The following is a 72,089-nucleotide window of genomic DNA, read 5'->3' as shown; positions in this document are numbered from 1 at the left end:
GGTCACATGTGACCTACCGGTGGCTCACGTGAGTCTATATAGTCACATGACACTGGGAGCCCAGTCCCGACAATCTTCTCGCGAGCACGCGGAGACCGAGGGACCGAGCACTCTGGCGGTCATCCAGGATTCATAGAACCGTAGTTACATACGTAACTTTCGTTCTATTTCATCCCTACTGACCGCCAGAGGTGGTGCTTCAAGCACTGGATGACGCATACCAACAGGGTCCCGAGGGATCTACGGAGGCCCCAAGGAACACAGCAACACCCCTAACCTCAGCGGGATGCAGAAGGCGGTTGCTGCAGGGGGATGCGGCGTGGCGACATTCACCCTGTAAAACCTGGCAAAGGTGCTTGGCGCCGTCCAGGAAGCAGCTTCACAAATGGCCTCCAGAGGCACCCCACGAGGTGGAGAGGCTCCTAGTGGAGTGACAGCGCACGCCGCTCAGCAGGGGCTGATCCTGCAAGGAGTAAGCCACAGAGATCATCTCCACAATCCAACGTGCCAACTGCTGTCTAGAAAGGGCCTGACCCTTCTGAGAGCCAGCATAACAAACGAAGAGACAGTCAGTCCGACGAATGGGTGCCGTGGAGCGGACATACGCCTCGGACAGGGCAAAGAGGCTCAGAGGGGGCACCAGGATTAAATCTGGAAAACCGGAGCGGCAGCACACTGCCAGCCACTGCAGGCACCTTTGGCACAAAGGAAGCATTAGTCCACAGTGCAACACCGGAGCCATCCGGGTTCCACCGACAACATGGTTTAGACACAGACAGAGCATGCAATTCCCCCACCCGTTTGGCAGAAGCAATGGCCAACAGGAAGGCAGTTTTCAGGGAGAGCCACTTGAGATCCGCCCCTGTAACGGGCTCAAAAGGGGGGGACTGAAGAGCCGCAAGCACTAGCGACAAATCCCACGTAGGGGCCACAGGGCGCCTGGGCGGACACAAGCGCCTGGCACCCTTCAGGAACAGCGCGATATCCCCATGCCGGCCAACAGAGCAACCACCAAACCCAACATGCCAACGGGAAATGGCTGCTACATACACCTTCAAGGTGGAAGGGGATCGCCCTAGATCCAGCAACTCCTGAAGGAAGGACAGCAAATGGGAAAGAGGAGAGCAAATAGGGTCCAGTCCCCTACCACGGCACCAGCCGGCAAAGACCGCCCATTTAGCACCATAGGAAGCCCGCGTGGATGGTGCCCATTAGAGGGTGACACGGGAGTGGATTTTCTCTCCTGTCCCATCCCGCTCCCACAGAAAAATGTCTTGTCCCATCCCAATCCCAGGCCAGCATAACGAAAAAAATTCTGTCCCGTCCCACTCCTGGTAAATTGACTCCCACTCCCGTCCCGCTCCCATTCAGAACGACTCCCACTCCTGTGCCACTCCCATTTTTGTTTTCTTCATTTAGTCTTTTGGCAATTTCTTTCTTTGAAGGACCAGTTAGGTCCTTGTTTTTAGCTGTAGTAAAGGCCAGTTAAAGTAAAAAGAATAATAATGAAGAAATAATAAAATATTAAACAAGGAAACAGACCATGCCTATCTTAGTTGAATAAACAAAATGTACATAGTTGTATTTTACTTATTTATTAAGTGACTGTTTCCTTTGAACAATGACATTACTTTTATGTTTCAAGTTGCTGAAACGAAAGAAAAATGCACCTAGTAAGAGAACTGTACTTGTTGAACAAAAGGCCAAAAAGGCATTACCTTCACAATTTAGAAACTGTACCTCAATGGTTCACAGCCCTGGTCCTCAGGGACCTCTTCCCTGCAAGTTTTAGATGTGTGTCTGCTCCAGAACACCTGATTTAAATTCTGACATGACCTCCTATACAGGCATCAAGAATGGAGGGTCTAACTGGACAAAATTAATACAATAAAATCATCATTAAATAAATAAATGTTGTGAATGTCCCATAAGTGAAGTAAATGTAACATGAAAGAAATGTAACATTAAATGTGCCATTAAATTAAAGGTACCATTTATTTATTTAATACATCATTAGAAACAATAAATGTACCATTATATCATGAAATGGACTATAATGCAATTAAATATGCCACTGAATAATTAAGTATAATTTTAAAGACATGACATAATTAGTGGTACACTTAATATTTAATGATAAAAGAGAAAAAATTCCCCATGTCCCATCGCGGACCTCGTAGAAAGGCTTCATCAAGGGAAGATATTAAATAAATATGTTGTGAAATAGAAAAAAAATTTATGTACCATTAAATGTACAATTTATTTAATACATTTCACAACATATTTATTTAATATCTTCCCTTGATGAAGCCTTTCTATGAGGTCCGCGATGGGACATGGGGAATTTTTTCTCTTTTGTGTCCCCACGCAATAGTCTTTGCGTTATTTCGCAATACTTTGTGGGATAGTTTCCAAACCAGATAACTGCAAAATTGAAACAAACACCACCCGTTTTGAGATTTATTGAGTTTTATTTTGAAATCAGCATTAAATCAAATTATCTTCAATCAGACTAAAAGACAGTTTTTATCCACAAGCTGTCAAACAAACTACTGAACTCTGGACCATAATACTGCACAAAACCACATCTGAGACACTTTGTTTGCTTATTACTGCTGCATGATGTGTACTTTTTTTTTGTACGTCATTAGTGTTTTTGTTTTTATCGTGATTTGAACGGTTCTTCTTATCCTAAGCATTTAATCGCATTGTTTACTGCGTGTTAACCTGCATATGACAAATAAACCATATCAATCACATATCAGTGTTTGTTTTATGAGCAGTTTGTCATCTGTGCTGTTGCTCCAAAATGCCGAACGCAAAAGTATTGCGTGGAGACGCAAAAGTAATAAATTTCCCCATGTCCCCTCACGGGCTTCCGTACCTTACCTCTTAAATCTTTAGAGCACATGCAGCAATTTTGTTGGTCAGATGAGACTTGACACATGTTGGTACTTTTGGTTTGATAAATGAAGAGATGCAGGACTGATTTAATCCAGAATCTGTTTTACAAGTGTCCCTTAATCACTGGTGAACTTGATTACAACTAAACACGTTTTACAAGCAGCAGACTGCGTGTTAAAACCGCAACATTCAACTCTCCTGAAGTTCGGTCATATTTGCGACTTTCCTGTCAGCTCTATGAGTTTAATAGATAAGTCCTTATTTCTGACTTTACGTTGCAAATCCAATTTTACCACGTCCAGTTCTCCACCTGCGTTTGCTCCCTCCATTCTGAACGCAGGTGGAAAACATCGATCAGAAGCACTGTTGGCTTGTCGTGTCGTGTCGTGTAGTTCGTTTGACTCACATTATAGTATAGGCTTCTTGGAAAAAAACTACACAATGGCGGCGTCGATCCAAGTTTTTTTTTCTTAAAGTTTATAACAAAGTCTCCGTTTACATTTCCAAGGACAATTGATCCTAGTTTATTGTTCCTCCTATTGGTTAGCTCCCGCTCCCGTCTGCTCCCGTTCATTTTTTATCCTGTACCGTCCCAATCACGGGATCTTTACTGATGCTGTCTCCCGTCCCGCGGGTTTCCCGTGGGAATCCCGTGACCCGTGGGACTCCCGAAAAAATGTCAGCCTCTAGTGCCCATGCACCAGTCATGGTCTGTCTAACCCTGCCTCCATTATGGGAGAAGGCAGAGCCTGCACTTGTAGAGGCCAAAGCCAGTGTTTCATGCAGCCCGGATCGGAGTGGTGAATCCGGCCCCCCATCTGGGAGAGGAGGTCGCTGGAGCAGAGCCTGCGCAGCAGAGGAAACCAGGTCCTCCCTGGCCAAAAGGGGGCTACCAGCAGAAGCTCGTGCCTGTCCTGAAGAACCCTCAGAAGCGTATGGGGGATCAGGGGAAACGGGGGAAAGGCGTAGAGAAGGGTCTGGGGCCACTCGTGCGCCAGTGCGTCGTAGCCCAGAGGACTGGCATTGTCCATCAGGGAAAACCAGAGGGGACAGTGAACTGCATCTCTGGAGGCAAACAGGTCTACTTCTGCCCTGCCGAAGGTGGCCCAAATGCGATCCACCACCTCCGGGTGAAGCCACCACTCCCCCGGAAGTGGCACCTGCCGAGACAGAAAGTCCGCTGAGACATTCTGTGGACCCGGAATATAGGCTGCCCTGAGGCTGGCAAGGCGTGGTGCCGCCCAGACCAGGAGCTGCCGGTGCCAGGGACAGAAGTCTCAGAGACCTGGACCCCCCTTGGTGATTTATATGGAAGACAACCGTGGTGTTGTCCAACCGGACCAAAACATGTCGTCCTAGCAGCCCTGGGAGGAAAGCACGGAGCGCCAGGAACACAGCCATCAGCTCCAGAACACTGATATGGACCCCGCACTGCCGCGGGGACCACACTCCCTGAGCCGCACGGTCTTGCCAGGTCGCTCCCCAACCCTTGGAGGAAGCATCCGTATGGACGACTTCCCTCCGACACGGAAGGGGGCCGAGCGGGACACCCGCCATGATGTAGGACCCGCTCTGCCACTGGGACAGAGACTGTAGGCACCGAGGAACAACCCGAAGTCGTCGGAGCCGGTGAGTACGCCGGGAGGGGTCCAGGCCGACCCCGTTCAGCCACATCTGCAGGGCCCACAATGAAAGACGCCCCAAAGGCACCACGCTGGATGCAGCAGTGAGCATGCCCAGAAGACGCAGCCACTCCACAAACCATGGAGCCCTGCCAAGACGGAAGCTCGGAAGCACGGCCAGGATATCGCCGACGCGCCGAGGAAAAGGACAGGCGGTCATGGAACCAGAATCTAAAACCATGCCTAAGAAAATAGTCACCTGGGAGGGGGTCACGCTGCTCTTCTCCAGGTTCACCCTCAAACCCAGCTGACGTATGTGGGCAAGCACCGTCCGGCTCTTGAACATCACCGGCGGGCCCCCTGGTCCCGGGAGGGCCTGGGGAAACGCCGACCGGGATGAGCGGACTGAACCGGGCGCAAACCTTGAGCCCCACCATGGTCCCCTTGGGCCCCAGTCGGTCTTGGTCTAGGAGCCGTGCTTGTGGACCCCAAGAAAGGGACCCGAACGTGGGTGCCTCGTGCATGGCAGCCAGGGCCCTGCCATCCGCTGTCGGGCAGGAAAAGGCCCTTGTGTCCGTCCAGCAAGCATGCAGCTCCTGGACGTATTCTGCTGAGGGAGGAACAACAAAGGCAGCCTCGGCATCACGGCGCCTAAAGAAGGTGCTAGATGGAGCAGGCTGGGCCAGGGGAACGTCCAGCTGCAAACGGCCCAGAGCTGTTTTAATAGCTGCGGACACCAGTTCCCCCGTACCTCCCAGGGAGGCACCGGAGCCCAAACCTGAGGTCCGGGAGCCCAATTCCGGAAAGGCCTCTCGAAAGAGGGTGCCCGAAGCCGCAACCGAAATAACATCTTCCTCGCAATGCGAGGACCCGGCCTGATCAGGAGGGGAAGACTCACTGCGGTCACCATCCCCCCGGAGAGACTGAAGGAGGGCCTTCATCTGGGCCAGCTCCGTAGAAAGTTGGCCCACTCTAGAGGACACTCCCGTGGGGCCTCGCCGCTTGGCTCTCCTCCCAGACACCAAGGGTACATCCTCAGCAGACCGTTTCGTGGAGGCCGCACCCTGTCCAAGCGGCAACGGATCCTGCTGGACAGAGACCGTCCAGTCAACAGGCTGCTCCACCGAGGACAGCTGGGCCAGCAGCAATGCTCGGGGCAGAACGCTGCATGATCTGAAAAGCGCCTCCCTGAGATGGTCAACACGAAGGCAGGGAGGGCACATGTCATGACCATCCTCCGGCTGTAGGGGAGCCGAACAGGATGCACAACAAAGATTGTCCATGAATAAACAAAAGCGAGCAGTAAACTACTGCCGAAACTAAACGGACTCAGCACGAGCAGAAAACGCCACTGGCGAGCCAAATCAAAGCGAGCAGCAATCACTGTAAATAGACTCAGCACGAGCAGAAAACGCTACTGGCGAGTCAGACAATCAGAAATAGCAACGTATAAATGTATGAACGGACTCAGCACGAGCAGAAAACGCTACCAGCGAGTTGAACAAACTTACCAGAAACCCTGGAAGAAAAGGCAGCTTGCGCATCCTCTGGAGGGCAGAATCATCCGCAGCTCCGACCGTAAATGATCACGAGGCTCCCAGCAGCAAGCAGCAAGAGGAACAAACAAACACAAGTCAACACCTGCATTCATCAACCTGCGTGCGAGAAGAAAGAAGGGACTGGGCTCCCGGTGTCATGTGACTATATAGACTCAAGTGAGCCACCGGTAGGTCACATGTGACCATGTTGTTATTCATTTCTCAACCTGCGCTTGCGCAAGAATGATCATTCAGTGCTTGAAGCACCGCCTCTGGCGGTCAGTAGGGATGAAATAGAACAATCAGATCTCTGATGTATGATGGAGGTAGATTATTTAGGGATTTATATGTGAGGAGGAGAATTTTAAATTTTGGATTTAACAGGGAGGCAGTGAAGGGAAGCTAAAATAGGAGAAATATGATCTCTCTTTTTAATTTTCATCAGGACTCTTGCTGCAGCATTTTGGATCAGCTGAAGGCTTTTAACTGCATTTTGTGGACATCCCGATAGTAAGGAATTACAATAGTCCAACCTTGAAGTAACAAATGCATGGACTAGTTTTTCAGCATCATTCCTAGGATATTTCTAATTTTGGCAATGTTCCGGAGGTGAAAGAAGGAAATCCCAGAAACCTGCTGAGTATCATCAGCATAACAGTGAAAATATATCCCATGCTGCCTGATAATTGTACCTACTGTAAGCATATTTATATAGTTAAAATAATTGGCTCAAGAACTGAACCCTGTGGTACTCCACAATTAACCCTGGAGTTTAAAGATGATTTATCATTTACGTGAACAAACTGGAATCTGTCAGACAAATAAGATTTAAACCAGCCTAGTGCTGTTTCCCTGATCCCTGCAGCCTTTCTAAGAGAATATTATGGTCGACTGTATCAAATACAAAGCTGAGATCTAACAGGACAAGTACAGACACAAGTCCATAATCAGAGGCTAGGAGAAAATCATTAGTGACTTTCAGCAGAGATGTTTCAGTGCTATGATGAGCTCTGAAACCTGATTGAAATTCTTCAAACAGATCGTACTTGTACTCGTACTCGTCATCTTCCGCTTAATCTGGAACCGGGTCGCGGGGGCAGCAGACTCAGCAGAGACACCCAGATGTCCCTCTCCCCAGACACCTCCTCCACCTCCTCCGGGGGGAGCCCAAGGCATTATCAGGCCAGCCACGAGACATAGTCCCTCCAGCATGTCCTGGCCCGTCCCCGGGTCCTCTTCCCGGTGGGACGTGCCTGGAACACCTCCCGAGGAAGGCGACCGGGAGGCATCTGGTATAGATGCCCAAGCCACCTCAACTGGCTCCTCTTAAGGTGGAGGAGCACCAGCTCTACTCCTAGCCCCTCCCGGAGGGCCGAGCTCCTCACCCTATCTCTAAAGGAGTATCCGGCCACCCTACAGAGGAAGCTCATTTCAGCTGCTTGCATCCGGGATCTCGTTCTTTTTCGGTCATGACCCAAAGTTCATGGCCATAGGTGAGGGTAGGAACGTAGACCGACCGGTAAATTGAGAGCTTCACGTTTCGGCTCAGCTCTCTCTTCACCACAACGGACCAGCGCCTCTATTACTGCGGCAGCTGCACTGATCCGTCTGTCGATCTCCCGCTCCATTCTTCCCTCACTCGTGAACAAGACCCCGATATACTTGAACTCCTCCACTTGAGGCAGGAACTCCCCTCCAACCTGAAGAGGACAAGCCATCCTTTTCCGGTCGAGAACCATGGCCTCGGACTTCGAGGAGCTGATCTTCATCCCAGCCACTTCACACTCGGCTGCGAACCGCCCCACTGCATGCTGTAGGTCTTGGCTAGAGGGGGCCAGCAGGACCACGTCATCTGCAAAAACAAGAGACGAAATACACTGGTCCCCAAACCAGACCCCCTCTGGCCCTTGGCTGCATCTTGAAATCCTGTCCATAAAAGTTATGAACAGGACCGGTGACAAAGGGCAGCCCTGCCAGAGTCCAACATGCACCAGTAACAGGTCCGACTTAGTGCCGGCAACGCGGATTGATACCCAATGGCACTTAATAAAGGGCCCCCAATTCCATTCTCCTGGAGCACCCCCACATGGCACCACGAGGGAGATTCAAACCCTACATTCTTTACACAGTAGAGTACCTCAAGTGAATAGATGTCTAAAACCCAATTTACATCCACTTGTGTGTTTGTAAAATGCATTTTAAACACCCTTCACGATTACGCTTTTCTGATGTAAACAAAACAAAGCTGAGGCCACAGTTTTAACTTGCTACTCACTTTTGTTTCCATCAGCGCTTAAAAAGTACTCCACGTTTTAAAAGTGAGCTGCAAGTGTGATGGCTTTTAAATAGAAAAGAAAGAAAAGGCGTCCAGGACAATGAAGAAACAGCAGTGGGGAGATGAGTGATAGAGCAGCTAATTGTGTCCTGGGAGATAAAGACGCCAGCTAAGGAGAGAAGTAGAAACTCCTTCTTGCTTATCAGCCTTCCTCTGAGATGGCTGGTTGGCAGTCTTCTCTTGGGAAAAAAGCTTGTTAAAAAGAAATATAAAAGGTGTGAGGAGGCACAAAAGACGCTTATCCACCTTTGAGTGAGCCAACAAAAGGAAAAAATTTCAGCTCTGGCTAATTACAGCCCAGCTGATGAAGGAGACAGAAGGAGAAAGTGAAGAAAGAAAATCCGTCACCTGAGAGAGGATGTAAAGAGAAACATTGTGCTGGTTGTCCTTGTTTCCCCACAGCTGAACTAAAACTAAAACTGTCGTGCAATCAAATTAAAGCAAAACTTTGTATTCAATTTTCGAACTCTACCTGCTGAGAAACTCACTCAAGAGCGATTTATCCTTGCGAGGATTTTAATTTCTTCATCCTGAATGAGATATTTGAGACAAATAAGGTGCATGATGGGGAGGTGGATGCAGGTAGGACCACAACCAGGGGGGCTTTTACTTTCTAAAACCACAGCCAATGGGATTCTGTCCAAGTATCTGATGTCTTCATGTCTTGGCATGATAGCTGTGCTCTGTGATTAATAGTTTAGCTTGTTTGTGTGTGTTCTTGGGTATTTTGCTGAGAGAGGACTTTTAGACGTTTTTAACCAACAAAGAGAGGTAATTTTTGGAAAATGAGGACATTTTCCTGGTCCTCACTTTTTTCATGCAGTATTTGGGTTAGGGGTTAGGTTTTAGACTAAGGTCTGAAGTGATTTTAGGTTTTGTTTAGGGTTAGGCTGATGAAAAGAATGGAAAATGAAAGGAAGTCAATGTAAAGTCCTTGTAAAGATAGAAATACAAGTGTGTGTGCATGTGTGTGTGTGGGTGTCTGTGTGTGTGAGTGTCCACAAGGTTCTCTTTTTCCTAATAGACTGGTGTCATATAATAAAATACATTTCAATACAGTCCATTGTAGTTCTAGTTCAATACACGTTTTTTTTATCTGTTAGTCTGAGCATTGTCACGGTGCCCATGTTCATGTTAATTTATTTTCTGTACTGATTGCTTTTAAGAGCTCTTCTATTTAAGGTTGCCAATGCATAAGTGTTACTGTTATTTTTTCTTGTAAAGGCATGATTTTTGGTTCACCTTTCCTCCAACAATGTTGATTAGGCCCATGAAAAATGTAATCAAAACATGCAGCTTGACAGAAGATGGTGCAAAATGACCTTGTATAGTGACGCATCCTTGTGTGTTTGCAAAATCTGCTAAAACAGTGAAACTTTATTAAAAAAAATAAATTCTTATTCGCTTTAATTGGATTTTGACAAACGTGACAAACTAACCCTCTTTGTGCTCCATTGTTCTGCTGTACGTTACAGCAGGAATGCTGATCAAAGTTTTAACAACTTAGAGAAAATTCACTTCATTTGTCTGAAATGGCCTTTTGATTACTTTTACAGTATTTACAAAGTCATAGTTTAAGTTTTAGCAGTTCTGTGAGATTTTACCAATAAATGTTCTGCTTAGACTGTGATGATGTGACAAGCTAGATTTTTAATTTTTGATTAACACTAATTTTATGCCCAAAAGTTAAATCCCCATCCAGCCATGGGGAGAACTTGCCAACTTAATGCAGAAAGACCCCATGCTGGGTATCGAACCCAGGACCGTCTTGTTGAAAGGCAACATTGCTACCATTTGTGGCACCGCACAGAACTTGCAGATTGATGTTAATGACCCACAGAGTGCACTGTGTGCACAACCAAACTTCAATTTACTACAATTATATCCCTATTCAATATTACAGTACAGGGGATACTTTAACCTGTAATAACTCCTACACAAAATGTGTAAACACACAAAAATGTACCTTTGTGGCAACTAGAAGGTTCTGCCACTCAGGCTGGTGAAGATGGTGGAGACGATGAAGGGAAAAAGATCATCCCAGCCCGATTTCTGGGATTATGAGACAGATTGATTTATATAGTTTTTATTCTTCCATTTTCTTTCCTTTCTTCCTATTTTCTTCTATTTAATTTCTTTCTGTTTTCTTTTCATTTTTTATTTCTTTTCCTGATTGGTTTCCTTTTCTCTTTTTTAAACATTTATAGTTTAGTGTGGCTTCATCATATTACAGTCAGATCAGTGATGACGGAGGTCATCAGGAAGCAAGGTTAAAGCGAGAGAAGATAATCTCCACAGTGGAAAGTCCTATCCGACCTGCAAGAAGGGAGAATGGATAAACTGAGAGCTGTGATTGTCCTCAGTAGTTCGTAGACAAACACTACCTGAATTACTGTAGAGAAAACATAAACTTTTAATGGCTTCTTGACAACTATTCCCCCAATTTAAGAGCTAATCCAGTTGAATTATACTGACACGTGTTGACTTTGTCAGAGCCTGCGCCTAAGATCAGGGGTTCTTCCATTACAACCTGTTGGTCAATCGCCTGCTGTTCATAGAGGCTTGTTTTTCTTCTTGTTGACAGAATGACAGCAGTTTTGCTCTGTTTATCCTCAGCTATGATTATTCGATTTTCAGCTGAATAAAGCATTAATTTCCGAGCACAATGAGCTCCAAAGTGTTCCTGTTTTGAAGTGCTTTTCATCTCTGTCTTTGATTAATAAGTTGCTTTTCATAACTTAGTTTTTTCTAAATTAATAATTCAAGCGCATGTTGTGACTCCCATGTTTGGTAATTCACTTAAGATATTAAACTTTTTAATAACTCCTACCTGAATCATAACGTAGGCTGTACTTTAACTTTGTGCCTTTTTAAAAATAATTTCAGTCCATCAGTTTTAGAAAACACAGAATAAAAACCTTAGATTTCTTTATATCCAAACTTTCACTACTCACTTTGGCAGTTCTGTACTCTTGACATTTTCTCAAGCAGCTTCTTGAGGTAATAACATGGAAAGCTTTTCTTGAAGAAGCTCACAGATTTTTCTTTTTTCCACACTTGTTAGCTGCTTTTCTGTCATGCAGTGAGCCAGCTCAACCCAAACCATCTGAAGTGCAAACAAGATGGGAGGTTGCTGCAGATTTGCTGTGATAGTCATGGATCAGACTGATGTTGAAATGTAGAAGGGTCAGTTCTCCTGAATGTTTGGAATTGTGTCATTTTTAGCTAAGACCCAAGCTGTCCAGTTGCTTGAAAAAAGATCTTCATGGTGGATGTATTTATTACTCGTGCTACAAGAAGAACTTCATTGGAGCACATCGCCTGGGAAGCTGGAATCCACCATTTCCCAGTTTTTGGGAGCACCACAGTTTTTCCTACAAATAATTTGCAGCACAGAACAACACATTTGCCTAACAGTGTGCTGACTCTCACAAACATTTCTTCTAAAACATCATTATCTCAAAGAATGTATGTATGGTGCTTATCTAGACCTCAGGCGAAGTAGTCATTCATCTTGTTCGTGGAATGGTGCTTGTAGGCATTTTCTTAAGAGCTCGAGGAAGGAGCAGGAAACAAGGATTCTATACAGAAAAAGTGACTCACTTTACTCTCAGCAATACTTAAAAGGGTATTCTGACAGAATTGTGATGACTCTTTTCAGACACACTGACTGTAATACAGCAAGTTATTTTCTGGTGTCGAGCTGAGGCTTGACCCAAGCTTATATGGATACGAATGAAGTCCTGCAGCACCCAGCTATTCTTGCACACCAGGAACCACTTCTGTAATCAAGCCGAGGGGAGGAGAAGCAGGAAGGCAATCTAGACAGTCTCAATGACAAAATCTGACTGATCTGCCTTGTGTTTGTAATGTCCCCCAGTCTCAGGAAAGGCACCATATAGGTATTACCTTTATTGTTGTACTGGGTTTAAATTTTTAAACCTTCTCATTTGTTTTTTAACTGTACTGTTCTGATGTGTTGCCTTTTGATATCTTTCAGCCAACTGAATGTCGTCAGAAAGGTTAGATTGAATGATTTGTTGATTATACAGGTCTGGTGGTAATCAGTCCTGAGTTTGTCTGAAAACTGGGTTAAACAGATAATTAATAATTTAACAAGGCAAACGTTTTGTTGTTTTCATACAACCAAGTTGAATTTGATATTTTTTTCTCCCAATAAATAAAATCATCAATGGAGATCAATTTGCATTCACTCAGGTTAACTTTGTCTATAATTAAATTTGATGATCTGACAAATTTAAGTAAAAACAAGAAAACTAATGAAAACAGATGCTTTAGCCATTTCTTTCCAGGGTCTCATCTCAAAGGGACATGCTCAGAAAACTTCCAAATCAAAGGGTCAATTTAAAATCTTAATAAGATGTCCAGCCCATCTCAGCTGGCTCCTTTCGATGTGGAGCAGGAGCAGCTCCACTCTGAGCTCCCCCATGATGCAAAGCACCTGTACCTTATCTGTAAGGCAGAGCCTAACAACGTTACATGCTAAGCTGTTCTCAGGTCCTTGTTTTCAAGATCTCTTTAGGTTTTGATCCACATCTCATTACTAGAGGTTAAAAGGTAGATGGACCCATAAACCAAGCTGTTATTCACTATATAATTTTATTTCGCTTTTCTGGTGAATATGTTGAACATAAGATTGTGTTCATTATTCATATTAAAAGATCAATACTCACACATCTTTGTGTTTTATATTTTTAGCACGACTAACAAGAGCATTTTTTTTTTTTTTGAACACCAGAACTCTGCGAAATTGGGCCATTTCCTGCTTTTAGGTTGTCACACTTCCTGGGTGGACCAACAAATGGACACACTGTCACTTTTTTCTGTGCAGCCGCGCTCCTACCAAGGCTAACATTTCTTTATGTACTCTGAGTGTCGCATCTCCTGCCAGGACACCTAAATTAAGCAGCACCACTAAACGCAGCCCTCCATCTCACTCTCCAGGCTGCAGCCACACATTCAAAGGTCAGGCTCAACAACATGCACTTAAATGCTCTTCTGAAGCTCACAGGATGTTTTCTTCTCTCTCGCTCTGTTCTGCTGTTGAAAGGAGCTGCTGTTGGTGATGTCACCTGACTTGGGAACAAAGTCTGCCAACACACACAATCACACACACCTACTGATGTTCCATTTTGTCACTTTCATTGATGTGCCAGATGAAGTGTGATGTCCGCAGAGAGTTTAATCCTGAGACAGCCAATCAGCGAGTCGGCTGCTAATTTAATTAATAACTCTTCAGTCTAATTAGCAGGCGACAGGCTGGGAGGGAAAACAGCTGCAGTCACCTGGGCCTCTACAAACCACTTCGATCCCAGCAAAGATGAAAACGACAGGATGAGTCTCCGGGGGTGACGGTGAGGGATGTGCCCCATAGAGCTTGTTGTGTATCTGTTCGGAGGATGTGGAGGTGCCGATCATCTGAAAATTCACGGGGTGGAACTTGTGTTTGCTAACAGCATGAAAGCCACTGCTGTATTATCGGCCAGCAGTTTAAAAAAAAGAGCGACTGGGATTACCGCTGGGATTTTATTGACAAGTTGCGGAGCAGCAGCGGTGATGACGGTGAGGCTTGTCGACGCTTGCCGTCTGCTTGTTCGAGTAATTAAAAGTGATTGAGTTGGCCCTCTCACTTCCAGAAGCGATAATGCACTCAGGGCGTGTTGATGCAAACACGAGCTTAGGAAGGAAAACTTTTCCACAGCTGGGTGCGGGGTCAAGAGATGGATTGACAGAAAAAAATCAGAAAAAAATCTTGCACATTAGTATTCCTGCAGATGTTTTTACCTCCTCAAAGGTTCTTATAGTTCTGACCTGTTGTTTTCTCAATGTAAATGAACTGCAAAACAGAGTAGAAAACAAAAGTTGTTACCAAGGAATGTAATTAAGAGAAAAATGTGGCATTAGAGCTGAAAATTATTTGTTCCTGGGATATTTTACTGATTGAAGCAGGTAAAAAAGCATCAGTCGAACTGTCAGTTGGCATCGTCTTCCAGTTATACTGGTAAACAGCAGAGACAAACAGGTTTCAGTTTTATTGTGTGTCATAACTTTGGCCTTTAATGAAGAAGTAACATACTGGACAAGAACATGTACAGGTCCTTCTCAAAAAATTAGCATATTGTGATAAAGTTCATTATTTTCTATAATGTAATGATGAAAATTTAATATTCATATATTTTAGATTCATTGCACACTAACTGAAATATTTCAGGTCCTTTATTGTCTTAATACGGATGATTTTGGCATACAGCTCATGAAAACCCAAAATTCCTATCTCACAAAATTAGCATATTTAATCCGACCAATAAAAGAAAAGTGTTTTTAATACAAAAAACGTCAACCTTCAAATAATCATGTACAGTTATGCACTCAATACTTGGTCGGGAATCCTTTTGCAGAAATGACTGCTTCAATGCGGCGTGGCATGGAGGCAATCAGCCTGTGGCACTGCTGAGGTCTTATGGAGGCCCAGGATGCTTCGATAGCGGCCTTTAGCTCATCCAGAGTGTTGGGTCTTGAGTCTCTCAACGTTCTCTTCACAATATCCCACAGATTCTCTATGGGGTTCAGGTCAGGAGAGTTGGCAGGCCAATTGAGCACAGTGATACCATGGTCAGTAAACCATTTACCAGTGGTTTTGGCACTGTGAGCAGGCGCCAGGTCGTGCTGAAAAATGAAATCTTCATCTCCATAAAGCTTTTCAGCAGATGGAAGCATGAAGTGCTCCAAAATCTCCTGATAGCTAGCTGCATTGACCCTGCCCTTGATAAAACACAGTGGACCAACACCAGCAGCTGACACGGCACCCCAGACCATCACTGACTGTGGGTACTTGACACTGGACTTCTGGCATTTTGGCATTTCCTTCTCCCCAGTCTTCCTCCAGACTCTGGCACCTTGATTTCTGAATGACATGCAGAATTTGCTTTCATCTGAAAAAAGTACTTTGGACCACTGAGCAACAGTCCAGTGCTGCTTCTCTGTAGCCCAGGTCTGGGGAATGCGGCACCTGTAGCCCATTTCCTGCACACGCCTGTGCACGGTGGCTCTGGATGTTTCTACTCCAGACTCAGTCCACTGCTTCCGCAGGTCCCCCAAGGTCTGGAATCGGCCCTTTTCCACAATCTTTCTCAGGGTCCGGTCACCTCTTCTTGTTGTGCAGCGTTTTCTGCCACACGTTTTCCTTCCCACAGACTTCCCACTGAGGTGCCTTGATACAGCACTCTGGGAACAGCCTATTCGTTCAGAAATGTCTTTCTGTGTCTTACCCTCTTGCTTGAGGGTGTCAATAGTGGCCTTCTGGACTGCAGTCAGGTCGGCAGTCTTACCCATGATCGGGGTTTTGAGTGATGAACCAGGCTGGGAGTTATAAAGGCCTCAGGAATCTTTTGCAGGTGTTTAGAGTTAACTCGTTGATTCAGATGATTAGGTTCATAGCTCGTTTAGAGACCCTTTTAATGATATGCTAATTTTGTGAGATAGGAATTTTGGGTTTTCATGAGCTGTATGCCAAAATCATCCGTATTAAGACAATAAAAGACCTGAAATATTTCAGTTAGTGTGCAATGAATCTAAAATATATGAATGTTAAATTTTCATCATGACATTATGGAAAATAATGAACTTTATCACAATATGCTAATTTTTTGAGAAGGACCTGTATCTGAAAATCCAACATAAAATCATTGCCCTGTTAGGAATTTAAAATAACTTCAAATATGTATTGATATAAGAAGGAAGAACCTGTTTAGTAAAATAAAAACCAGAGACTTGAAAAAATCAGATTATTATTAAGAATTGGGTGCAAAGGTTTGAAATTATTGCAGATTTTCTCTAATCCACACAGGATCAAAATTCTTCATGGAGGCTCATATAGTACATTAAAGTCCTTAAATGATTCATACCCCTGACAAGGTTTAGGATAATCTTACAATTGTATCAATATGTTTCTTCTGACTGGAAGTATTATTACATTGTGTAGTGTCCCAGCCTGAGTCCCAACTGAATCTGATTTAGTATATGGTTATATATGGATTAGGGAATTTGACCATCGTGTCTCCTTATGCATAATCTGATGCAATTGCATAATCCAAATGCCTGAATAGCATTCTTTTGCTCAGCAATTCTGTCTTTGACAACATGGCACCAACATGTGCGGCTCGCTGTCTGTCAGGTTTGTTTGTTGCCCTTTTACTGTTTGTAATTAGCTGACATGATGTTTCCAGTCTTCTAGTTTATAACTGCCAAGCCTCTTACATACTGGACATTACCATGAGTCAATTTTGAAATGGGCATCTAAGGACAAAGCCTCAAACTCATCACTGTTGCACACCCTCCAGCTGTCCATGAGGAAAGCATTCGTGGAGACAGGGAAAGCTAGGTGGTGTTTTGGTGAGGGTTGAGGCTTTCCTGAAGTCGTCTAAAGGGAACCTTTGATCTTGTAGTTCTTTTTCTTACTTGCTCTGGATCCAGTCTGTTTCTGGAGCAATGGTGGACCAGACTGACCTGTTTGTGGCAGCTCCACTTATCCATTGGTCTTTATTGCTCAAATGCAATGTGTGTCGGGCTTCATCTTCCATTGATGAGGTGATTGTACGCTCAGCTCTGGCCAATGCTAGATTTGTAGCGCACTTCACTGGCTGCCGGTTTCATTTAGAATTGTATTTAAAATATCACTCTTGGTTTTTAAATGTTTAAAGGATACATATAATGCTTTTAAATCCTTCCTTTTCCTATTTAAATCATTCAGATGTAGTCTGCATAAAGTGGAAATGCAATGCTTTGTTTCGAATTTGTCATTATTATACCTCCTCAGGCATTCATTTTACTAATTTTTTAAGCTTCCTTTTTGACCGTCTCGTTTTGCTGTGGTCTCCGTAAATGCAAATGAGGTACTTTACACCCCGCCCCCCTCCAGGCTGCGGAGCCATACAAGATGACATTACTTTACTTGCCCTCGATAAATATCAACAAATGTCTAAAAAACAAGTATATACAAAATCATTGCACCAACAATGTTCTACGTGTACTAATGCATGAGAACAACAGCATTAAACTAATATTTTAAGCTATCAAATCCAACAAGCAACAGCGATGGTTCATTAACAGGCTTTTGCTGAGCTGCAATCATCTAAATCAGGTGTGTTAAAGCAGGGCAACGTCTGGACCTTGCGAGGACTGACTATGAACACCCCTGCCCTAGTAGGCTACATGAAAAATGTAAATTCTTAAATAATAGTAGAGAAAAGTTGAGGAATTCACAGTAGCAACAAAAGATGTAATCCCATTACTAATGTTACTGACAATATTTTTACTCAAACTACATGTAAGATACCTTTTAAAATGTTAATGCTACCACAAATTGAAAGCACACAAATTTAAAAACATGACCCCAACATAGTTAAAGAGTTAGCTAACACTAGCATCACGAGCATCACTGAATGCATTTGGATCATTTGTTTTCCAAGGCAAAAAGGGCAACCACACAGATTACAAAACTGATGTGTTTAATATTGTTATTCAAAACATACAATAAGGTAAAGTCTTTAAGAGCTAAAAGCGAGCACACAGCCCTAACATTAGCAGGAGTCACGAAGCTATGCTATCAAAACAACAGCAGGTAAGTTATATCAACACCTCAACAATCAAGCTTGCGGTAATTTTACCGTTGTCTGCAGCTTACCTCTTTGCTCTGTCCATCGCTTCCATAGACAGAAGGAACTGACCCCTGAGACAGACGGAGTATTTCGGCTAATCCTCATTCACACTAGCCGAGGTTGCTGAAATACTCCTCCCTGAAGTGCTTCACACAAACGAAGAGGACATTCCCCACTGATGTCGGCACATTTCCATGAAAAATAAAATTTAACCAGGCATTCCGAAGAGGTTCTGATCCCGGGGGATGGTGTAATGACTGGTGTGGGTTAATACACCCGACAACAGAACATTTCGACTTTTCCGCTTGCTGCTTCGGCATCCTTCAACTCGAACTACAAGAATACTGCGAGAAAAAAAATGCCGGATTCGCTGGATTGGTTAGCAGGAAGTCCATGACCATCTTTAAAAGTTCCACAGAAAATACTGTGACTTAATAGAGAACGAAACGTAATAGAAAATGGAAAAATATTAAAAGGGCTCCAACATAGTTATCATCCTTGTAGAGCTCTGAGATCTGAAGATCAAATGCTTTTGGTTGTTCCTGGAACTGGACTTCTGACAAGGGGAGACAAAGCCTTTTCAGCTTCAGCTAAACTCTGGAACGTTCTCTTTCTTTCTGTGAAGTCTACCAGAACAAATTAATTTAAATCTCTTTTAAAAACTCGTCTTTTAACGCTGGCTTTTAATTTCAGAGAGCATGACAATGAGGCCAGTCCTTGCAATGTTTTTTGCATTTAATTGTTTATTTTATTGTTGTTTTTGTGTATGTGTTGTTATTATTACTGCTTTTATTGTTATGATTTTGTCTCATATTTTTATTCACCTGTTCAGCACTTCCATTGCCTTGGTATGTTAATGTGCTTTTTAAATAAAGTTTTGATTTTTGATTGATTCTTTTTAAATATAAAGCTACCAGACGTACGACTTATTTGGGGCCTACTTGTACGTACACTAATTATATGCAAGATGTCAATTAGCAAGTTGTAGGGAAAACATGAACTTTTTGTTACCGTCAAGAAGCTTCTGGCAGAATTCTAACTGGATGTCTTGCAGCTCTTGTTGGCAAATTTTGGTAGAATTCATTTAAAGTGGTATGTTTCTGGACACACACATTGCTTTTTAGCTTAGTCCAAAAAAAGTTAGGCAGGACTGAGGTCGGTATCTTTGGGAAGACCATTCCAGAAGGATAATGTTAGCCTCCTTTTTGGATATTTGTTTTGCACTGTACTGTTGCAACACCTAACTGTGTCTACGTTTCAACAATCTAGTTGCTGAGTTGAAGAATTTGAAAGTAGTTTTCCCTCTTTATTATTCACTCAACTTTGTTGATGCCCCTATAAGACTGGCAGTAAAACAGCCCCACAGGATGACACTCCCACCACCATGCATAACAGTTGCTACAGTGTTCTCTGGCTGTCAAATATATATTTTTCTCATTGTGATCAAATACTTACCACTTTGTCTTGTCTGACCCTAAATCTTATTCTTCAAACATTTGGCTTTTCCATGTGGGCATGCTGCAAGCTTCAGTTGAGCTTGAAGGTGTTGATTTTAGACCAGGGTCACGGCAGGCTTGAGCCTCAGGTCCTGGGTTGTTCCATAACAATGCAACCAATTTCCTTTCATCTGAAAGAGACTAGGATAGTTTTGTCTTCTTCCACACCTTGGCAAAGTGGTGTCACATCTATTAATTAATAGATTATTTAAAATTAATATGACATTCAAGCTCAAGATGAGTAAAGACAACTTTTTATTGTATTTTTAAATGCAGGGACCAAGAACTCTGATGTGACTTAACAGTTGAATTCTGAGAAATGAATCATTTGTTTTTCAAACAAAGTTTTTTATGAGAAAAACACAGGATATAGTGAGATTAACGAGGCACTTAAAGGAAAAAAGTTGTGGTTTCAAAGTAGTTTAAAAAAATCTGGTTTCCTGAAAAAACACCACAATAAAAAAGTATTTATTCCTGCAGGAACAGCTGTGTTTGCCTCTGTGTGAAAAAAAAAAAAAAAACACCACTGTGATTTATAACAGATTGTTGATAAATGCGAGAATGTGTAAATGTCTCCTAATGTGTAGTCAGCATAACTGGCTTTGAATTATTCTTTCTTTCATTTCACTAATCGCTCAGCAGAAGGCGGCAGGGTTGTTACAGGGACTGAAAGGGAGAAGAAATGATTATTTTCAGCCGGCTCTCGGATACAGGTGGGAAAAGGGCAAACTCTCAGCTGGTGACGTTCATCAGCGGCCGCTGGAAAGGTCACACCATGTCTCTTGACGTGCACCCACACCCGTAGGCGTGTTTAACCCAGCTGGATACTCTCCCCTCCCTTCCCCTCAACTTTTCCTGCACAACTAAACACCCCCCCACCACCACCACCATAGCTTTTATTAGCTCCCTTGGGAGAGGCGGCTGCATACCATGTACACACGCAGCACTCCTTTAATGTCCTCGTTCAGAGACTATTGGTGTCGAATCTGCACCGTTTCAGTTCGAATGGATGATTTTTTTTTATTCGGCTCATTCTTCTGTTCAAATTTTTTAAACCACTAAACTCTGGTTCTCTTTCTGCAGAGCTGAAAAAAATTTAAAGTCTGTGGATCACCATTAATGGATATCAGTCACAGTTGGTGTTTCTCTATGCTTTATTGTGGTTCATCCTGATCTGCCAGTTCAGCAGAAAGTTGGAGGAAAAAGAGATAAAAACAGAAGAGTACTTGAATTCCTCAAGTTTCCGCACACTTAAACTAATTTTAATGACGAACCATTTGACTGTGTTTCACCTTTGGTGTTCTTGAGAGCAAACCTGCTATCAATTATAGTAAATCTGATTCTCCTGTCATGGTAGGATTTTCTGATATTTTCTCATTTGCATCCTTGAGCAAAAGCCACATCTTGCAGAGAAATTGCAATGATATAAAAAGGAGTCACTAAGCGTGAAACCCAACTTTAAGGATATCAGTAAGGAGAAGACTAAATAAATAAATTCCCCAATATTATATTGATACCATGGAACACAGGACAGACAGACATCAATGCGGAACCAAAACGGTACAGCGCAAAATTACAAAAAATTGCTTCCTTCCTCCCTGACGACAGGAATCACAGTACCCCTCATAACTGCTACTGAGAGTATTTGCCACATTTCTTTGTTCACTGTCCACCACATGGCCAGACCGGGCCACCTCTGCCACATAGCTAACACCCTTTGGACCTCCTTCTTCAGAAAGGTTGTGATTTAAAGTAACAACAAACTATTAAAGGTTGTTTTTAAACACAGATCACCGCCAGTGCCAATGAGCACATTGATATGTATAATAATGGTATTTAAATGTATATGTTTGACTATAAAGAGGTGGTGAGCAACTTATTAGCTTTCCTTTGTTAGCTAAAACTGCTAACAGCTAATGCAAGTCCCATACAGGTCAAATGTTTACATTTGACTTATCGCCATCTTATGAGAGTCCATAGAAGTTCCTCTTCGCCATTTTAGAAGTCCATTATACCATGTGATAGCTAGTTAAATTCTTAAGATCAATTTTCCAAAAGATTATTGATTTCTGATCCAGCATATAATATTTCCCTGAATCTTATTTACGAAAATAATAGAGGCTAATTAAACAACATTAAGAACCAATGATCCAAAAAGATCGATTTGTAATTTATCAAATCATTCTTTAAAATATTGTTTTAATGGAAATTATGTTATACGGGTCCTTCTCAAAATATTAGCATATTGTGATAAAGTTAATTATTTTCCATAATGTCATGATGAAAATTTAACATTCATATATTTTAGATTCATTGCACACTAACTGAAATATTTCAGGTCTTTTATTGTCTTAATACGGATGATTTTGGTATACAGCTCATGAAAACCCAAAATTTCTATCTCACAAAATTAGCATATCATTAAAAGGGTCTCTAAACGAGCTATGAACCTAATCATCTGAATCAACGAGTTAACTCTAAACACCTGCAAAAGATTCCTGAGGCCTTTAAAACTCCCAGCCTGGTTCATCACTCAAAACCCCAATCATGGGTAAGACTGCCGACCTGACTGCTGTCCAGAAGGCCACTATTGACACCCTCAAGCAAGAGGGTAAGACACAGAAAGAAATTTCTGAACGAATAGGCTGTTCCCAGAGTGCTGTATCAAGGCACCTCAGTGGGAAGTCTGTGGGAAGGAAAAAGTGTGGCAGAAAACGCTGCACAACGAGAAGAGGTGACCGGACCCTGAGGAAGATTGTGGAAAAGGGCCGATTCCAGACCTTGGGGGATCTGCGGAAGCAGTGGACTGAGTCTGGAGTAGAAACATCCAGAGCCACCGTGCACAGGCGTGTGCAGGAAATGGGCTACAGGTGCTGCAATCTCCAGGTCAAGCCACTTTTGAACCAGAAACAGCGGCAGAAGCGCCTGACCTGGGCTACAGAGAAGCAGCACTGGACTGTTGCTCAGTGGTCCAAAGTACTTTTTTCGGATGAAAGCAAATTCTGCATGTCATTCGGAAATCAAGGTGCCAGAGTCTGGAGGAAGACTGGGGAGAAGGAAATGCCAAAATGCCAGAAGTCCAGTGTCAAGTACCCACAGTCAGTGATGGTCTGGGGTGCCGTGTCAGCTGCTGGTGTTGGTCCACTGTGTTTTATCAAGGGCAGGGTCAATGCAGCTAGCTATCAGGAGATTTTGGAGCACTTCAGGCTTCCATCTGCTGAAAAGCTTTATGGAGATGAAGATTTCATTTTTCAGCACGACCTGGCACCTGCTCACAGTGCCAAAACCACTGGTAAATGGTTTACTGACCATGGTATCACTGTGCTCAATTGGCCTGCCAACTCTCCTGACCTGAACCCCATAGAGAATCTGTGGGATATTGTGAAGAGAACGTTGAGACCCTCAAGACCCAACACTCTGGATGAGCTAAAGGCCGCTATCGAAGCATCCTGGGCCTCCATAAGCCCTCAGCAGTGCCACAGGCTGATTGCCTCCATGCCACGCCGCATTGAAGCAGTCATTTCTGCCAAAGGATTCCCGACCAAGTATTGAGTGCATAACTGTACATGATTATTTGAAGGTTGACGTTTTTTGTATTAAAAACAATTTTCTTTTATTGGTCGGATGAAATATGCTAATTTTGTGAGATACGAATTTTGGGTTTTCATGAGCTGTATGCCACAATCATCCGTATTAAGACAATAAAAGACCTGAAATATTTCAGTTAGTGTGCAATGAATCTAAAATATATGAATGTTACATTTTCATCACGACATTATGGAAAATAATGAACTTTATCACAATATGCTAATATTTTGAGAAGGACCTGTATATACTTTTCTGATTTTCCATTGTGATTGGTTGTTTGAGGACATATCAATTATTTGTACTCGTACTCGTTGTCTTCCGCTTATCCAGGACCGGGTCGCGGGGGCAGCAGACTCAGCAGAGACGCCCAGACGTCCCTCTCCCCAGACACCTCCTCCAGCTCCTCCGGGTGGAGCCCAAGGCGTTCCCAGGCCAGCCGAGAGACATAGTCCCTCCAGCGTGTCTTGGGCCGTCCCCTGGGCCTCCTCCCTGTGGGACGTGCCTGGAACACCTCCCGAGGAAGGCGTCCAGGAGGCATCCGGTATAGATGCCCAAGCCATCTCAACTGGCTCCTCTCGATGTGGAGGAGCAGCGGCTCTACTCGGAGCCCCTCCCGGATGGCCAAGCTTCTCACCCTATCTCTAAGGGAGTGCCTGGCCACCCTACGGAGGAAGCTCATTTCAGCCGCTTGTATCTGAGATCTTGTTCTTTCGGTCATGACCCAAAGTTCATGGCCATAGGTGAGGGTAGGAACGTAGACCAACCGGTAAATTGAGAGCTTTGCTTTTCGGCTCAGCTCTCTCTTCACCGCAACGGACCGGTACAGTGCCCCCATCACTGCGGCAGCCGCACCGATCCGTCTGTCGATCTCCCACTCCATTTTTCCCCCACTCGTGAACAAGACCCCAAGATACTTAAACTCCTCTACTTGAGGCAGGAACTCCCCTCCAACCTGAAGAGGACAAGCTACCCTTTTCCGGTCGAGTACCATGGCCTCGGACTTGGAGGAGCTGATCTTCATCCCAGCCGCTTCACACTCGGCTGCGAACCGCCCCAGCGCATACTGTAGGTCTTGGCTAGAGGGGGCCAGCAGGACCACGTCATCCGCAAAAACAAGAGACGAAATACACTGATCCCCAAACCAGAGCCCCTCCGGCCCTTGGCTGCGCCTAAAAATCGTGTCCATAAAAGTTATGAACAGGACCGGTGACAAAGGGCAGCCCTGCCGGAGTCCAACATGCACCGGGAACAGGTCCGACTTAGTGCCGGCAATGCCGACCAAACTCCTGCTCCGCTTGTACAGAGACCGGATGGCCCCTAATAAAGGGCCCCCAATTCCATACTCCTGGAGCACCCCCCACAGGGCATCACGAGGAACACAGTCGAATGCCTTCTCCAGGTCCACAAAACACATGTGAACTGGTTGGGCAAACTCCCATGAACCCTCAAGCACCCTGTAGAGGGTCTAGAGCTGGTCCAGTGTTCCACGGCCAGGACGAAAACCACACTGCTCCTCCTGAAGCCGAGGTTCGACTATCGGCCGGACTCTCCTCTCCAATACCCTGGCGTAGGCCTTACCAGGGAGGCTGAGGAGTGTGATTCCCCTGTAGCTGGAACACACCCTCCGGTCACCTTTTTTATGAAAGGGGACCACCACCCCAGTCTGCCAGTCCAGTGGCACTGTCCCCGACCGCCACGCAATGCTGAAGAGGTGTGTCAACCATGACAGCCTCACAACATCCAGAGATTTGAGGTACTCAGGACAGATCTCATCCACCCCCAAAGCCCTGCCACCGCGGAGCTTTTTAACCACCTTAGTGACTTCAGCCTGGGTGATGAAAGAGTCCAACTCCGAGTCCCCAACCTCTGTTTCCACCAGGGAATTGAGGAGATCCTCGAAGTACTCCTTCCACCGCCTCACGGTACCCGTCTGCCACCTCAGGAGTCCCACAAGTCAACCACAGCTGATAGGACTCTTTCTACAACTTGACAGCGTCCCTTACTGCCGGTGTCCACCACCGGGTTCTGGGATTTTCGTCACAGCAGGCACCGTAGACCTTACGGCAGAGAACATGGTCCACTTGTCTTGTCTATGTCTCCAACATCCCCCGGAATCTGGTCACAGCTCTCCCGGAGGTGGGAGTTGAATACATCCCTGGCCGAGGGCTCCGCCAGACGTTCCCAGCAGCCGATAGCACTGTGCGCTTGGGCCTGCCAAGTCTGTCCGGCTTTCTCCTCCTCCAGCGGATCCAACTCACCACCAGGTGGTGATCAGCGGACAGCTCAGCCCCTCTCTTCACCCGAGTGTCCAAAACATGCGGCCGAAGGTCTGATGATACGCCACCTCTCCCTGTTGGCCACTCCAGAGTAGAAGAGAGTCCAGCCCCTCTCGAGGAGATGGGTTCCAGAGCCCATGCTGTGCGGGGAGGCAGCCCGACTATTTCTAGTCGATATCTCTCGACCTCCGGCACAAGCTCAGGCTCCTTCCCCCGCAGCGAGGTAACATTCCACGTCCTTAGAGCCAGCCTAAGCATCCGGGGATTGGGCCGCTGAGGTCTCCAACTTCGTCCGCCGCCCAATACTCTTTGCACCGGTCCCTCACAGTTGCCCCTGCAGGTGGTGGGCCCACTGGGGGATGGCCTCGCGTCTCTCGTTCGGGCTTGGCCCGGCCGGGTCCTGCGAGGAGCAACCCGGCCACCAGGCGCTCTCCGGTGAGTCCCGACCCCAGGACTGGCTCCAGGGTGGGACCCCGGCTCCGCTGTACCGGGCAACGTCACGTGCCTCAATGTACTAGTCCTCATGAAGGGTTCTTGAACCGCTCTTTGTCTGACCTGTCACCTAGAACCTGTTTGCCATGGGAGACCCTACCAGGGGCATTTAAGCCCCAGACAACATAGCCTCTAGGATCATTTGAGCACTCAAACCCCTCCACCACGTTAAGGTGGCGGTTCAAGGAGGGGAGGCCGAATGGTTATTTAATTAAAAATTCAAGAAGATAAGCATCCTTATTGCACAACACTGCTATAAAGCCAAACATGAAAAGATATTTTATTTTCAGCATCCCTGTGATTCTAAATCAATAATAAAATGGTTTGACCTAACAAAAAATCAGTGGAGTGACCTAAAGAGGGCTGTGAACAATTGTGATATGTTTCATGTTTTTTGCTTTCTCAAAATCCTTTCACTAAACATAAGGGAAGGGGCAAGACTATATGGACAATGAACGTCTGCATTTTGTTGCTTTACACTAAATAGAATTAGAAATTTTAAACTTTTTAATTTTTTTGACATCTGTCCTCTCTAAATTTAGCATGGGCATTTTTTTGTTTGTAGTAAACTTTTGACCTGGTAATCTAGCCCTGACAAACTGTCTATTTTGAATAAATTGTTTTCATAAAAGTTTTAGGTGTGGAAAGTTACTTTGAAGGTGTTGTAAGAGCTATTGCATTTCTTGTAGATTTTTGCTTAAGGATATGGACCTGGTCTCTGCAACCTCAGTAACCAGGTGTTTCAGAGGCCACCTTGGCCCCACTGCAGCTGTCTTTGTATTTTTGCCATGTAGGCTGCACCCCTTCAGTCCGATGATCCCTGTGGTGATTCAGCAAACAAGCCTTGTTGGGACCCGGTGGGAGGGGTGGATGCTCAGCCTACTTTATCAACGTTAATTTCAAAGCCTCCAGTTGCTCAGTCAGCAGATTCAGATGATGACAGCTGAGTCGTGTTCTCCTCAGTTGGCCTCCTTTTTTTTTGCCACCTCAGCAGTGCAGCTCTGCCCTTGCCACTCGCTGAATGTCTCCATGAGACACAGAAAGCGCTGCAGGAGTCTGTAGGCCAACAACAAATTTTCCACTTCCTGTGCTTGTGATTGGCAGGCGGCACAGCCGGAAGCGGCCAACACATCTGATGCAGCAGAGCACTAAATGTTTTGCTTTTATTTGCACTCCAGTCTGCATCTGCACTTTGTTCCAGTTGCTGTTTGTCAGGCACCAGAGCAGAACTGATTACTGTGGCCAGCCAGGAACATCCATCGCTGTCTCTCCCCATGAGGCAATTTGTTTGTCGTGCTGCAGAGATTATTGACGGCAGCGGAAACTCAGACTCTAACTGAGCACGCTCTTAGAGGGGAAACATGATGCGGATCATTTCATATTATAAATGAAAAATCTTCCTCACTGTAGGAAATACAGGGAACCTATGGACATTTGGACCGAAAAACACATTAGGAAGCTGAAGCAGACTTCTTTGTCAGCCTCAAAGCACAAGGATGCTTCAGTAACGCATCAGAATTGGTCATGTGCTTGCTTAAAACATGTTTCACATCAGTTTGTACTTACTACATACCTCAGAAGAATCTCATCCAACAATGTCAACAGACTTCAGACGAGCAGTTTCTAAAATCAAAAGAAGATGTTGAAGGGTACATGGACATTTATTGACCTCTATTTACAAGACTTGACTATAATATTCAAATAGTTGTGCTAAAAGGTACAAGATTAGTACAGTATATTTAATGTCTAATTCAAGACTTACAAATAGTCTACACTAGATCTTCATAAATATTTTGCTGTAATAACTTTCAGTAATCGTTTTCTGTATAACATTATGAACCTCACGTTTCACACTGTGGTGGAATTTCTTTTTTCAAACTTGCTTCAAATGATTGAAGTTTAAAGACATTCATTTCTGCTAGGTCCTTAAACAAAAAACTAAAGGTCCAATCTTTGACTGAGCTGTTGCAGCACCTTAGTTATTTTATTTTTCAGGTATTCTAATTTAAATTAGACAAATGGCTTTACATTTGACCAAAATACTTTGAGATTGGGAGGAGTTTCATGTTGTCTCAAAGGTTGCAAGTTGCCCAGGTCCTTTGGCTGCAAAATAATGCTGAATCATCATCCACCCACCACCCTTTTTGAATCTGCTATGAGGTGCTTGTGTTGATGCAGTGATTTTGGATATCTCCAAACATAGTGCTGTGCATAATGGCCAAACATCTCTGCTTTAGTTTCATATCTTCAAAGGATATTGTTCCATAATGGTTCATGGTCCACATGGTCCAGTCAGATGCAGCTTTGCAAACCTAAGTCATGCTACCATGTTATTTTAGAGAGAATCGACTAACCTTTGGCAAGCAAGTTGTTTTGTACTTCAAAATTCTCTAACATTTAACAACTACTTAAACTTGAGTAAACTAAGATAGAGTTCTTAGGTTTTTGGTTACTTTTATGAGCACTACTTGTGTCATGGTTTTATGGATAGATTTGACCCCCATGCAGAAAGCAATCAGGAGACCAAATTATGTTTACAAAGGTTTATTTTACAGGGAACAGGTAGTGGGAGTGGAGCTGGAACCGGAAGACAACTGCAAAGGTAAGTAGACACGGTAAGGATATATAAAGTCAGGAAATGATGAATATAACAAAATAACAAAATCTGTCTTACTAAGGGGTTGAGTTTGATCCGCCAGGAGGGGCGAGACAGCAATGGAAACTGCACACTGAGATGAATGAAGCTGGTAGGTACTTGGATTAACTTGAGGTGACTCAGAGGTTTGGCTGATGATGTTATAATGTGGGAGGGTGGAGAGGGTTAGGGTTAGGGTTCGCTTGTGGTGGTTCGTAGTTGATCCAGGAAAAGCTCCGTCGGATTGGCCGCCAGCAGTCCCTTAGGAAGCAAAGTGTTGGTAAGCCGAATACAATCCTTGTGGCTAGGAAACCCTTTCTCCAGTAGCAAAACATCCAGGTAGATTAGAATTCTTCAAAGGTTAGGTCTGGTATAGTAATCCAGTCTGCAAGAGGCAAATACAAAATTACCAAAAGGTACAAAGACAAGCATAGACAAACTATGGCTGGAGTCAATACCACTGAGGGCAACACTCTGGCGCTGAACTGCTGGCGGCAACCATCTTAAATACCCTCCAGGGATGATTAATGGGACATGGAACACCTGCCACCACTCCTGACGACCCCAGAGCCACCTAGAGGCCAAGCACAGAGCACCAACAACAACAACAGCACACAGATCCTGACAACTTGAATATTTACTGTTATTTCTGGTAATATCTGGCAGTAAACCCTCGATACAACTTTTATGTCTTTCCAATGTTGAGCTCTGAAAGTCCCAAAACTTTAGTTTTAGGAAAAGGGGTGAGGATAATTTTCAGTAAATGAGTGAAGGGGAAAATGCCCTAGGGTGGAGTGGACCTGAAATCACCTGGATACTTCTACCTGTTGTGAATGTTTGGCCAGTTCTGATATATTCTCTCTGTTGTTTCTCTACAAATTCAAGACTCTTTTTGCCCGTGTTTACATTCTGTCAACAAGCAGCAAAGAAATAACGGAGTTCATTACCCTTTATATGACCTATAATGAAAATCACTCTTACCAGCAGCCCTTTTACTCTACACATTTGTCTTTTGCCTCAACGTTCCAGCCTTGGTTAAAATTCAGTTTCTGATTAGTCGTCCCTCACCTCAACTGTAAACTCAGCTGAGATGCAAATGGAAAAAAACAAGGAGCAACTGGAAAGTAAAGTGTCCCAGGAAAAGGAAGGATTTCTGTTGAAGCAAATACTTGTCATTTCTGTGTACATTAAATTGAGACACTGTGGTCTGTTTTACACTTCAGGCAGCATCAAGTAACTTTACGTAAGAGGCAAATGGTGTGCACTTCGCCATCTACTGCTCACTCAGATTAAACAATTTGCTCTGTGGGAAGTCAAATGGAGGCATCCTGACATCTGAGTGGTATGTATCACATCACAGGCAGTCCAAACTGAAAGCTGTATTGTTTTAACACCCTTTGTTTCAATTTTTGGTATTTTGTCTCTAACCCCCATCTCAGAAAAACGTGGCAATAATGAACCTTGCCACATTTGGGTTAAAAGTGTGACTATTATGCCATCCTGGTGGTCCATAGTGTAGCAGATTTTCACAGGAGAGAGTGTGAAGCTGCTGAAACATTGACCTTTTCCCTGGTTCGGTTGTTACATTTAAATCCCCACATGTATGCAGTAATATGTGATCAAAACTGCTTTACAAGCATGACATTCATGCTCCTCAGACCATGAAGCTTTTCTTACAATTAAAGGCTGACTACAATACAATGTTTGAATTCGATTCTTTTCAGATTCTTAAGCCTTGCAACAAGGAGTTCACATTATTTCAAAAATGAAATAAACTGTTAGAAGTCACCCAAAGCAAAAAAAGCAAAAAAAACATGAGTACTTAAAAACACTTTGATTAAAACATCAGAGGTGATTAGCATGAAATAAACAAGATTGTTGTGAAGCTATCCGTGGGCATGATTAGTTTTTCTTTCATCACCCTAAATGAAGGCCATTGAAAGATGAGTAATTTTACGGATTCAAAACATATCCCAGAGGATCCCATTCTAAAAAAATGTCCTGCTCAATGTGGTCATTTATAATTGCTTAGAAAGGTATTCAGACCAATAAATGTGAAGTGGAATAAAAGCGATACTTGGTTTTAACATTTTTTTTTACAATTGAACTTCTGAAAAGTATGGCATGTACAATGTATGTATTGTTGTTCCTGCAGTCTCAGCTCCAAATCTTTTGCGTTATGTCCCTTTGCACAGAAATGGAATTCTCTGCCCTTTTTTCTTTGTAACAAAAGTCAAACTCAGTCAGACTGAACTTCAATTTTTAAGTCTTGGCACAGATTCTCAATTAGATTTAGGATGGGATTTTGACTGGACTATCCTAACACATAAATAAACTTTTTTCTAAACCATTTCATTGTAGTTCTGGCTGTATGTTTAGGGTTGTGGCCCAGCTGAAAGGTGAACTTTCACCCTAGTCTGAAGTCTTTTACAATCTGTTTGCAGTTTTTTTTTTCAAGAATTGTTCTGTATTTAGCTCCATCCATATTTCAGTTCATTTCAGTTTTATTTACAACCTGAAGGAACATTTGATTTGCAGCAGACATCATATTCCCACTAAGTCTGACCAGCTTCCCTGCCCGTGGTGATGAAAAGCATCACCACAACAATAATTCTCCCACCGCCATGTTTTACCTTGGGTATGGTGCATTTAAATTATGTGTAGTGTTGTCTTTCTTCACACATAATACTTTGCATGAAGGCCACAAGTTACATTTTAGTCTATTCTGATGAGACCATCTTCTTCCACCAGTTTGCTGTGTCCCCTACATGGCTAGTGCCAAAGTGCATGATCATCATAAAATGCTCCATGAACAAATGTACACATTTTACTTTAGTTGCAATTTGTAGGCCATATCTTGATATGAATAAAATCACATCTAAAGATATTTATTGTCCTCTTTTGTTGGTTTCAATATTTAACATCAGTTCTGTCTAGTGACTGGTAACCAAACCGAACCCCAGAAAAAAATACAAATAAAGTGTTAAAACAGATTTGTTTGTCAAACACACCCTAATCTATTTGTTGCTGCTCTGTTACACAAATCCCTCCCAGCATCTTCACACTTCGTTATCAAACAGGAGGTTCTATCTGACTGCTTGCATGCTCACACACACACACATACACAAACCTCCTCCACCCGGCTGATGCCCCACTGCCATGCATCGGTGACGGGCAGGTCAGCCGCGGCAGCCGCAATGAAGGACAACATCATTAAGCTCGATATCAGCGGCGGCTAAACCAAACAGCCTGTCCACTGTCATCAGGGTGATGCATTGGCAGTCACTGCCAAGAGGACGTTTTAATTGTGTCCAAACACATCCGCCGTTATGCAAACACACTCCTCTTTTGATGTCTGTGTTCACTGTGTCTCTATGTGTGTAGGATGCAGATGAGTAATTTTCAAAGTAAACTCTTGTATGGTGTTTGTTTTTCTAGCTATCGAGCACACAAACACGCAGTGTGTTGGCTGAGATCAATGCTCTGGTAACCTTGGATGGTTGAGTTTTCCCATGGTGCATTCAGAGGAGCAGTAGAGCTGACTGATGAGATAAATTAAAATGTCCCAGGGTGAAAAGTTGTTAATCCTTCAGACTGTGACATCTAAAAAAAAATATGTGAAATTATCTTTACTGTTTTTTTCTAAAGAGAACATCACACTCATCCAGATGGTTCAGGCCAACAAAGAAGCCCCTGTACCAAAATCCATACCTTCCATCTGGACTGGAATTTGCAGCTGCTAACATAGACAAGCCAAATATTTTCTGGAGTAATGTTTTATAGTTAAACCAAGATTTAACTGTTTGCCCACTGAACAGGACAACTGGGTGGTATAGGTAGCACGGTGCTGTGGACTGCTTTGCTGTCAGAGTTATTAGTGCCTTTTATAGATTAGTTTTCAGCTCAGACAAAACAAATATTGAGCTGTTTGGCCACAATGACCAGAAGACTGTTTGGAGGAGTCAAGGTGATGCTTTCAAAATCTAGGAAGAACACACCAACTTTTAAGCATTTTTAATGCCATGGGTCTTTTTCAGTGCCAATGGTACTTTTGCATCCTGCAAGTGGGTGGAATAATGAGGAAGTAGGACTACCTCCAAATTCTTCAACTTCACATCAAATCAACTGTTAGACGGCTGAATATTGTTTTTAAGCATGAAGCAATTGTCTGTTGTATATAATCATTCCACCTTGACTAAAATAACAATTAAAACAAACATTAAAGGCTCAAAACTATGGCCATCAGGCCCATGATGAGTGTAGGTAAACCTTCTGACCACAACTGTATTATTAAGGGAAAAGGTGCTTGTTGTAAATGTGGTCAAAACTTAGACAAAAATATTTATGTAGATATCAGCGATGTAATGTTAAGTGGCCTTTAAATGCCCAGTGGGAAAGCAGAATAGAAGCAGGATAGTTTATATCCTACCTCCTGCTTTCAGACAATACACCCTGCTCACTATTCACCATTCATCATCTGGAGGATCGCTCTTAAAGATCCTGAACATTTATTTGCAGCCTTTTAAAGTGTCAAATTATAATTACGATGAGTGATGGTTGGGATGTAAAAGGTTTAAATAAAATTACTTCCTTTGTTGTAAAAATCTTTAATCTCTCCTGTGTATTCATGGATACATGAATACACATATTATAGGCTTGTATGAGATTTGGTATTATATTCTTAAAAATAAAACAGTATAAACACAAAAACAAATATACCAATATTTTATAGTATCAGATTATTAAAACATCAGTGTAAAAATGTTTAACGTGATCTAATTCACGTTAAACGTTTGTTTAAAACAGAAAAGCACCAGTTATTTATTTTGCTTAATAACATAATGTATTAAATATTTGTATTATTCTATCATACTAACCACCACCTAAAGATTTTGAATTCAACTTTTCCACAGAGGAACAATGCTACTTTATTTTTAATAGCACTTGTATTAAAAACAACTTTGAAGCCAGTTCTCACATTTGGTTTACATTTATCCTAGTTTTAATTGAAGGTGGAAGAAATTTGTTGTTTGGGTACTGAGATTATATTTTCACCTGTTCATTATCCTATCAAAAGTTTTACAAATCCAGATTGTTAATTCCTGAGCCACATTTTATTGACTTAATTTCACATATTGGATAATTAGATTTTCTCAGTTACAAACAGCACAAAAAGCCATATTAACCTGCAGCTGAGCATAGATACACACAGGCGGCGCTACAGTCAAGCCGCCCAGACATAGAAACTTACAGTGCTCTTTTAATTTGAACGCCACTGTAAAATGTGGAACGCAGAAAACCCAGACTTGATCAAGAAAAAATATGTGCCCTATAACCAATTTTGCAAGTCATTGACTTAGGCTGTGACTTTTCGAAGTTGGATGTGCATAACGTCCAATGACATGTTCAACAGTGCAATCCAAAATAAATTATTAATCTAAACAGTTGCATCCAGATGTTCGACTATTTATAATGTTTAACATTTAAACTCAACCAAGTTTATGTAAACTTTAGTTGATTTTGAAGATACATGATTTTGATCCATGCTTGAGGGGCAGAATATGTCAATACTTTCATTTCCCCATTTCAGCACAATAAGAACAGATTTGATGAGCAAATATGGTCAGCTCTAGCATTTTTGTAAAATGTAGGATGTTAAAGGGGAAAGTTCAAGAATTGCTTTAGCTAATGAGGATGAACCAATTGATCCTCCCATCCCAGCTTTATAAATTTGTCTGAATGCAGGGAGTGAACAGATTGTTCCATTTGCTCCATTGTCCAGGCACCGAAGGGTGACAACACTTTAATTTCTACATCCTGGCAATGTGTGTTTGCTCAGAAATATTTACAAACAGACAATTTTATAAGCGAGGGACAAATGGGGGAGCCTTCTTTAAGCCAGCTGCATAGCGGTGCACAGCAACAAGTGGGGGAGAGGGGCGACACTGCTACATACATTCGGAGAAATCTCTGGCAGTTTCTCTAGCTAACTTTAAACTGTAAGAAGGGTCAACTGGTGCTGGTCTGGGCAGCAGCTGTGTTTGTGTGTGTGTGTGTGTGTGTGTGTGTGAGTGTGTGTGTGAAACAAGGAAAGTCACTGTAATTTTTACCAGTATGTGACATGTCCCACTTACTCTCACAATGCTTGGACCTGAGTTTTGGATCTGTGAAAGAGGGTTGTAAAGCTTTGAGCAGAACTCCACTTGGCTATTGTTTATATGGTTCTGTACTACATATCCGTCCTGCAGAAACACATGACAGAGTGACATTTTCTGGTTTGATTAGAAAAATCTATGCATAGGCCTAGCTCACAGAAATTATTTCTGCATATGTCACTTTTTTGTGAAGAATCCGTTTTTTTGCAGGAAATCTGTTACTGTATTTCCCCATAATAAACCTTGGATTTCCAAGTTGGTTAAAAATCGTATTATTCTGCTGAATATCAGTTTTAATAATGGCAATATGACTGAATACCAATCACTTAAGAAATAAGTGAAGAAATAACTGAAAACAGCCAGGTTGAAGTAAGGAAAAAGTTGAGCACATGTTCAGGTCTAATTATTCTTGACTGGCTTGGGAGGGGGTCAAGTCCATGATGGGGATTTTGAAGAAAAAGACTCCAATTCCGAACTCCCTACCTGACTTTGAGTTATCTAATGCTTTTAACTTTCTGTATAATTAGTTTAAAATTCACGATTTTACAAAAGAGGTTTCTGGTTTTGAAATCGCACCTTCAGTCTTGACCCGGCATATTGACATTGGAACTGTTTTGAACCTTTTTAGAAAGATCAAAGAGAGAAAAAGTCCTTATGGCACCGGAGGCTGTGTTTTCAGGAACACTGCCCTGCAGCTAGTTCATACTCCCTTAGGGTACCTCAGCTTTGGAAAGACTAAAACTAAGGTTGCCAAATCAATGAATGAGTTGAGGCCAGTTGCTCTTACCTTTTGAGCATGACGTCATTTGAATAAATTGTCAAGGAGATCCTTTTATCTAAAGGTAACAGTCTTTGGACTCCACTTGCATTTGATTGTAGGTCTGATAAAGGGGTGACAGAAACTCTTTTAAACATGATTTTAAAGCATCTAGAGGTTTCAAAGATGTTTGTAAGACTACGTTTTACTGATTTTTCATCAGCTTTTAATTGAATTCAACCCCATATTTTAGCCGAGAACCTGCAGTGTTTTTATGGTATTGACTCATATGCTGATTGAGAGACTTTCTAACTGTACGGTCTCAGCAGGTAAGAGTTAACAGAGTTCTCTCAGATGTTCTCTTCTCTTCTCTTCTACCAGGTCAGCTCATGGGTGTGACTTCTCACCCCTGATTCTGTCTTCCTATCCCTTCTCATCAGTGATAACCCTGACCATGGGCCAGTGGTCAGATATTTCATCGACTGGTGTGACTCCTTTTAAAAGTTAAATGTCTGATCGACAAAGGAAATGCTTTGTGATTTTAGAAAAGATGGCACTGTTGCCTTACCTGTGGTCATCTCTGGCAAAAATGCTGACATTGTGAACCAGTATGAATACCTGGGAACTATCCTTAATGACAGGGTGAACTCTGAAGCAAAGTGGACTCACTCTGTAGGAAGTGAGTCCACTTTCTCAGTAAATATATTTTTATCGAAGCTATGTGGTTTTAATGTGAATTCAGTTTTTTTGCGCATGTTTTATTCTAGTTTTATTCAGCATGTATTTATTTAACTTCATCAGTTGGTTTGGGCTTTTAACTTGCAAGTAAAAAAAAACAACCTTCCTAAATGTGTATCCTTAAATAACTTGACTAACTGTACAAGGTGAGGTTAGTCAAAAAACCCAGAACAACCCTGGCAGATCCAGATCATCCGCTGCAACATGAGTTCAAGCTACTTCCTTCCAGGCACAGAAATCTGCTGTTCCTGTAGCTATTTGCCCAGTATGACCCCTTCACAATAGTTTAAGACTGCTCTATATAGAGTTTTAGAAGCAGGTTTGTTTTTTCTGTGTCCTGTTTTGCCAAGAACCCCAAAATATGGTAGTAGGTTGATTTAGCCTTTAACTGGCTGTTAAGCTTTAGGTCTGAGACCATGACTATATCTACTATAACTTTGTTGAGTGTTATTTCAGCAAAATAAATATTGAACCAATCTACAAAACTGACAATGTTACCCTGGAACAGAACAAATTACATTTCTAATGTGTTCTGTTCCACTTTGACCCCAAACATTGCAGCGTGTAATAAAATGTTAAAGAGAGCAAGTTCGACTGAAACTTAGCTCCCTGTGCCACAGCTGATGAGTAAAATATTTCAGCATCATGTTTGCTCGAACAGATCATTTCAGTTGTTGTCTCATCTGCATGCGAGAACAACAGAATTCTGCTCGGACCACCGACAATGATTCGTTTTTACCAGAGTGGGCTGTTAAAATGGGCATAACATCGGCAGTGTTTGTGAAGATTGCATGGCTTTATATAAAGGAAAAAAAAAATTGCACCATTATTTCCCCGGCCTTCAAAAACAAAGGGATAAATATGTTCATTTTTCCAACTTTAGTCCCATTTCATGCTGTTCTCCTGCTTTTCATTTCACGCTCTGCTTCAACCTATTTATAGACGAGATGGAGGAGGCAGGCAAGAGGCCATTACTGACAACTAACCTGTGTGTTTGTGTGTATGTGTCGTGCTACACATTCAGGGGGCCTTCTGTATGGCTGTTGGCATTTTCCAATGAAAATTTTATGTCACATGAGTGTGGGAAAATGAACCTGTGGAAGATTCTAATTATTTTAAGGAAAGTTTATGTTGAGAAACTGAAATCAATTTAATTTCATGGAAAAAAAGTTAACTAATTGAATTAATTTTTCCAACCTTATGGCAAAAAAAGTGACAGGTAGGGTTTGAGGAATATGTTTTTTCCAATTGTCTCTGAGATATACAGGGAGGGAAAAGGAGCACACATTTAAAATTTTACCAACAAATGTTGGTGAAATCTCAATGTTTGCATTTTAAACTGAGAAATTTATGCTGTTTCAGGTTTATTGTCAATGATATCAAATTTAGAACACTGCAACACAACAAAGTAGACATTACAGAGGTTTACGGGCCTGTGCAGATGTGTTTAAGGGAGATTTTACTGACATTTGTTTGTTAAACTGTCTGTCTGTCGGCTCTCCAATGCTCTCACAAAAAATATGTTTAGTTTGATGCGTTATAATGTACTTTGCATGCTGTTAGGTAATCACATCAAGGGCTACCATTAATGTTTGGAGGAACTTGGATCTTATTGTGACATGGAACCAGGTATTTTTTTGATCCACATGCAGAAACTGAGTCGAGACTCAGAATGAAGGTTAAGGAGTACCTTTTATTCTTGATAAAAATGACTAAGACGATGAATCTGTTGCAGGGCTTTGGCATTCGGGGTTTGACTGGATCTGAAGATGGACAATACAATTAGTTGGAACAAACTGAGCAACAGCGTGATAGAATCCAAACTGTTGGTTAACAGTGGATAACTTACTGTGGTAAACTTTTAGTTTCATCTGGATTGAGATGGGATCACAGTTTTCATCTGCTAGCTCAGGGGTCTGGAACCAGCAGCTCCAGAGCCACAAGTGGCTCTTTGGCTGTGTGGCTCATTTAATATATGAAGCGATGAAATATTGCCCTGTTTTTTTGTTTCATTCTATTGTTCTGTGCCCTCATGAAAAACAGTGGCCCCACCCTGGACACCCGGGTAAATTTGGCCTAGAACCACCACTGTATGGCAGAAGCAAGGCAAAAGATGATCTTTTGGGTGCCAAGAGGAGAGAGCTTTGGAGAGCCGACAGGCAGAAAGTTGAGGCAATGAAGGGGCAGTTTGAAGGTGGCCGTGGGTGTCTGAGAGTTCATGCCAAGGAGAAATCCAGAGTTGCCACAAGGCTTCTAATCAGGAAACAGCAACCTTGGAAGGAGCAGAGAACTTCAGGTAAGCAAGGCTTATAGCAAAATACAACAATCATTCAATCAGGATTTCAGATCTTCTTTAAAGGACTCTGCTTATCTCTACTGGGCAGATTAAGCATCAGGTGAGGACGGACCATCTCATTGTCCTTTATATTTCCCACAACCTGATAAGGGGATATCTGGCAGGTGTGCAGCCAGGCACCAGGAACCATGCCAAAGACCAAGATCTTCTGTTCTTCTAGGGAGACACATTCACTTCCAACACACACACACCAGGATCATGGCATATTGACGCTGTCTTCTTACCTGTGGTAAAATGAAACTTTTTAGGCAAACACTTTATCCAGAGAGGAGTCAAAACATATCCTATCCATGGGGAGAATTTGCCATTTTCTGTGTGCCTGAGTTGTGTCTGCCCATGTGGTTTTGTGGGAGGCTGCTCCTAGCAGGGAGCAAGTCCACGTGTGTCTAAGGGTGTATTCACAATTGCCACTTTTGGTCCGCTTTAAACGGACCAGAGTTCGTTTCCCTCTTCGGTCCGGACCTTTTGTGCAGGTGTGAATACACTCAAGCGAACCCTGGTCCGGACCAAACAACCGGACAAGGACCCACTTTTTGAGGTGATTTCAGTCCGCTTCCAAACGGACTCTGGTGCGGTTCGCTTATGGTCTGAATACAAACCGGCCCCGATCCGAACCAACTACAAAAACTTACGTTTCTTTGGACATAAAAAGCCACCATAGCCAGTAGCAAAGGTGTGTATTGTAACATAATCATACCCGATAAATTGTGTTGCTTAGCAACGCTACTAGCTTGTTGCGGGACAGGGCACGTAGAGAACGTCGGTGTTCAGCACGCATTCTCTGACGGGGTTCCAAAATTATAAATGGAACGTCTCAAAGTCTGTGTTGAATGAGCTGCTCTTCACTCTCACAATAATATTGCAGCTATAATAACGGCACAAATATGCAGAACAGAGGTGCAGAGGTGCACGTCTACAGCTGTTTTCCTAAATTTCCAAGTTTGCGCTCTGTCCCGCCCCCGTCATTTCTGTCCAATGGGAACAATGATCGTCACCCGCGTGGCTTTGTTTACAAGTAATAGTTCACTTGCAAAAAGTACAATGTGAAAACAAACCGCACCAAATGAAAAAAATAAAGTTCGCTTTTGGTCCGGACCAAACAAGCGGACCAAATGACTTTCCTGGTGTGAATACACCCTAAGAAGAGCATATTCTGATGACTTTTTATGGCCCCATGAGCCGGATCATGCAGTCCCTCAGAAATAAATGATAAAGTTGCATGTTTTTTAAATGAGATCTTGTCTGAACATTAAAGACATTTTCTAAAATCCAGTTACCCATGAGTTGGAACGGATCAGAGAATACTATCCAGAAATCAAGACCGGCGCTTACAAAACAAAACAAATAATTTTCTAAACATCACAGTTAGTGAGGAAAATAAAAATATTTTGGACCATGCAATACTGAAAAAATGCAGCGTGAATGCTGAGTTCTTGTTGTAAGAGTTTTTATTTTACAAGAAAGATTGTTTCTAAACTTAATCATGAAATGAATGTGTAATGTTTTAAAGAGAGACATACTTAGAAAATACTGACAAGTACATTTCTATTCTACAGCCTTGTTGCACCTTAACTTTATTCATTTTCATGTTTATTTCATCTGAAGTGTAGTTTATTTGCTGAAGCATGAAAAATAATTGAGCTTAAGTTTAAGTAAAAATGTATTATCAAATTAGAGCTGTTAAGGGTCACAAACAACTATGGGCATGAAGTGTAATTTTTGCCTTTAATAAATGGCATTTTCTTGTTACTAGTTGTTCAGACTGCTGAGCTTATCTAGAAACCAGATTTGGATCTTTAAACATGAAGTTTGATGGTAATGGGAAATATTTACATATGAAGCCTGATTACATGCTGTGTAACATCATCTATCATAGCTTCTCAAATAAGAATATGGCACTTTTTAATAATGGCAGAAAGCATTGAAATAAGTCAAAAATAAAAACTACAATAGGCATTGGAGCTTTATATTGCTTTGAAACTGAATAAATAGTGACCTTTCAAAGTTTTTTAGGCTTTATTTTTCATTTACATGGAACTCACTTGAAATGTGCCTTAAAATATGTACTGTTGGGCCAGATACCCCTTACTCTATCATTACAATGTTAAGTTACTCTTCAGTGTGAATTTCCAAAAAGCAAGACACAGGAAAAAGAGTACAGGAAGTAATCAAATGGGATTCAGCCTTCATTTCAGCCCCACTTGGACAGATGGAGATCACATCATCAGATCTAATCAAATCCTAGCTGCGCTTCAGAAACTTCTGTGCAAAAGGAATATTATTATTACCCTCTAATTCTGCCACATTAACTCTGATATTTGACTGGAGTTGTTTTTCTCTCTTAAATTAAATCTGGCTAAAAGCTGTGGGTGGTGGATATTTTTTGCCTCACAGTTTAAGAACCGCCGCTCTTACTTCCTATTACACTTACAAATATTGAGCACATGCATAATTTAACCTCCCGCCCACATCCAAAATGCTGCAATCAGCTTCATTATTTATTTTAACGGCACTTGAATAATTTATGCCTGTGTGTGTGAGAGAGAGAGCCATCAGAACAGACTCCTGCTCACTTCATTAGCAGAGCTGCCAGCTCACTGAAGTTCTCTGGTATTAAATGGTGTATTGGCTGGGATTAGACCTCACACACACACACACACATGCATGCACATGCAGCTCACTCACATGTGTTGCTTTCTAATGAGGAAGGAGTCGACCACACCAGCTCTACCCTGTGATTTCTTTCAAGAGAGAGCAGATGCAAACCTCGTCAGTTAGCATCCTGGGTATCAAGGCCAGATTAAATGGGATGACCAATGCACACGTACAGATCGATATTGGATTAAGCTGTTATGTCCACTTAGAGCTGATATAATAGGAATAATGGATTCCAGTGAGAGAGGGCGCTCTGATTCGGGTTGATTTATTGCCGCTGTTACTTTAAACAGGCCGCTTAAAAAATGAGACTTTTTATAATAAATGCTTTCCAGAGTGCTGCGGATCAATTGTACCCAGAGAATGATAAAGATAGATGCTTTTTCTGCTTGTGGCTGACTCGGTGCTGCAGACTTATGTACTTTACCATCATTGCTGCCTGGAAAAGGGGCTTTATACAGGAGAAGATGGATTAAGTGGCTTTTATTTTGAGTGTTACTTAGAGACAAAAAAAAAACTGAAAAAGCGAGCAGCTTTGACTCTGGATGTTTAGCGGGTCTAAAGCAGAATAAGATTAATATAACCCCAAGAGAAAGAGAAGCAAAGACGGGAAGTTAAATAAATGGCTCTTTCCCAGGCTTCCATTAGAATTAGAAGTGCCGGTTTTGCTAACTGCTGGAGTAAACACAAAGGCACCTGTAGACTGTGTAAAGATTAATTCACCAGAATCTAGAGTTAAAATCTGCCAATAAAGTATATCATTACGTGAGATCTTTCCATTTTTGGGTGGTTAAAACAAGTCTGCAGCCCTCAGATCATAAGAAACAACACTGTGGTGAAAGTGGCAGCTGAAAAAATATGGACTCAAAATTTCATGAAAAAAGTTTATGCTTTTAAAATAGGCAGATAGTTCTCCAATTCCTGTCCTTTCACTACATCCATCCGTGGTTCTGTAGGCCGCTTCTTCTATAGGCTGAGGTGAGTATCTGCAGCTTCAAGTCTTAGGTCAAGTTTGGAAAAGGGGGGATTGCCACCTTTAGTTGGTGAAAAGGTTACTGACCCACGTAGAGGAGTTTAAGATTGTATTCACACCAGGAAAGTCATTTGGTCCGCTTGTTTGGTCCGGACCAAAAGCGAACTTTATTTTTTTCATTTGGTGCGGTTTGTTTTCACATTGTACTTTTTGCAAGTGAACTATTACTTGTAAACAAAGCCACGCAGGTGACGATCATTGTTCCCATTGGACAGAAATGACGGGGGCGGGACAGAGCACAGACCCGGAAATTTAGGAAAACATATATAGACCTGCAGCACCTCTGTTCTGCATATTTATGTCGTTATTACAGCTGCAATATTATTGTGAGAGTGAAGAGCAGCTCATTCAACACAGACTTTGAGACGTTCCAGTTATAATGTTGGAACCCCGTCAGAGAATGCGTGCTGACGTTCTTACGTGCCTTGTCCCACAACAAGCCAGTAGCGTTGCTAAGCAACACACAGCTTATCAGGTATGATTACCTTACAACACACACCTTTGCTACCGGCTAAGGTAGCTTTTTATGTCTGAAGAGATGTACGCTTTTTGTAGTTGGTTCGGATCGGGGCCGGTTTGTATTCAGACCATAAGTGAACCGCACTCGCTTATGGTGGACCGAGACCACCTCAAAAAGTGGGTCTCGGTCCGCTTCCAAACGGACTCTGGTGCGGTTCGGTGCGATGCGGTTGTTTGGTCCGGACCAGGGTTCACTTGAGTGTATTCACACCTGGGCAAAAGGTCCGGACCAAGGGGGAAAACGAACTCTGGTCCGTTTAAAGCGGACCAAAAGTGGCAAGTGTGAATACACCCTAAATAATGTTCCAGTCTTTCTCCCAGGTTTGCCCAAGGTGTAATAGGTAGAATAGGGAAGAGTACGGGGGTAGGTTATTCATTTTCAACTTGTTGCTTCTCCTTTCTGGAAGTAGTCAGTTAGGGTGGTTTTGACATCTTGTAAGAATTCCTTCTAGACACCTTCTTAGGAGGGTATTTTGGACATGTCCCACTGAGTGGAAGCCTTACAGCAGGCCCAATTCTCTCTGAAGAGATATAAATATAACATCAGGCTTCCAGCCAGAAAAGATTGGAGGGGGAAAGGGACAAGCAATAATTGATGAAGGCGTTGTCACTGCAATCCAGGATTGAGCAGTATCTGTGCATTCTAAGGATACTTGTGGTGGCCTAGTGGTTAGAGAGTACGGCATTTGTGTCCTGGAGAGGTAACAAGTACCCTGGTTTAAATCCCACAGCCTGCCACTCTGTGTCTCTCAGGAAGACTCCTAGACCCTGAATCCCTAAGGAATGGGTTAAATGCAGAGGACATTTTCACCATTGTGAGATCAATAAAGTCTAATTTATTTATTTTATTTTTGTTTGTATTTATATGCACAAACGTGTAAAAAGGGCCACTTTTACATACATTGGATGGGACTATCATTTGGGCTGAGTTATGACACCATGAATCACTTCATCAACTTTTTTCATCAGAACAATGTATGATGTTCATTCAGTGTCAGGGGTGGGTGAGTCTTAGTGTCTTGTTCCCAATAAAGTATGTCTTTTTGAAGACGGATCTAAAGCTGAATAAGGATTTGAGCTGAAATACAGATCAATTAATTTACTCCTCCTTTGCATCACAATCAAGATGCCTCCTAGGTGCCTCTTTTTGCAGGTTTTGTCGGCACGTCCTCCAGGAAGAAGACCAAAAACTCTCTGGAGGAACTTTATAACCCTTATGGATGAAGAAATAGTTGGGTGCTGGAGTGTTGCAGGGCTTAGTAAAATATTGATGGATGGATGGATGGATGGACAGACAAATGGGTGGGGGGAAAGATAGATTTTCTATCTTTGAAAATAAAACAATTTTGAGTCACAAACCTAAACAAACCAGTTTAGGGATTGTATCTCACTGTTGGAACCTGGGAGTGCTACTCTCCTTTTGCCTGCTAATAACCTTATTCAGTCACTAGGTGGAGCCAGAACCACCGGGAGGTGGGTACAGGTGTCGCTCATCACCAATCATCTCTGGAGCTTTATAGGGAGATGCAGCCTGCACTTCACTGTCTGAGTGTTAACCTTCAGTGGTAACTTGACTGGCCTTGAGAATTATGTTGTGGTAGAGGATTCTTGAAACTTACTTCTTGTATGATCCTTCCTAGGCCTCCTGAGACCCTGACTCCAAGTGCTGGGAAAGATCTCTGCTCTCACCCAAGATTCTCTGCCACACTAACTAGCTCTTTGGACCAAGTGTTAGCTGGCTGCCTCCACTCTCTGGATCACTCCACACCAGGAACGAACCTGTACACGCTCCACCGTGAGTCCAAGGATCAAGTCTCTCTGTGCTCTGACTACCACGTCCTGTTAAGGCCCGTAGGAGGGATCTTGGACCTGTGTATTCCTATCCAGCTCGGACTCCGGAACCTGGACTCCCGGGAACACCTACTTCCTTGGCTCCATGTCATTCCTTCCTCTGGCGGCTTCCACCCCTTCAAACCTGTAAGCAACATTATCCGTTTCACTGATTTGTCATTACACCCCCAGAAAGAAACCATACTTGCCTCTCTCTCTTCCCGTGCAGCTGGCGACCTTCCATTCCCTACCCAGTTCCAGTTGTATCTGTGTTCAGAGAAAAGTTAAGAGAAAAATTAAGAAATAAAGAGATCGTTAAACTACTTCTGTTTACCTGAGTGTAATCTGAATGTGGTTCAAAGCCATAAAATCCAATATGACACTTACGATCAGATCACATCCAATAAAACACATTCTTATTAGTTATTTACCCAAACCAAACTTAAACCATAGAGATGTCATAATGAAAAAAACTGACTTGTACCAAATCTTTTATCTTTTATAAATAAACTTGACTTTTAAATACAGTAACCCAAAAATATGTTATTAGGAGCCACATTTACTTATTTTCATAATGCAGAAAAGGCATGAGGGTGACTTCAATGAACAATTTCCAGAAAAAGCTCCTTTTGGACTGTGTCCTCTACATTTCCCATCACCACCCTAATCAAGCCTTTTCTATTTGTCACCATGAAACCCTGATTGTATTAGAAAACACTGTGAAAGGTGAAGGGGTAACATTTAGAATAGAAATAAATGCATGATAATGGTAGTGTTTTAGTAGATGCACCTAATGAAAAGTGCTTTCAACACATATCTCAGAAGCAATAAAACCTGGATATGTTTATGAAGATGTAACTCATTGCATGAAACATAAATCCAGTTCAAGACTTTAACCCTCTGATGCTGCTGCTATTGCTTCATGGATAATCCTAATGTAATCATTTAAAAATGAAAACAAAATCAGAGCAAGCAGGGATCATGGTTACCCAAAAGCTTGCTTCGAGGCACCGAACCTCAACCAGCCATGAGCCCACCAAAGCAGCTGATTTAATTAATTAGACATTATCAGGCCGAAGATCCTGGTGCTGAATGGGAAGTAACAGCTGTCCCTTTTTCTCTGTGCAAAGCCAGAATGAACCAGACTTTTCTGATAAGAACAGCTGTTACTCTCTCTCTCCTGCTACAAAACAACAGCATTTTCATTTAGGAACAATGTAATTTTCACATCTATTTCCTTTGTCAATGAGGGAGTAGATGACATCTTCAGGTTTTGGATGATCTGGATGTTACAGCATGCCGGGGCGGTTCAAATTGAGAAAGGCATCACTCTCCCTGCAATGCTATTTCATAATTTCCACACAAAATTTGCTGTAACAAAAGATTCCCTGCTGCCAAAATGAGACCGCAAGCAACAGGGACTGAATTATATTGATAACTTGGAGAAAAAAGCAATTCCTTTTTTATCATAGTTTCTGACTGCACCCTGTGCAATGGCCCATGAGGTAAATTTACTCTCGAGCACTTCTCTGCAATCTACAGTCGTCCTCCTCTCCGTTCTCCCCCTCTGTGGCTGCCATATTTGCTCTCTAAAACCAGTCCTAATGTATCAATTGTTCTGATCTGGCTCTACTGAAGTGTGAACAAACAAATTGGATTTTGCCCCCATCCCACAAATAGCTTCCCTCACACCCCAAGCCTTATCCGCCTCCACCTGGCCCACAGAGGCTGTTCACTGCATATTTTCATGGAACATCTAACATCCGGGCGATGTCTCTCCAACTCAGATGCACACTCCTCAAGACCTTTAAAACCATTTCCCAAGGTCAGAACAAATGGCCAGACTGTAGTGGCATATAATGATAAAAGCACTCAAAGCGGCAGCTGCTAAAGTGCCTTTCCAAAAAGACAAAATGGCCTCTCCATCCCTGCTGCGTGTCACTTCTTCCGTCTGCAGGGAGGCAGTGCGGAGAGAGATGCTGCAGACCAAGCCGAGTTGTTTCGCAAGATTCCCTGGCTTTTATCTCGACACAATGAGCCACCATCATACAGGATAAAAGCAATCAGTCTGTGGGGTCTTGTCCTTTTTTAGCCCTTTCTCTCTATGAAGTTTCTGAAAGCAGAGGTGCATTCATTCAATTCCATCAGGAAGGAAATAGAGCACATGAGCTGTTCAAGATCCTGTATGATGCAAAGCTGTGACATAAAAAGCTACTCCCGAAAACTACAAATGGACAAACAACTGCTGCTTTGTTAGAGCTGATCTCAGGTCAGTTCCTTAAAGCACACAGAAATGATATTGAGTGCCATTTCTGATGCTTAAGACAGTAAATGTCCTGCTAATAACAGATAAACAAATAAATGGTTAAGAAGGAAATCATTCAACAGGATTCCCACCACAAGTTATGGAATTGGAAACAAGAAGATCCTTGCAACCTCCTAAAGACTAAACAGACTACAGAGTTACACTCTGGCTACAAAGTGAATTTCCAAATATTTAGATGCGAAGCAGATTACCACAGCTGTTTAAATGCCTTGTTTTATGAGATGTACAAACACAAGAAAATTATATATTCTGTACAATTCAACAAAAAAAATGAATCTGTAAGCGTGGAAATGTAAAAAATAAAAAGCTACATCAACCTGATTTGATAAGTGTGCACACCATTTAGTTAACTATTTATCGGAGCACCTTTTGATTCAGTTTCTGCTTTTTTCTTCTAGTAATCACACCTGCCATCAATGACAATGAATCGGATTAATCTGAGATCGAAGTTCAGCTCTCCTAATAGTATTTTCTGCATCTGTTACAAAAGCCAAGCCTCAAACGGATCTCATAAATCAAACATATCAGTTGGGAGAAAGGTACAGAAAATCATAGAATTTTGTCATCACTTTCAATCATGTCCATGGCCATGAGTGCATAAAATCAAGCACCTAGACATGCAGACTGCTGCTACAAACAATTTTGAAAGAATGGGTCACTCTCAGAAGCTCAGTGGATTCCATTGTGGTACCATGATCTGATGCCACTTGTGCAATAAGTCCAGTTGTGAAAATCCCTCGCTACTAATTTAATTCAATATTAATTTATTCCACAATCAACTATTAGTGGTAATATAACAAAGTGAAAGCATTTGTTAATTTCTGCAACTCACTCACAAAGTGGTAGGCAACGTAAATCACAGAGCACGGTCAGCGGATGCTGAGGAGCCAAGAGCACAGAGGTCACCAACTTTCTGCAAAGGTAAACGCTACAGACCTCCAAATTTCATTTGGCCTTCAGATTAGCCCGAGAACAGTGGGTAGAGAGCCAATCAAGTAGCTTAATCATGTGAAGCAAGTTGTTTTTGCATCAGATTAGCAATCTGTTCATCAGATAATGGTTAGCCAACCTGAACATGTGAATAGAAGAATAGCCTAGAAATATCCTTTACTGTCCCTCAGTAGGAACACCCAGATGAATCAGCAGCAGAATTACAGGGAAATGGAAGAAAGCGGATACACATAAAGATAGCAATAATACAAAATTAGAAAATTTGGTAGACTTTACATTAAGGTCAAACGCACATACTGTATGTCAAGCTGTGCTCTATACATTTGTGCAAAAATAGCAAGACTATTTACAGAAATATGGAAAACTGTCCAAATTATGTATGTAGGGACAAAGTAGACAGATATAGTGGTCCCATCTACAAGGAGGAACATGAGATGCTCTAGATATACCAAGGCTTCAATGTTTTGCAAAATTTATCAAAACACAAGACAGGAACTGGTCAAGAACTGCAGAACTGAAGAAGCTGCAGGATTCCCAGAAGTAATCATAGTGTTCTACTTTTGACAATCTTTTTTATTCACCAAAATACTCAGAAGACTCAGGACAAGAGCTGGAAGCCAGAAGACTTTTCTTCCCAAAAGAAAAAGATCAGAGATGTTTTAGCCATTTTTTTAACATTGCACGATCTGAACCTTATAGGTGAATTTTTTAGAAAGTCCACGCCTGGGAAGATTGGTAGCTGTCGTTAAAACGTTTCCATTTGTGAACAATGTGTCTTTCTGCAAAATAATGGATTATTATTGTGTTGAGACACACCTGTATCCCCCAAATCAACTACCTAAACATCTTCTTTTGTACATGTGGTTACACATGATGATATTGAATTATTCAGGAGGGTGGGCTTTCTTTTCTGTATTACTGTATGTTAATATTAAATATATAGCTGAGGTGGAAGCACCAGATGAATCTTTGGTTTATCCGGTGCTCAGAATCCAGCCATTCACATAGCCGCTACAGAAGCTTGAGAAGTACTTTTCAGTCTCACCTACATGCAAATGTTTACGACTTCTTTTGAGAAATAAGATGTCCTTTCAGCTTCAACATGCTCACTGGGCAATTTAAAAATAATAAAAACACAAGAACTGTAAAAATGTTTTTTTTTTTTCAAAGCAAAAGCATTGCACACATGGAGATTTTAAAATGAAACTGCAGAAAGAACACATTTGAATTTCAGTCTGTCTCACACTCACTGTGGTTATAATAACTTATGCTGACTGAAAGCACTCATTTTGGACAATTTGGTGTATAAGCTCCATGGCTGGCTGCTGAACCAGATGAAGTCACGATGGGTTGTTGACAAGTCAAAACATCTGAGTTCATCATCTTTGTTTGCTCAAGCAGAAGTAGCAGAGGACCATTACCTGCCACCTCACATCCATCACTGGGTGACCTGGTCCAACGGTAAGCACCAAATAATAACATCCATTGATCCATTCAATGACTCCTGCACATACACACCACTCCTCTATTTTGCTCTCCACTGCCTCTATCAATTCTTCTTCTTTTCTTTCTTCCGAAGAAGCCACCAGAGAGGCTGATCTTCCACTAGCCGGGCCAGTTGCCGTGTCACAGCCCTAATCTAATTGTGGACATTTAAAGATCCACATTAAGAAGCTCAATGAGCCTTAGCGTAACAATTCTCTTCACAAGCTTCCTGAATCATAACTTACAGGAAAAGCCTGCTTCTCTGATTAAAGCAATTCATCATGTGGGCCATTATTAAACGGCATCCTGTGACACGTTGCGTTATCTCGCATCGCTGCACCATCACACAGAGCTCAGAGGATGCTGGGAGCTCTGCTGTTTCACACCACTTCTGTCCTTAACTTGGATTGCTTTTGGACCAGTATTTCAATTTTTCTAAAATAACAATCTATCCGTATTCCTGGGTATGGGTATTGATTCAACATACAGTTTTATTAAATAGAAAGTGCCCCCATTTTAATTCTTTTTTTTTTTTTTTTTTACCATTAAGAGCATAAAATAAAGATGATTTGATCTTTATCACAACATATTAAAAATTATGTGATCTTTACCAGTTATAAAAATTATATGAATTCAACAAATGTGTACAGATTTCACACACATATGTTAGGACCCCAACCATGGCTTACAACATTAAAGGCCAGTAAGAACTTTTCTAACTAAGCCCAGGAACAGAAGGAGAGGAGACTTTCCGTGACATCACAGTTTGAATAAAAACCATGCGTTCCAACAAACAGACCTCTTCCACACAGGTCCCCAGCTGAACTGGACGGAGAAACACAGCGCGATAATATCTCTTTGCTGCCAAGCAGACAAAACTCTTCAAAGTGGATCCAAGAGTGTCTTACGATCACGCGTTCATATGCACAAAATTAAGTAGGAATGAATTGCTATTTGTATATTCAATATTTATTCACGAATAGGGTAATTAAGCTACATGCGTAGCTTGACTTCTCTTTCTGAGCTCTACAGAAGAAAACTGTGATCCAGAGAGTTCCCAGCAGAGACAACGCAGAGTGGAGCGGTTTTCCCGGCCTAAAGGAAGGACAACGGGACCGCATCACCGTGGCCACAGCAGTAACGTGCAGTTCAGCCGGGCCGACAGAACGAGCCGCCCTACTCCACAGCTACGGAGGTTAGCTGCAAGTTAACTCTTTGTTTACCCACATGTGGATGTTTTCCGCAACACCCAGGACAACTTCTACTCAGCACGGTTCACGTAAGAAGTAGCGTTTGGGCAGAGGAGATTAGTTTAGAAGTAAGTCATCTAAATAATGATCATTTAATGACGTTTGTTTTTGTGTGTGTTGAGAAAATCAACTAATGATGTGTTCTGAGTTGTATTTTAACAGACTTTGTTTAAAGGGTGGTTTTTAAACATAGAAGATCGGCCATAACACGCCGTCCACTCTTATGCATTTCAACCCTTTCATTAGTGGCACTTTAAAGGTATGTGTTTGAAGCTACAGGCTTCTTTTGTTGGCTCCAACCGTAAAGGCTAAGAACATGTGCTCGCCCACTGTATGAGTGAGCTGAAAAATCATTTACCCAGAAAGGTTGTTGGTTCTCATTCAAAATATTTCCTTTATTATTTTAACATTTCCTTAATAATATTTCTTCAAATATTCTACTATATGTGACAACCTATTAAACACAATTAAGACCCATTTATCCAAAAGGTTTGGTTCTTATTCAAAATAATATTTATTTGACTAAAGGCAGCTAATTAAACACTGTTTAGGATTAGTCATCCAGAAGGTTGGTTTTATTCAGCAAATCATTCTTTAAAATGTTATTTTATTAAAATGACTTTTAATCTAATCTTGCATTATGAATGGTTGTTTGAAGGTATAACAATGATTGCCTAAATTGGTTCCAAGACTAACTTAAGGTAATTTCCAGATTCTTCAAGATAATCCTTGTGTCATTGTTTTTAAGGCTAACTTGACCCACATGCAGAGAACACTCACAAACAGAAGCGTTTTCAGAAATGTATTCACTTAGCACAAGGAAGGTAATGTGGAGCGTGGAAACCTGGTCGGCCGGCAGGCTGAAAAGGAAATGGCTGAGGTGAACAAATGGAGCGAAATAATTGATCATCTAATACGGCGATCAGCTTACGGTTCGAGTGGGGGTCAATCAACCCGGGCAAGAGGTTGAGAGTCTGGAAGCAGCATGGCAGCACCGGGTCTGCTGGAGCTTCAGGTGGTCCAGGCGAGGCCGTTGGAGGGTGGACAGTGTTCGCTTGGTCAGGTGGGAGGAATCGCTGGGACCGGCTGCCAGCTGGGAAACGATCCAGAGTCCATATTCTTCTTCTGATTATTCTTCTGTGGTGTCTCCAGCAAGGAGCGTGGCTTGGTCAACTTGGGACAAGGGAAACAGGAGGTTAGTCAAGGTTTTCGAAATACGAGAGTTTTTTCAAGATTACAAGCTGGAGAATTGGCCAGGTAGTTACTACCACAGAGGGCAAAACACTCAGGCGTAGAAGCGCTGGCGAGCCACCCTCATATAGTCCTCCAGCTGAATGATGTGAACCTGTCACATCCTCGGTCCTCCAGCTCCAGTGGCCCCTCAGTGTTGAGGAGAGGTTAGCAGCAGGCAAAGTGACAACCAGACTCTGACACCTTGGTTCTCAAACATAAATATTGCATGGCAATGTTGCATCACTCTTTCAATCATGGTTTTCAACCATCTTTGATTCACTTGTTTATATTGTTCATAGCCCATTAGTCTTCCTTAGTCTTTAATTCTGCTTGGTAGTTCAGTTGGGTTGTTTTAGTATAGTAAAGAGTTTGTTGATTGAAATATGTTTGTCTTTGAGTTGACTTATTTTTGTTAATAAATTCTTGTATTTTAAGAAATTGTGTGAATTCATTCCATGTGTGTGCAGAGTTTATGCTGTTCAATAATGTCAGAGCTTGGCTCTTCCCTATCAATTTTGTCCTAATACCACCGCCTTATTGGGCTGGTATTCACAGGACAATCCTTAACAGACCAAATTAATATTTAATAAAATATTAAAGTATTAATATTAAATAATATATTCATAATCACACTCAGGAAAGGCTGCGTGCGCAAAACTAAGTGCACCGTTGCAGTTTCCTTTGATTTAAAGGGGACGTATGATGCAAAATACACTTTTTTAGCCTTTAAATACATTTTGTTGTTGTGTTAAGCTGTTCTTAAGCTAGTTCTTAACAGTTCTTCTTTTTAAATAACTGTTTTGGTTTTTCAAAACCAAAGAAGCAATTGCGTGCTATCATTACATCACTATAAACATCCAATTAAGTAAATCTTCTCATCTGTTATTCTTAATTTTTTTGAAGAGAAACAGTTTAGCTACACATATGACATTGTTTGTCTTCCCTGCATCAGATGTGCTAATTCCATCAGCTTAATTCATCAACGCTGTTTTAATAAACAAACGATGCTTGTGAACACTTCACAATCCTGACTAGCTGATCTCTAAGTACCAGCAGTGCAAAATTCACAGTTAAATCAAGGGTTTATTAACATCACCTTATTTTATAAAGAGAACGATAGTGTTTAACAATTGAGTAAGATTGTCAGGATATTTTGGGACTTAGGTTTTGAGTTTTGATTAATTTGTGAATTTCTTGCTTTTTGCTTTAATCAGTCCATTCCTTCGTTTACGTTTCCTTTCTGTTCTGTTCTTCAGTATTTTTAATGTAAGTATTTTCTGCTCAGAGGTGCACTTAGTTATTCTTTTCCTCTGTAGATCATAGTTCCTGTTTTATTTTGAAATCTGTTTGTGTTTTACTTACTTAATGTTTTCCAGTAGCTCTTGTTTCAGAGTTGATTTGTCACCTTTTGGTATGAATCTTCTGTGTCTTTGCTTCCCTGGTTCTTTATGTAGTCTGTCAGACATTTTCTCCTATTTCCTCAGTTTAACTTCAGTTACTTGCCTTTCCCTGCAACCGCACCCTGTTGCCAATTAACCACGCTCCTTGTTCAGTAATCGCCTCTCAAGCTTAAATATCTCTGTCTTTGCTTGATCCCTCCGGTTGTCCTGCCAGTTTGTTTCTCAGTCCTCGTGTTTCCAGTTGCTCCATGTCTCCAGCCCTGAAAGTTGGTTCATTTAATAAATCATTCATTATAAGACTGACATCTTCATGTCTGCGTTTTGGTCCTCTTACAACTCCACAATATATGACACAGGTATGGCATTTATGGCTTCAGTGGACAGTGATGCTCTGTATTGATCTACAAACTCTGTGACTGGTGATATCAAAACAAATAGCTTGATGGATGTGGTTCCAGAGCCAGAGGAGGTAAAAACCCAAATAACTGGTGCTAAGCAAACACTAGCAACAGTTTAATGGCCTTACACCGTGTGATTTTAGCAATCTTATAAGACTATTACATGACTCGCTATGTAACGTGGATCTAATAAACTGCTTGCCTCACACAAGCGGATTTTCCTCACCAGTCTAATTTCCACTCACCCTAATCTCACAGGTAGCCTCTACCTCACATAGCAGCCCCCCATGGTGTAACACAGCTGCCGTGTGACAAGGGGAACGCTTTATTTAAGGGGAACTGATTTTCGTACATCGATTTTATGCTACAACTCTATTGCAAGATTGGTAGGCATCGGTCATAGCTGCTGTCACACTATGACATAGTCATTCTTTAGGTCATTTATCTCAGGAAATCTTCGGTCACAAGAGAGCAACAACGGCTGTCCTTGAACCTGCCTCACAGGGCGACGTAAGACCGCAGATTTAGAGCCACGAGTTCTCCATGGCTTTTTTTATGCGATGGCCCAAAATCACACAGTGTTTACCAGAAGTTAGACCCTAAAGTCCTTTAGACAGATACCAAAGAAAAGATCTGTGGCCACAAATCACAGTATCATGTTTGGAGAAAACCAAACAAAAGATACAAGCACTACACCTCATATGTACTGTCAAGCAAGGTGGTGAAGGGCAGATGATTGGGGCTTGTTTTACAGCTAGAATTAACCATGAATTTCTCTGTTTATCAAAGTATTCAAGAATTAAATGTGAGCCCATCTGTCTGACAGCTGATGCTTGGTCCAAATTGAGTCGCCAACAGGGTTGATTATTCCAAACCACCAAAGAATTCCTGAAAAATCTGATAATCAAAACGATGCAATGATCCAGTCCAAGTCTAGACCTCAACCTTAATAAAATAATGATTTTGGGCATTAACACAGCTAAGTAACACAAATGCCTGTAAACCTGAATGAGCTGAATTAACGTTTTTATAGTAGTGGGGGCTAAAATTCCTACAACGACCTTTTCACACAAAGTCCCTGATGCTGAAATAGTTTATCAAAAAAGGTTTCCTAGTGTGCCTAAAGAAGAATGTGAACCCAGTAAACATTTAATTCTAATCGCAGAGGTCTTTTCAAGCTGTTATTGTAGGAGCCTTCAAGGCCAGAGCCAACATTTGGCTTTGAAAGGTTTCATCATATTTGTCAGATGAGGGCGAGGCAATGGACGCACAGCTTGTTTACCAAGCTGCTCAAAATATTTTTACATAAATTGACACATTACTGTTCTGCAAACAGCTCAGCTTGGTTGGGGAAAAATCTATGACCCGCCTGTCAACTCCGGCTGAAATCAGCACTTGAATCTTACATCAGTGTTGCATTCATTCCAATGTGAAATGCTCAATTTCCACCACTGTCATCTTCACTGTGTATCTCTCTACAAATAAGACCAATTATTGTGAACCACACATACTGAAATATGGAGAGAAACACGAGTGGCATCAGCACTAAGTCACTTTCTTGGCACATCCAAGCTCAACATGCGGGCGCTTTGCAATCCAAGACTGAATCGGAGATTGGACGTTGAAGGAGAAGTTGTTTCCCAGTCAACAGACAGATGGACACAGTTGGGACTTGGAGAAGCTGTCAAATTGTTGGTGCTTCTTCATACAAGGAGACAGTTAATTTGACCCAGGAGAGAGAAGAGAAATTGATTTTAACTCTGTTAAATTAAGTCTACAGAGGGACTCGGGGACATCGATCTCACGGGTTCATTTTATCCCGATGTGAAGATGATGAGGCGCTGTGCTGCCATAGGCAACTTTGTCAGGAAGCTACTGACAAGCTTTCCTTTCTACCTTTTTAACTCTCTAATTGCACACATAGAAACACTCAAGAAGTCAGACATTCACAGAATAAACTGAAACCTCTATCTTAAGGCAGAAACATTCCACTTTAACAAAGAAACTGGCATCTGCCAGCAAAAATAAATAAAATATAAATAAAACTCTGCATATTTACCCAAGAAAATTAAACAAAAACAGGATTAAAATATATAAAGAGTCTAGACAAATAGAAAGTGATTAAAAAGTGCTGTGTTTATATTAAGTAACACAGTAACGACATCTGGAAAGCTGAAGGTGGCTGGGTTGAAAGGGAATAAAGAAGCAAGCAACTAAAAGTTTTTTAGAGGAAGAAAAACTTGAAAAGGATATAAACAAGTTTGAGATCAGCTAAAGAGAGAGAGATATGATAAAAAAAAAAGTAAAAGAATGCTATAAAAGATATGAGAGGAGTTGGAAAAACTGAGGAAATGTATTTGAGAAACAGAACATTGCAGTATAAGGAAAATCCCTTAAGGGCAATTCATAAAGCTATATAATTTGTTCGAGCTTTTGCAGCTTTGTGTGTGCTTTATTTATACACTGAATTCACAAAATAGCTTCATGAATTTTCCTTCTTAACTTTTTAGGTCATTATCTGATCAGTCAATCATGTGGCAAATAATGCAGATTCAGCCGTGGAGTTTTTATCCAGGTCATATGTAGGTGCAGATGAATCTTCTGTTCTTTCTGCTCATGCACACACATAACACACAACAATCCAAGGTGTAAAGTATCTGCTGAAGGTGCCTCTCCTTAGCCTGCAGGTGCAGTGTCAACGATAGCGGCCCATTGAGCTAACCAGTCTGCTCTCAATAGTAAAATACCTCATGTGGTTATAGTAAATCGCTTTGAGAAAGCAATTCCTATCCATTAAACATTTTTTACATTTTTAGTCATTTTTATGTGATAGGTTGACACAAAGTAAAGCTTGTTGATGAAATGGAAGGAAAATGAAACATTTTAATTCTAAGAAGTGTGGTGTGTATTTGCAGCCTTCCTGAGTCCTGCAAGTCTAGGCATGGACTTTGACTAGGCCATTCTAACACATACATAAGCTTTGATCTAAGCCATTCCAGTCGCCCCAGTGTCAAGTCTAATGCAGCCTGCTATAAAGGTTTTTTGTTTTTTCCAGGATTTTCCTCTATTTTGCTTCATCCATTTCCCCAGCAACTCTGATCAGTTTCTCTGTGCCTGCTGTAAAAAAAAATATCTCCAAAGATTGATACTGTCACCACTATGTGTCATGATAGCCTGTGTCATGTTGGCCTAACTGACCAGAGCAACATCTTCCATATGTTTGCATTGAGCCCTGCATGGCTACTGGCACACTTCATTTGAGGCGTCTGGTGTGGACTGCACAATCAATTGTTGCTCTGTCAATATATTCTCCAAACTGAGCTGTAGTTTCTTTAGAGTTACCATGCACATTTGTGGCTGCTTCTCTGATTAAGACATTCCTTACCCAGCTTGTCAGAATAGGTTTGAGGTTTAAGTTATACTCTTTTCATTTCCAGATAATTAACTGAATAGTGCTCCATGAGACATTGAAAGTTCTTGTTTTAAATCCTAACCCGGCTCCAAACGACAGTATTCCAACTATCTTTGGCCTGTCTGCTGTGTTCCTTGGTCTTCATGATGCAGTTTGTCCACTAATGTTATCTAACAAACCTCTGAGGCCCCCACAGAGCCACTGGATTTGTACATAACTATAACTGACTTCTGAAGGTATTAGGTTAAGGTACACTGCACTGTATTTAGAGGTTTAAGACTAAATGCACACCACACTGTTCAGAAACATAAAATGTAAATTTGTTTCTTCTTCGACTTCATAACTATGCACTACTTTGTGCTGATCAAGCACATAAAATCCAAATATAATACAGTGAAATTTGGGGGGGGTAAGGAATACCTTTGCAAAGGACTGTAGGGGCATGATGAAATAAGTATGCAGCAAAGGAAAACACATGTATATATCAGAAAAACAAGAAGGAAATAATAGAAAATACCTAGTGACTAGACTGAAGTACTAAATTGTTTAAAATGGACCTAGTGACTTCATAGCTGTTTTCGAGACGAAGAATAGGAGGACAATGAGGAGGGGGCAGTTTCCTGAGGAGACGAGGCTCAGCTCCAAATCAACCGATTGGGATCGACAGCACAATCCGCACATATGTTCGACTAATGGGGCCAATCAGTGCTGAGCGAGGACCCAAAAACAACCACATGTGACGGAAAAGCTGCAGGCCATGCTCACCAGGGTGAGATAAAGATGATGTCCAAGAAGGAGACGGCTCACTGCCGTTGCTTCATTTTGTGCTCATCTGTGTTTTTAACCCCCCACCTCCGATTTTAAAAACCTGTCTTTCTTCCTTTTAATGTTTTGAATTTTCTGAGTGGCGAACCTCTAGCATGTACAGCTGGCCTGAGTCAGAAGTTGTTTGTCTCTCAGAGGGACACAGCATGGGTCAAATTAAACTTATCACATGTTAGACATGCAGAGGACACAACAGCCACAACACCTGTCAGCTATCATTTATTTCCATTTCAGTTTAACCTTTTACAGTGGCAGGACGGTCTCTTGAGATTAGAGTCTTGTTTGAGATATTACAGTGGCAGCTAAATTCTGCCTTAGATCGAACGTTACGAGGCAACATGAGGACAGAACAGATAAAGAAATTTAATCTATGGTTTCAGTTGGGATGATTGGTGTATAAACATGTTTTAAGATTGAACATTCATGCCTTTCAATGTTTTTGTCTGTTATTTAGGTATACTTCAAAGTCTTGTTTCTCTGTCATTATACAGTGTTTTTAAAGCATATGTAAAAGTAAAGGATTTGATTAAGGTGCCATGGAAATTCTGGACATCCTTTGTGTTGCAGCTGCAGCTTTCAAAACTGGAGGAATACATACCGCATACTCAGACATTTCAGAGAAATATAGGACATTCTTCAGTTGGATTTTTCTTTTTTTTAGCTTGCAACACAAGCTCTATAGACCTCTAAGCATTACCATACTGCCATACAGCAATCCAAGTCAAGGTTCTGACCAGAAACTCAAACAAATGACTACTCACAGCACGAACAAATCAAGCATGACTTTTCACCCAATAAAACACTACTGTGTTGACACGTTGAAAGTGTCAAACGTTTGATTAGGTAGGTCCGTTAGAACCAGGTATATTATTAGAAACCATCATAACTTCATATATTTGTGTCCTAACACAAGCAGATTAGGGATCTCTCTATTCCAAGCAGGCAGCATTTGGTTCCCAAACCCTGTAGTTTCTGTGCCAAGAACCAATGCATTTTATGCACTGCAACATCACAAATACACATGCATCTCATGATTGTTTGTCAGTCTATGAGCTTAATTGTCTCTGTGATTAAACATTTATACCAATTCAGAGAATTGTAAAGAGGCTGTTGGAGGAGACAGAGCTGTCTTATATTGCTGCAATTGGAGAGCTGCATTGCTTTATCTAAAAATTGTTCAAAGAGGAGGAACCACATCTCTGGATAAGGGGGTTCTAAACTATTGTTGGAACCATTTGTGTTAAAAAAAACATTGTATTTTACAGCAGACATCTAAATGGGAATATGATTTTCCAAAAAATATAATGCTGTACAAAAATAGTTAAAAAGCAAAATGCAAATTAGAGTTGGAAAACTGTGCCCCAACGTTGTTTTTGCCAAGCAATAGCCCTGGCTAAATCTACCTAAGAGCCTCTAGACACAGGACTAAGATCCTGCAACAGTATAAATTATCAACCAGATCTTAGATGTTTTGCTGGGCACTTTAAGAAAGCAGTGAGCACCACAAAACTCGTCCTACAGCCTGATAGGTTGAAAACATTCTGTAACAAGGTTGTGGCTGGAGCTGATGTTCAGGTGGGGAATCCTGAGTTGAGTGAAGTGGAAGCATCCCCCTAACAGGTTGGACAGGGTCTTCATCCAGTTAAAAGACATAACAAATCTTCCTCATACTCGAGATTTTCATGTGACGTAGCTGACGTCATATAGCCCATTTTGAGTATCAGCAAATCCAGGTCACCTGGATGTCACTGTGGACAAAGAGCAATATGAAATATGAAATGCAAATACCAGATCAGTTTATTGTGAAGTACATAGTAATATAGATGTCCAGAAACAATTTCTGTCCCGGGTTCGAGTCCCGGACCCGGTGATCTTTGCCAAATGTCTCCCCCTCTCTTTGCCCTCTACCGAAAAATTTAAAATAAAGGCCTCTAGTACCGCAAATATATATATATATATATATATAAAACCCAGCTACGAAATGTTGAAGACAATGATTAAATGGATGCACTGATTGGTTGATTTAAAAATAAGACTATTGCTTATTTCAGAATTCGTTATCCATGGTCACAGCAACAAAAAGTGGAAATGTACCACCTTTTGTATTGCAGTATCATTTAGGTTGCACGATGTGTTATCTTCTCAAAAAGGAAGATGATGATGCCGTTAATGTTTACCAAAGTGAGGAAAGGGCACAACACTCTGAGGAGGCTGCAGATGATTTTAAAATGTCATTTTCTAGTTCACCACCCTGAGACTATGCTGCTCTTGCCTTAAAGAAAAACAAACAGCAGCATTTACATCACAGCCACTTCAAACACTCAGAAACATAACTGCAAAATGTCACCGAAACACAGAGGACGCTTCAGATATTTACAGGATAATCTACTCGCAGATGACAAAGGATATATATATATATATATATATATAAAACACACCGGCTGGCCAAAACAAAAGTCGCCACCAAATAAAAAAGGTCACACACTCTAATATTTTGTTGGAAAAATCTTGCATTGATGACGGTAGAGTCTGACCGCTGTACAAAGCCTTCTCCAGTACATCCCAGAGATTTTCAATGGTTAGTTAAATCCAAGTGGCAACATTTTTTCTTATATATATATATATATATATATATATATATATATATATGTATATATAGAAAGATATTGCTCTTTTGGTTTTCATAGTTGTTGTTGTCCTAAATAAGGTAATTGTAATGGGAAATTTGTGCTTATATAGATGGATCTTTTTTCTTCACGTGGTCTAAATTACATCTGAGGATCAGAAACAAACCTAGCACCAAACGAAATTAGAAATGTCCCCAGTCCTATTATTGGTGACTTTTTTCCCAATATCACATTTCCATTTTGCAGCAGAGCATGCAGCCACACTGTTACACCTGCCTTCCACACCTTAATCACCAGTAACTGAGTTTCACTGTCACACAGGTGCAATATCAGTGAGAGGTTTGCATACCAGCAGTTTTATAACCACACAGCAGACGTGTACCGTGGTGTGTGGGGGTTTTAGGGCTCCAGTGCTCCCAGGCCTTCAGCCCTGCAGTCCGTGACGACCGAGCGCGACCTATTACTAACTTTCAAACGTCGCCTGTGAGGCTGAAAACGTCAACTTGCTGTGACTGATGGAAAGTTCACAGAGCTGTTAATATCCTGCAGAAAACGTCTCGCTGGTCAAGCAGAACATGTCGACCCGAGGCATAGAACAGGTATTTCTGTTTGCTTGGACATCCATCCTCTCTTTGCAAGTAAATTCGTCTTAACTTGCTTGATGTGTCAGAGAAAAACCAACTAGAGAGACATGGACAAAGATGTCATACACCTGCAGTAAGGGATGTAGTGGTATGAAAGGTTTGTACAATGATTACTGTGTCCAAATTGATCAAAGGTTTCACCCTGTGTGACGCTGTAAAATAGCATTATCACAAAAACAAAATCTGACACCTGCCATTTATTAAACAATGTCATGAAATATCTGTCCAACTACAATCCACCCAACAGTCCAGTGGTGGGTGTTCTGGCTCCTTTCTTTTCTTATCCACCACCAAAGAACTACAGCTCCCAAACTGCTTTTTATCCAGTGTCACTCAGAGCCCTCTTTTTCTGCCTAAATTACCAATAGCGAATTGTTTGTGGCTCCATGGGGGTTTGATTTCACCTTTTCCTGTTTGTATGCCTCATTTAAAAATACAATGCTTCTGCTTTTACTTTTCAATCAAAGAGGGTAAGAGTGAAGCATTAGCTCAGTGTTTTGATTCTTAGCAATCAGGGAGCTGCTGCAAAAGAGCAGCTAATTTTGTATGGGTTCAAATCTGTATCTTTACAAACTTAGCTTTTTGCATTATATAAATTAAAATATTGATTATTTTGACAACTGTAGTTCAGAGGGCATTATGCTTTCCATGAGGCTTTTATTGGGAAGGTTTGCAGGAAGTTGGGTTTCAGCCTTAACCAAAATCGATACTCCCCAAACTGACATTAAGTCTTGTATTATTATTGTCCAATTGTTCAAATAAAAGAATAAAACAGTCCAGGTTATCAACAATGTAAACAGACAAACCAGACTATTGTGAAAACCGTTAACATCCTATTAAAAATGACTTTACTTTGAATTAGCAGTTCAAAACTAAAAACTCCTTTGTATCGTCTCTATAGAAATATCTTCAAAATGTCTTCTTTGCTTCGTTATGTCTGAAACTCATCATAATTTAAGTATTTGGCCCTCTCCAGCTTTTCCATGGTTGAAATATCCACATTTTACTTTTATTACCTTCTGTTTGTCTCTATGGCAAATAAACTGAGGCACAGCTTTTGTAGACAATCAAAAAAGGATTTAAAAGCATGTCACAGAATAGTGTTTTAACGATCATTTTAATGTTAAAACCAGAACACAGTCGGAAGTCTTATTATGATATGCAATAAAAGCTATAACTGTTTCATCTCTAGTAGCCAAAACACACCGTTTTCTGAGTGGATTTGCTTTGAAGTCAGCTCCACAAGGAAAAGGTAACTCTTCTTTACCAGACTGTTGCATGAGATGTACAGTAGCTCCACATCAATGCCAAACCTATGTAATGCTCTTCTACATTGATGAGTTGAAAGCAGCTGGGTCTGCTATGGCTGTCAGGAGATTACAGAAAGATGTTTGGCTCAATATATTTACTCAAACGCTTCATTTGTGTGTTGGTGTTCCAGTCTGATGCATCACACATTAGATAAAAAATGGTTAAAAGTAAGTGTCTTTTCTCCCTGTCTTTTAACTGAAATGAAACGTCTGGATTTTGTTTTTGTTTTTTATTGAAGTGGGGCTTTTTAAGTTCTTATCACTAGTCTGTATCATACCCCAAGTAGATAGAAATGACTTTGCAGAAAAGTTTTCTCAGGCCAGAGCACCTTATAAACAAAATATCATCCATAATGGTCTGCATCAGGCTGCCATTTGCATCACTCTGCCTGATCAGCTTAGATTTGTCATTTAGCTGGGATAAAAACAAAACAACAACAAAGCAGTAAATTGAATGATTACAACAGTGAAGATAAGTTGTCTCTTTCAACCTGCATTAGCCAGAATGCACAGAGGAATAACTGTTAGCTGGATAGGAAGAACAGAGAGAGAAAGGGACAACGTTCGAGTGGAAACCCCAGACAGAAAACAATCTAACCAAGCCAATTTAAAAAGGGCCACTGAAAAATGTGATCCAACTATCAGAAGATCACATCTCTCAGATGGATTTTTTTTCTCAGGTGTTGGAAAGAATACTCAGATTGATTGTTAAGCCTCAGATTTAGGAGGAGCTGTTTGGCTTTTGTCCTGTTGGTGGAACAGTGGAACAGATCATTATTCTTGTTTATTGCTGAGCAGGTTATGGGGGTTTGAGTGTATAGACCACATCATTTTATGAACCTTAAGGGACAGTCTGTGGGGGGTGCTGAGATTGCAAAGAGTAGAGACGTGGGAAGAGTTGGGAAGAGTCCACATGTTGCTGAGCCAAAGAGCAAAAGAGATAACTCTTCAGTGCCTACAGATAATTGTAAATATGTGTGGCTTGTTTCCTTTTTCTCTGTTCCTGTTAGTATTGTTCTAAGCAAGGATGTCAAGGCTTAACCATAAAGAAGAGAGTGTCTGGTTGGAGAACCTCAGTGCCAACTTTCCTTTTTCACAGATGATGTGGTTTTGTTGGTGTCTTCAAACCATTACCATTAGCCTGTACTGTGCAAGTTTGCAGCTAAATGTGAAGGATCTGGAAAAAGAGACCGCTCCTCAAAGTCTGGAAAATATGGAAAAAGCAGAATGAATGCTACTTTGAAGTCATCATTAAGTTTTTTTTTTTTGCCTTAAGCAAGAAAGTTTAAGCATCTTGGGTGTCTTGTTGGCCAGTTGGTGGATGGATTGCCACTCCAGTTTGTAGGAACTGAGTTAAAAGTCGAGGCTCTGGATTTACTGATTGATCTAAATTTCAAGCCCTGCTTTTGGTTAAGAGATGGATCAAAACTGAAAAAATGTGATTCTTGATGAAACTGGATAAAATAGCCTTCTGCAGGAGGATTAGTTAATCAGGGAAAGCTACGTTTGAGCCGCCGAACCACACAGAAAAAAAAGCCTGATGAGGCTGTTCATCGGATCAGGAAGCTGACTGTATGTTGGATGTGAGTTGGGTTGATTACTATTTCAAATAAATTTAAGCGTCTGCTGTTATGTTTTATATTATACAGGTCCTTCTCAAAATATTAGCATATTGTGATAAAGTTCATTATTTTCCATAATGTCATGTTGAAAATTTAACATTCATATATTTTAGATTCATTGCACACTAACTGAAATATTTCAGGTCTTTTATTGTCTTAATACGGATGATTTTGGCATACAGCTCATGAAAACCCAAAATTCCTATCTCACAAAATTAACATATTTCATCCGACCAATAAAAGAAAAGTGTTTTTAATACAAAAAATGTCAACCTTCAAATAATCATGTACAGTCATGCACTAAATACTTGGTCGGGAATCCTTTTGCAGAAATGACTGCTTCAATGCGGCGTGGCATGGAGGCAATCAGCCTGTGGCACTGCTGAGGTCTTATGGAGGCCCAGGATGCTTCGATAGCGGCCTTTAGCTCATCCAGAGTGTTGGGTCTTGAGTCTCTCAACGTTCTCTTCACAATATCCCACAGATTCTCTATGGGGTTCAGGTCAGGAGAGTTGGCAGGCCAATTGAGCACAGTGATACCATGGTCAGTAAACCATTTACAAGTGGTTTTGGCACTGTGAGCAGGTGCCAGGTCATGCTGAAAAATGAAATCTTCATCTCCATAAAGCTTTTCAGCAGATGGAAGCATGAAGTGCTCCAAAATCTCCTGATAGCTAGCTGCATTGACCCTACCCTTGATAAAACACAGTGGACCAACACCAGCAGCTGACACAGCACCCCAGACCATCACTGACTGTGGGTACTTGACACTGGACTTCTGGCATTTTGGCATTTCCTTCTCCCCAGTCTTCCTCCAGACTCTGGCACCTTGATTTCTGAATGACATGCAGAATTTGCTTTCATCCGAAAAAAGTACTTTGGACCACTGAGCAACAGTCCAGTGCTGCTTCTCTGTAGCCCAGGTCAGGCGCTTCTGCTGCTGTTTCTGGTTCAAAAGTGGCTTGACCTGGGGAATGTGGCACCTGTAGCCCATTTCCTGCACACGCCAGTGCACGGTGGCTCTGGATGTTTCTACTCCAGACACAGTCCACTGCTTCCGCAGGTCCCCCAAGGTCTGGAATCGGCCCTTCTCCACAATCTTCCTCAGGGTCCGGTCACCTCTTCTCGTTGTGCAGCGTTTTCTGCCACACCTTTTCCTTCCCACAGACTTCCCACTGAGGTGCCTTGATACAGCACTCTGGGAACAGCCTATTCGTTCAGAAATTTCTTTCTGTGTCTTACCCTCTTGCTTGAGGGTGTCAATAGTGGCCTTCTGGACAGCAGTCAGGTCGGCAGTCTTACCCATGATTGGGGTTTTGAGTGATGAACCAGGCTGGGAGTTTTAAAGGCCTCAGGAATCTTTTGCAGGTGTTTAGAGTTAACTCGTTGATTCAGATGATTAGGTTCATAGCTCGTTTAGAGACCCTTTTAATGATATGCTAATTTTGTGAGATAGGAATTTTGAGTTTTCATGAGCTGTATGCCAAAATCATCCGTATTAAGACAATGAAAGACCTGAAATATTTCAGTTAGTGTGCAATGAATCTAAAATATATGAATGTTAAATTTTCATCATGACATTATGGAAAATAATTAACTTTATCACAAAATGCTAATATTTTGAGAAGGACCTGTAAATAATTGCAGAAACGTCAGAGAGAGAGAGAGAGATGAAATATTAGTCCCAGTATAAGGGTAATAAAAAAAATAAAACAAAAAAAAACACCAAAAGTAGTTATTTACTTATTACTCATTATCTTTATAATTGATTTCGCTAACATATCTGAGCTGCACCATTTCCAATTGCTGTTATACATTTGAGTTTTTTCGTAGTTTGTTCAAATCATATTAGTCCTAACCCTAAAATAGCGAAAATGTTAGCTTGCCTAACAGGCCTGTACTATAAATAAACAGTACGTATTAGTTTTTTTATTATGCAATGGTGTAGTTAAAGTTCCTTGCAAAAATATTGTGAACCCTTGATTTTTTTTAATTCAAAAGGTTTTACAGACCCAAAACAAATAAGCGAAACAAAGTAGCAAATAACTTTGGAGAAAAATGTATATGCAGATTCCGCTCAGTGACAACACAGTGGAGTCAGAAGGTGTGATTCCAGGTCACATTCTGAAGTTCTCCTTCTCACTCAATTTACTTTAAGGAGTCTGCAGTACTTACAGGAGACTCTTTTTTTTCTTTTCCACAAAGAGGACGGGGAGGTAGAACTGAGCGAAGGTGAATTCATGACCTTTATTGGGCTGAAGCTGATCGATGGAAAGTTGCCGAGTGAGTCAACTGTCCCCGAAGCCGAGCCGCCTTCAGGGCCAACTTTTGTTTAATGGGATGTGAGAAAACATGCATCACACGTGGTTGTGGCTCAGAGGAAAGAGTAGCTGCCTTGCAACCAGAAAGTTGTGGGCTTGACTGAAGCTTCTACCTCCCACATGTTGATGTGCCCTTGAGCAAGACATTTAACCAGCAAGTTCCTTACAGATCTGTATTTTGGTGCATAAATGAGTGGAGCTGGGTAAATAAGGCCGGTAGTGTAAAAGCAGTTTGACTGATAGGTATGACCAGAAGAGTGCTATTTAGGTTCAGTCTAGTTATTTTCTTTGTACAAACTTCAGATTTCTGTGCAGAGTAAATATGTCCAGTGTTGATCTGCCTTCGGCATACTTTCTGTAGTCCTTTGTCATGCTGGATATCAACTTCTATATAAAATCCTGACAGATAGTGAGTTGGAGTTGATCACAGATCGCTGGCCCCAATTTCTCTCCCTGCTTTTTGAGAACTGACCACAGTTTCTTGTAAGGTTAAGAACTGGGGTGTTCCTTGACCAGAGGTCCAAAATTTAAATAGTATGATCTCTGAGCCAGAAACAACCTCACACATGGATTAGATAAGAGAAACAGCAAAACAAAGTCCTCAATGTTGCATTTACCATCCATCTTTACACTTCCTGAGAGTTTCAGTCCTGTATTGGTGTTTCTGTTGGACAGAAGGGGTTTCCTTGCTGCCTGTCGAATGTCTTCACCTTGCTGTGTATGTACCCACAACCCCTCGTTCAAGCTCTGCACTGGTGGCAACAATGTATTGCCCCCCTCAGGAGGAGACAATCCTGGACCATGCTGGACTCTTCTTCACAACAGTTAAAGTTCACCTTGATGTTCTTGATGATCCGGCAAACTGATCTTACAGCTGCAATAGATGCTTCTTGCATGTGAGACCATTGTGATGTGAAGTGATGATGACAATATTCTTCTCCTCGGCGGTAAAAATTGTCAACACAGCAGGACAATGATTTTAAGCACACCTGTCCCTCTTTCAATTTCAATTTCCATTGGCTCTGATCTGTGATTGTCAGTTGAAATACAGATTTTTTTATTATTTATTTTTATTATTCAGTGCATACTACTTTCTGTCTATAAAATCAAACCACAACATATGCTTTGATGCTCTTTTTTGAGTTGTTAAAAATTAGAAAAAGGTAGGAGCATATGCTGTGATGCATAAATGGGGTAAAAGCCACTAACTTCCTAATTTTTTATTAATTCTACCTCTAAAAAAAGCATAATCATATTCAAGGCATAAACAAATTTGACTGTAATAAGACTAAATAACTGGACAGAACTGAAAGGTCAGATCTAAAAAAAAACAGAAATCTGTATCAACTAAAAAAGACCTAATCTGTACATTTCTAATTAAACTTTTTGTAATGAAACTACTTCCATCCGATAACTCTTTATAGTAATCTATATCAATGTGAATTTCTACCATAAAAACTGAAACCGCAAAGTTTGCTAAAAACATGTATATTGACTGCACACATAGCTTGAAAAGTAAAAAAAAAATCATCCATCCATCCATCTTCTATACCCGCTCATTACAGGGTCACGGTGGAGCTGGTGCCTATCTCCAGTGGTCTACAGGCGAGAGGCAGGGTTCACCCTGAACAGGTCGCAAGTCCATCGCAGGGCAACACAGAGACACACAGTCCAAACAACCATGCACACACCCATTCACACCTAAGGGCAATTGAATTTTTGGACTCTGGGAGGATGCCGTAGTACCTGGAGAGAAACCACGCATGAATGAGGAGAATATGCAAACTCCGTGCAGAAAGACCCCCGGCTGGGAGTCAAACGCATGACCTTCTTGCTGCAAAACAACAGTTCTACCAACTGCGCCACTGTGCAGCCTTGCAGAAAACAACTGTTCTAAACATGATGTTAGATTTGTAAGAACATTTTTAAATTCAGGGTAAAATAGAAAAAGCTGTGTGCTTTACAGCTGAATTAACTTGCACACAGGATGTAATACAGGTCCTTCTCAAAATATTAGCATATTGTGATAAAGGCATTTTAGCATTTCCTTCTCCCCAGTCTTCCTCCAGACTCTGGCACCTTGATTTCCGAATGACATGCCGAATTTGCTTTCATCCGAAAAAAGTACTTTGGACCACTGAGCAACAGTCCAGTGCTGCTTCTCTGTAGCCCAGGTCAGGCGCTTCTGCCACTGTTTCTGGTTCAAAAACGGCTTGACCTGGGGAATGCGGCACCTGTAGCCCATTTCCTGCACACGCCTGTGCACGGTGGCTCTGGATGTCAGACTCAGTCCACTGCTTCCGCAGGTCCCCCAAGGTCTGGAATCGGCCCTTCTCCACAATCTTCCTCAGGGTCCGGTCACCTCTTCTCGTTGTGCAGCGTTTTCTGCCACACTTTTTCCTTCCCACAGACTTCCCACTGAGGTGCCTTGATACAGCACTCTGGGAACAGCCTATTCGTTCAGAAATTTCTTTCTCTGTCTTACCCTCTTGCTTGAGGGTGTCAATAGTGGCCTTCTGGACAGCAGTCAGGTCGGCAGTCTTACCTATGATTGGGGTTTTGAGTGATGAACCAGGCTGGGAGTTTTAAAGGCCTCAGGAATCTTTTGCAGGTGTTTAGAGTTAACTCGTTGATTCAGATGATTAGGTTCATAGCTCGTTTAGAGACCCTTTTAATGATATGCTAATTTTGTGAGATAGGAATTTTGGGTTTTCATGAGCTGTATGCCAAAATCATCCGTATTAAGACAATAAAAGACCTGAAATATTTCAGTTAGTGTGCAATGAATCTAAAATATATGAATGTTAAATTTTCATCATTACATTATGGAAAATAATGAACTTTATCACAATATGCTAATATTTTGAGAAGGACCTGTACGTGTGGCAAATTATCTGCATTTGAAACGCACCTTAGTTTACCTTAATTATTCAACCACAAACTGCATCATAATCTGTCAGACTGGTTGGTCATTGATTAACACTCAACTGTAAAAACTGGCAATGAGATTTTCTTTAATAATCCCACAAGAATGTCCAGGGATATTTATTCTACTATTACTGTGGTTTTATTGTTTAGTTTTAGCTTTTAGGTGAAACGCCACTTTTTAGCCCCCTCAGTCTGTCTGATCGCTCTCATTTCTGACGGTTGACCCAACTTCTCGTTTCATTTCCCGAGGACATGCAGCATATTAATATCCCTACTCTGCATTTGCCTGAGGATGATTACAAAGCTTGCCTCTCAATCACAACACACTAATGATGGCAGCCAGGAGTGGTCAGGTGATTGATACGTGGCATTTATTTGTGATGGAGCCCAATACACCCAGTCCTCTCACCGGAGGCCTGCAGGGACGAGAGCGAGCCACAACCTTTCAATAATCGAAAGCCTCTCGCCCGCTGAAAGGCTGATCTTTTTGTTCTAATTAACCTGTGAAATGAGTTCAGTGGCTCCTTCTCTGCCAGCAGCATAAACGCTCTAATAGTCTTTGAACAGCGGCGCGAAGAGAAGAATGCCAAGAGGTGAAAGGTCTGGTGGGCGATTTTTTCCCTCTTACATAAGGCTGGTGGGATAAGTATCAGGACGGAAGACGATCAGCCACAGCTTGATCTGAGTTAATTAATTCTGAAAGAAGACTTGAATGAAAACATGGCAGACAGAACAAAAGCCTGTCTTTGTACCTGCATCCAAAAATCAGCGATGATTAAAAAGTGACAATCTAACTGATTATTTAGGCTTCTCTCATAAAGCAGAACCCATATTTTATCCTGTTGCCCCTAACACTAAGCCCAACCCCTTCTTCAGAGGTGTCCTGGTGCTTTTTCAGATGTTGGCAAGACAACATAGGTCTGTTTAAAGTTATTTCTGAGGGAAAATGCTTGACGACCAAGGAGTAGCTGTAAATGTACAGGTATGGGTAACATAAGATAATGAAATGTGCTCTTAATTATCTTTGACATGCAAGAGCGATTTTGAGTCTAAACTGGACTCCACTGACTCCACTATGTCCCCCAAGCACCAATAGAACCAGTAGTCTTCATGAAGATCATCACATTAGCATCCATCCATCCATCTGGATTACTTACTGCCTCACTTGCTGCTCCTGCTGGGCTTCTAAAAACATCTGTGCACCAAACTTACCTCTGTAATGGCCAGATAGAAACGTTAGTCACAGTATGCATTAAGCAACTGATTTAATTCCTCTGCTCATTCCAGTTGTAGCTACAAACTCACAGGAACTTACAGTGCTATGGTAACACCAGAACGGGGGAGCAGAAACAATCCAGTATAATCAATCAGTTTTGAGGTTAGGGCATCAGGATTCAGTTTGTATTGTTGAGTCTAAGGGGAGCAGGAAGATGTTTTAGTCAAGTTTAAAAGGAGGGAAGTCAGACATGCATGTGAGTAACAGCCTAAACTAAACTCGCACAGCTGTCATCAAGCTTTTGCGTTCAAGGTGAAATGCTGAAACTCGTTTCTGGATAATACATTGTTGTAATAAAAACCTCTAAGAAATAAAGTCCCCCAAATAGAATGCCCCTTAATAACACCAGGGAGAGATGCAATCCGTTTAGGTCTGTCATGTGTCCAGAGGCATGTTCAGGGCAGAAGAGAAATATAGTTCCTTGAACAAGTTCTAGATGTTTCTTAGAATCAACTCCCAGCACTTCTAAATCTTTAAGCTAGAAATTCAGAAAGCATCCTGATCAAACACCCAAAATACTTCTGCTGACTCCCTGAATTCAAACTACCCCAGGATGATGAAGCTTCTCACCTTATCTCCAAGGCAGAGGCCAGTCACACTAGACAAAATGCTAATTGCAGCTTCTGGTATCCAGGGTCTTGTTATTTTGGTCATGATCAATATCTGATGACCATTGGTGAGTTTTGGAATGCATTGAGACCAGTAAAACCATGGCAACACTGACTGTTTCTTATTATGAAAACTGCTCCATTGCAGAACATCCTGGTTTAGAGACGCTAATAGAAAAAGTCCATTGGCAAAAACAAAGATAAGACCCTGAGCTTCCCAAACTATATGCCTTCCTTTCCAAGACTACACCTTTAAATCCCATCCAAGAATCAAAAACACAATATAAGAAAAGGGTCTGATCTGGTGGACTCCAATCTGTGTTCAGTAGAAAGTAATGGCACCAGTTGTATTTCCTTAAACTCTTTTCTTATCCTCATATGAAAATATCATGAAGTTAAAAGATAAATAGAAAGTGCATTAAGAGCTATATGTTTTCTGTCAAAAAGGATGGTCCTTTGTTTTCTTTGTTGAAAGAATTTAAGGTAGTGTTGATCATCCTTTTATCTAGCATTCATTGTCTATGGAATATATTTCAGTGTAATTTTTGTTATTTATTGGATTAATGTTAGAGTTAACTGTGTGTTTATGTCCACTGAAGTACACAGAGAGTGACTGCCAGGCTTGACAGAGAAGTTCATTTCGCACTGTCGAAAGCAGAGGCAGAAATCTGCATTAATAAAAGCTCTCATAGGCGGATGATCATGGGGCTGTCAGCTGCTTTTGATAAATGCAGCTTTAATGGGGCACTAAAACTGTCTGAGTCATTTGCACTGGTGAAATTATGAAGTCAGATGTTAATTGTGTGTTAATTAGCTTTATGCAGAGTCTCATATCAGTTAGGACCTCTTTAGTTAATTTCTTTGATG

General features: G+C 41.6%; 3 long non-coding RNA genes across 5 annotated transcripts; 1 reads left to right on the top strand and 2 right to left on the bottom strand.

Annotated features, from left to right (window-relative positions):
• The first annotated feature begins 17,605 nt into the window (after positions 1-17,605).
• On the top strand, positions 17,606-18,964 carry LOC124860932. The gene is made up of 2 exons (XR_007036504.1): positions 17,606-18,039; positions 18,131-18,964. It is a non-coding gene; the product is annotated as an uncharacterized LOC124860932 (long non-coding RNA).
• Positions 18,965-28,456: 9,492 nt separating this feature from the next.
• LOC124859953 lies at positions 28,457-71,301 on the bottom strand. Of its 3 annotated transcripts, none has more exons than XR_007036233.1 (8): positions 71,185-71,301; positions 53,214-53,511; positions 51,884-51,998; positions 51,550-51,791; positions 51,429-51,478; positions 44,396-44,873; positions 28,603-28,948; positions 28,457-28,522 (listed from the first exon to the last, which is right to left on the bottom strand). It is a non-coding gene; the product is annotated as an uncharacterized LOC124859953 (long non-coding RNA). The 3 variants fall into 3 exon arrangements; XR_007036232.1 differs by having other exon boundaries at positions 51,887-51,998; XR_007036231.1 differs by having other exon boundaries at positions 51,550-51,998.
• Positions 37,887-39,081, bottom strand: LOC124859952. Its single transcript, XR_007036230.1, has 3 exons — positions 38,794-39,081; positions 38,063-38,485; positions 37,887-37,976 (listed from the first exon to the last, which is right to left on the bottom strand). It is a non-coding gene; the product is annotated as an uncharacterized LOC124859952 (long non-coding RNA).
• Positions 71,302-72,089: the final 788 nt, after the last annotated feature.

Source organism: Girardinichthys multiradiatus, chromosome 23 (assembly GCF_021462225.1).
Source record: "Girardinichthys multiradiatus isolate DD_20200921_A chromosome 23, DD_fGirMul_XY1, whole genome shotgun sequence".
Lineage (NCBI taxonomy): Eukaryota > Metazoa > Chordata > Actinopteri > Cyprinodontiformes > Goodeidae > Girardinichthys > Girardinichthys multiradiatus.
The sequence above is the reverse complement of the archived record's forward strand: the minus strand, read 5'-3'. Positions and strand labels throughout refer to the sequence as shown.